The sequence below is a fragment of the Bufo gargarizans genome, chromosome 2 (genome assembly GCF_014858855.1).
Source record: "Bufo gargarizans isolate SCDJY-AF-19 chromosome 2, ASM1485885v1, whole genome shotgun sequence".
Lineage (NCBI taxonomy): Eukaryota > Metazoa > Chordata > Amphibia > Anura > Bufonidae > Bufo > Bufo gargarizans.
In genome coordinates, this window is record NC_058081.1 from 54,627,479 (window position 1) to 54,699,120 (window position 71,642).

The following is a 71,642-nucleotide window of genomic DNA, read 5'->3' on the forward strand; positions in this document are numbered from 1 at the left end:
CATTGGTCAGTCTATTCCATTGCCTGCAATTGGATAAAGTGGATTGGGGGGGGGGGGGCACACTTGTTTTTACTATAAATATATGGATGTAACACGATGTGAATAGGCTTGACAAAGGCTGTATATCAGCCGAAACCTAGCTTTGAAGTCCTAATAAAAGTCGATGATGTGAGATGCTGCATTTATCCGTGTTATATAGGCATGTCACTGTCACTGCTGCAGTCAGAACAATGAAGCCCAGCAGGTAGAAGAGTATGCCAATAAGTAGATTTTTTTCTTACCTCTTTATACAGCACAGATGACATTTCGGCACACAGCAGTGAGTCGTATCATGACAACTCCAGACTCAGTAGGGTGGGAATGTATTCAGGGCCAGGTTTCAGTTTAATTAGACAATACTCTATACAAGTTGATAACACAAGCATTCATACAAAACTGGAAAATAAACCATGCCCCACATAGGGGAAAAAAAAAAAAAATGTATGAGGGAGAACAACATAAAAAGACAGGATCTCTATGCCTCCATGTGGCAGACGGGTTTAGGTCAGAACTGCCCTCATGGCAGATACACGCTCAGGTAAGGGTCATTCACCACCGGCACTGTGTGAAGAACCCACGTGGAAAGTCTTTTCTTTCTCTTGGTAGTAAAGAAGTCCAGAAAGGGCTTGTATAATTCGCGGTGAAGAGGGGACGGCGAGAGAAGCTGCAGCAAGGTGTGCGGTCAATACACATTCTTCTAGGCCGAGCCGCCCCCAGAGGCTGCGACCGGCACAAGTCCATGACTCTCCGCACTATTTCACCAGCGGCCGGGTTTTGTCATCATCACTGCACTGATGAGCTTTGTATTTTTTCACCTCGGCCATGTACTGTGCCCATGCTCCACCCTTATGTGTCAGGATCTGTAAAAAGGAAGAAGAAGAAAATGTCAGTCACCATTGCACGCAGCGGTATGTATCCAGCAGAATGCGGACTCAAGTACAGTGAATGGTGTCTGCATTGGAATTGCAAACAGATGGTGCACCTAGTCTTAAAGGGGTATTCCAGTTGATACAAGTTATCCCCCCCCTGATCACAAGAACAGGAGCCCCCGTACCCCATTGCTGCTCCCTTAAAATGACAGTAGCAGCCAGTTGCACATGTGTATGGCCGCTCCATTAATTTCTATGGGAGTTCCAGACATAGTGGAGTGTCGTAATTTGTCTATAAAATCGCTTTTATTAATATGCAAATTACCTACATAAGGAGCCCAAGGGGCTGTCCCTCTGGCCGTTGGAGCCCAGCCGCGCCCATTACCACCCCACTGCTAATTTATTCACTCCTTCACCAACGTAATGTTTGTGCAACGCCCGTAATCCCATGCTGTGTCCTGGCATCAGCCTCACAGAACTCATTGCGCATGCGCCATGAGTTCTGTGAGGCCGATGCCAGGACGCTGCGCAGGCGCTGACGTGTATCCAGGGCGCTGCACAAACATTACGTCGGCGAAAAGGAGTGAATAATTTAGCAGTGGGCGGTGCTGGACTCCAACGGCCGGAGGGACAGCCCCTTGGGCTCCTTATTGAGGTAATTTGCATATTAATACAAGCAATTTTATAGACAAATTACAAGACACAGGGCAGTAATACTAGTATATTGTAATATAAATCGTGGAGACTGATGTGGTGATGTTAACAGCTCAGTAAGTGACATCCTGGTGACAGAATCCCTTTAAGGTTGGGCAGTGGGTCGAGCCTCGCTGGATCAGACAGTATGAATACATGGACCTCCAGGATTAGTCAGGCTCCAGCTTTTTCTGCATCACTTCCAGGAGGCTCCAATGCTATACAATAAGGGCCCACGGTACATTTCAGACCCTCCCATCAACAACCCAGCATTTCACGACAAAACCGTCTCACCTCTTCATCTTCTGTCTTTGGCTTCTTGGCTACAATGCCCGTCTTCAGGGCCAGCTTTGCCCCTCCTCTACGCTTGCCCACCTGGGGGTGGAAGGGACAGAAGACTGCAACCGTTATACGAGCCCTGGCAGCCTCTCTGTGTCCCTCTATATAACAGAATATAAGGGAGGCCTGGGTTAGACAGGCACAAGACACTCCCCACCTCCAGACAACGCCACTCTCTTCACCAGATCCTAGAGATGGGGGGTAGGGGGGGAAAGCTTGTGGAGATCAGCAGGATTAGGAGGGGCTGCTTCATCCACATTAATTACAAATACAGACATTTACTGGTGCAACAAGGAGAAAGAGCCCTGTAAAGTGGGGGAACCCTGAAACACAGAGCTAAACCTCCAGGGGAGGCGCACTGCTGCTGTGGTCCCCCACCCCTTTACATGGGCACCTGCATAGTAATCATATATAGTGCCCGTTACATTCCCGGCTCCTAGAAGTTTCCCTTACATTACAGAGGCCGGTCCGCTGCATACAATACTAACCGCAGAGACAAACTCCCAACAACATGGCCTGCTCAGGGAATTAACATACACTGCACCATTCTAGGAAGGGCGCTCATATCACAGCCAGATCTGCTGCAGAAAGTTCTGCGACTGTAAAAAGTAAATTCTAAACGTGGGAGTGGAATTCTGCAAACCCCATTAGATGTAAGGGACGCTCACAGGAAGTTCTGCAAATGTGCAGATTGTGACCCGAAACCCCCTCCCCAGGGATCAGCTGTACTAACGTCAGACGTCACTGAGGGGCACGCACAAACACCGATCTCTCCTGTACTACTATACAGGCCTGGGGCAAACTCTTTCAAGAGGACCTTCACTGTAGACTGCTGGCCAATCAAATTCTAGTAGGAATAATTAAGGAATGGCACAACAGAGTGATAATAGAGGCTCAAGAATTGTTACTACAAGGAGAATGCAAGTAGTTACTATAACAGACATGTCCGCTGTCGCCACAAAGGTGAGCTGCACATAGAGCAGGAAGAGCTGAGCAGATTGATGTACAGTTTACGGGAAAAGATTCAGAATTTTTTTTTTTATTTATTCATATATGGCTACTTTCACATCTGTTTTGTGCTGTCTGGTTCATCAAAGCCGCAGCGCGGCGCTTCAATTCACCAGAATGCGTTCCGTTCCCATGACGAACAGAAAATCGCTGTAAGTGGCGTTTTTGTGTGCAGCATGGGACACTGAACATGCCAAAAACCATGCAAGTCAATGGTGCTGGATTGTTATTTTTGGAGAAATATATATAAAAAAAGCCGCACTGACTTACAATGGTTTTAGATCAGCCATGTTCAGTCTCAACATAACACAAACAGATCAGTTCTGAACAGATGCAGGCGGTTGTATTATTTGAAAGGAAGCGTTTTGCTGTGTTCCCATGCCGGATCTCTAGACCGGACAGGAAAAACGCAGATGCGACAGTAGCCGAAGTCTCCGCATTTTCTGACTCCAGTTGTACACATGGAGGTGTTACCAGTGATTGAATTCAGTGTGGATTCACGCGATTATGATCGGGAAACACGGCCCAGATGTCTGCTGCATTTACCGGACCGACCGCGGCTCCCATGACCTGACTGTATCATGGTAATTTAGGACACAGAAGGGTCTGTCTGACCGCAGTGTACTCCCATCATCATCATGCGAGTACACTGCAATAGCCCCGTGGTCAGATACAGCACGGTGGTGTGAACCAGCCCCAGTGTGTACACAGACATAGCAGTCAGTCCCTCAGAGCGGCTTGAGTTCAGAAACAGATATAAATGACAAGTTTTATAGCTCTGCAGGAAAAGAGTCTGTATATAAATCAGCTCAGCTCCATGCCGCCTGCACTTCTCCTGACACATTCTTGTATTCCCCATGATGTAACAATTCTGTAGCGGGTCTCCTTTTAACTCTGTGCCATGCAGTTCCTCTGTTATTCCTCCTGGAAATTTACAAATAAATTAACAATCAGCTTTAAAGGGAACCTGTCACCGGGATTTTGGGTATAGAGCTGAGGACATGGGTTGCTGGGCGGCCGTTAGCACATTTGCAATACCCAGTCCCCATAGCTCTGTGTGCTTTATTGTATAAAAAAAACCGATTTGATACATATGCAAATTAACCTGAGATGAGTCCTGTCCCTGACTCATCTCAGGTTAATTTGCATATGTATAAAATCATTTTTTTTACACAATAAAAGCACACAGAGCTATAGGGACTGGGTATTGCGGATGTACTAGCGGCCATCTAGTAACCCATGTCCTCAGCTCTATACACAAAATCCCGGTGACAGGTTCCCTTTAAGGCTACATTCACACAACCGTGAAAAAAAAAAAAAAATGAAAAAAAAAGGGCAGTTAAAGGGGTTGTGTCATTTCAGTACGCAGCATTTATCATGTAGATAAAGTTACTACAAGGGACTTACTAATGTATTGTGATTGTCCATATTGCTTCCTTTGCTGGCTGGATTCATTTTTCCATCACATTATACACTGCAATCCATCAGTGGTGGTCGTGCTGGCACAATATAGTACAGCGCCGGAGATGGCCGAGTACAGCACGTGATCATGATCAGTGTGATCCAGTCCCAATAAGTATGAGATTACACTAATCTCATCTATACTTTATGGATGGTTTCTGCACGGATTTCCATATCCACATCATGTCAATTATATTGGCGGTTTTGGGTGCAGATTTCACCCTTTTCAATGAAGTGTGAGACCAGCAGCAAAACTGCACCTAAGGGCTCTTTCACACTTGCGTTGTCCGGATCCGTCGTGTACTCCATTTGCCGGAAGTGCCCGCCGGATCCGTAACACCGCAAGTGAACTGAAAGCATTTGAAGACTAATCCGTCTTCATAATGCTTTCAGTGTTACTATGGCAGCCAGGACGCTATTAAAGTCCTGGTTGCCATAGTAGTAGTGGGGAGCAGTATACTTACCGCCCGCACGGCTCCCGGGACGCTCCAGAATGACGTCAGAGCGCCCCATGGGCATGGATGACGTGATCCATGCACGTGGGGCGCCCTGACGTCACTCTGAAGAGCCCCGAGAGCCGCACGGACGGTAAGTAATCTGCTCCCCACTACACTTTACCATTGTAAACAGGACTTTAGCGTCCTGGCAGCCATGGTAACCATTTAGAAAAAGCTAAACGTCGGATCCGGTAATGCGCCGAAACGACGTTTAGCTTAAGGCCGGATCCGGATTAATGCCTTTCAATGGGCATTAATTCCGTATCCGGCCTTGCGGCAAGTGTTCAGGATTTTTGGCCGGAGCAAAAAGCGCAGCATGCTGCGGTATTTTCTCCGGCCAAAAAAGGTTCCGGTCCTGAAATGAAGACATCCTGAACGGATTTCTCTCCATTCAGAATGCATGGGGCTAATCCTGATCAGGATTCTTCCGGCATAGAGCCCCGACGACGAAACTCTGTGCCGGAACAGAACAACGGAAGTGTGAAAGAGCCCTTAATCAACGGTTAGAAATTTCGGATATGGTTAACAAATGCCGATAAATCCACATGGAAATTCATGCGGCTCTTATGTGCGTGAAGTGAATGGGTCCGCATCTGAGAAATGGTGCGAATGCAGCCTGTGCCCACATACCGCGGACTGGCTGTTTATGGGCAGCAATACGGGCACAGCCGGCATACGGCCATGTGCATGAGGCCTAAAAGGAATCGGACACCGAGATCTACAGTAATACACGCGTATCAGACTTCAGGAGTGCAGATCACTGTTTTTGATTTTCCTACCACCCCCGGTTCCCCCGCTGTCAGCGCTCAAGTCTGTGCTGAAATACAGACTCCTGCGCTGTTCTAACATAATAGAGAGGACTCATGGGCGCATGCACGGCAGTCCTGACAATGGATTTTCAGTGCAGCTTTGAGCGCTGACAGCGGGGGAGCCGGGGGCGGTAGGAATATAACAAATAGTGATCTGGACTCCTTACCTGCAGGACTGCTTATGTGTCACTGTAGATAATGGCCCAGATTCCCTCTGATATAACATATGGAGCCGTCAGAGCAGCTCCCTGATGGATTCACAGAGGCAGGGAAAGCAATAAATACGCAGCAAGTGAAAGCTGTGGAGGAACAAAAGTGTTGAAAATGTTCAATAAAGAGCGATTAAATTTATTTTTTAGCCCAAAACGAGTAGACTGGAATAACAGAAATAAATGCCCCCAAAGGTGTCTGCCGACGTGCAATCCATTGCTGGACATTGTTGGGATGTTAAAGGGGGTTTTACAGAAATAGAAATCTTGACGACCTAGCGTTATTGTGGGCTTAACCTTCAAAACTGCCACCCATCAGCGTCCGGCTATTAAAGGATGGGACAGGGTGTGGGGTACCGAACGTCAGACCCCCACCCATCTGGTATTCACGAGCCTTTGTAAACCTAGGCCATCAGTATTAAGAAGGGTTGTCCAAGTGTTTAATACCAATGACCTATCCTCCTGACCGGTGGATGTCTGACTCCCAGCACCACACGCCGATCAGCGCTCAGTCCCCTTCCTGGGCCAGTGACGTCACGCTCATCAGTCACATGACCTAGGCGCAGCTCAGCCCCATTCAAGAGACTGCAATATCAAGCGCACCATACAATGGATGGCGCCGTGCCTCTTCAATCGGCAGGGGCGCCAGGAGTCATTCCCCAACGATCACGATCAGAATAGGACATGGGGGTTTTCTGAGATTTTGATACTGATGATCTCAATATCTGATAGGTGGGGGTTTTGCTTGTCACCCATCACTGTCAACTGAAATACAGTTTCTAAAGGGAACCCGTCACCTCCAAACACATAAAACCAACATCATTACCTTACAGTAGCCCCCAGTCTGTTCTTCCATCGGTTGCTGCATACTGTAAACAAACGCAGTTTTAATCACCCTTCTTGCTATCCTCAGAGTCAGTTTGAAGTCAAGGAGGCAACGGCCTCCTTGCTTCAAGTAAAAATAAGCCTGCCCCTTACCCGTCCTCTTCACTTTGATTGACATCCTGCCTAGAGGCTGGGATCGCGCAAGTCTCGTGCGCTCCATGTTACTGCGCGATCCCGGTTCCCGCAGTCAGCCGGCAGCTTTGTTCTCACTGCGCATGCCCCGGCCATTTCAAGTGTGCGCTCGCGCGCCCGGCGTTTCTTTTGAGGTAATATAATATTTGTGCCCCTGGATAATGTGCCTAAATAGTGTAATACCTGATGCTGGTGAGGTCGGGGGCGAAGCTTGACCACTGGCTTGCGTTCTCCTGCGCCTGAAGCCAGTGATCAAGCTGACTGTGCGGACAAGAGACGCCGGGTGCACGCGCACACACTTGAAAATGCAGACGCATGCGCAGTGAAAACGAAGGGCTGGCTGACTGCTGGAACCAGGATCGCGCATAACATGGAGCACACCGGGCATGCACAAGACTTGCGCGATCCCAGCCTCTAGGCAGGATGTCAATCAAAGTGAAGAGGACGGGTAAGGGGAAGGCTTATTTTTTACTTGAAGCAAGGAGGCCGTCGCCTCCTTGACTTCAAGCTGACTCTGAGGATAGCGAGAAGGGTGATTAAAACTGTGTTTTTTTTACAGTATGCAGCGATGGAAGAACAGACTGTGGGCTACTGTAAGGTAATGATGTTGGTTTTATATGTGTTTTGGAGGTGACAGACTACCGCTTTAAAGGGGGTAGTCTGAGTGTTTAAAGGGAACCTGTCAAGGTGATTTTGTGTATAGAGCTGAGGACATGGGCTGCTAGATGGCCGCTAGCACATCCGCAATATCCAGTCCCCATAGCTCTGTGTGCTTTTATTGTGTATAAAAAAAACTATTTGATCTATATGCAAATTACCCTGATATGAGTCTAGCGTGAAGGAGCCCAGCATCCTCCGAATCTTCTCCTTGCTCCCCGACGTCAGAAAGCTAGAGCGCCGTAATCTCATGCGCAGTTCCTTCCCTGAGGCTGATGCCAGCACAGGGAAGGAAAACTATGACAACACTGCGCATGCGCTAGCTCGCGCATCGCGAGATTACAGCGCTCTGGCCTTCTGATGTCGGGGAGCAAGGGAGATTCTGAGGATGCGGGGCGGTGCTGGGCTCCTTCACGCTGGACTCATCTAAGGTTAATTTGCATATGGATCAAATAGTTTTTTTTTTTACACAATAAAAGCACACAGAGCTATGGGGACTGGGTATTGCGGATGTGCTAGCGGCCATCTAGCAACCAGTGTCCTCAGCTCTATGCCCAAAATCCAGGCGACAGGTTCCCTTTAAAAGAGTTTTCCAGGATTTTTATACCGATTACCTGCATATGGTTAGGTGATCGGTGGGGACCCGACACCTGAGACCCCCGCCGATCAGCTGTTTGAGAAGACACCGACACTCCTGTGAGTACCAGACTTCCCTAGGCCGACGTCACGCTCATTGGTCACATGACCTAGGCGCAGCTCAGCCCCATAAGAGTGAATGGGGCTGAGCTGCGATACAGAGTACAACCGCTATACAGTGTGCGGCGCTGCGCTTTGTGAGCTGAGAGACGACCGTGGTACTTACAGGAGCGCCAGTGTTCTGTGAGATTTCCCTACCCTCGTCACTTCCTGTTGTGACGCAGACGCACCGGACATGACGTCCCCAGCTTTGGAAGTAGGTGTGCGCCGCAGGCGCGAAACGACGGGGTAGGGAAATGTCACACCAGAGTTGGGGAGAAGGGGCCACCTAATGCACATGTGCCGGGAGCCTCAGCAGCGGTCAGAGAAAAATTACGGGCTAGTGCGCAAGCGCGGCTAACTACTCTCGTCGGAATACACCGCGCTTGTGAACCAGCGGACAGGGAGATCTCTTATACCGAACATCCATCCGATCACCACGCCTGCGCAGTATGGGGGTAGGGAGATCTGATGGCCATTTGTCCTGTTAAATCTCCCTACCACTCACTGCGCACGCGCGGTGTCTGATGCCAGCTGAGAGGTAAGGCACAAGTGCATTAGGTGGGCCCTTCTCACCCTACCCAGTAATTGTGCGCCTGCGCAGTGCACCTCCTTCCAAAGCTGGGAACGTCATGTCCAGTGCGGCCGCGTCACAACAGGAAGTGACGAGGGTAGGAAAATTTCACGGAACACCGTTGTCATTTCAAACAGCTGATCAGTGGGGGTCCCGGGTGTCAGACCCCCACCGATCCAGGTCATCAGTATAAAAATCCTGGAAAACCCATTTTAAACACTGACCACCCCTTTAATACCTGTGTTCCAGTTTACACCCTCATCTCTGCCCCTACACGGGGTGTCAGCCAGCTTCCCTGCAATCCTGAGAGGACATGGTGGCACAGGCCTCTGTATCAGTGGCTCCCCAGCTGCTGTGAAACTACAAGTCCCAGCATGCCCGGCCAGTGTGCAGAACCTCCAGGCATGCTGGGGCTTGTAGTTGCACCCCAGCAGGGGCCAGTACTGGTAGGTACAGGGATGTATGGGGGCCCCGGGCTTCTCACCAGGATGACGGGCTTCCTCGTGTCCGGCTCCTTGCTCTCCTCCTTGTTCCCGGCCTCCATCTTCTTCTTGAAGAGCTCCAGGAAGCTGCCGTCATTAGCGAACAGATTCACCCCGGAGACCGAGGGGTGGTCGGCCGCGGGGTCTGGCACAGCAGGCTGGGGGGTTGGGTTCGGGGAGGATGGCGGCGAGGCGAGCAGCGGCGCCTCCTCCGCTTCCCCGGGCGGCGGAGGAGGTGGAGAGTCCGGGGCGGTGGCCTCCTCTCTCGGCTCCTCCGCTTTTACCGTCACTACTCTTACCGGCCGCGCCGGGGCCTCTGCGGCCTCCTCTCCTTCCTCGTCACCGTCTTCCTCCTCTTCCTCAGGCCGCGGACTTTTTTCCGCCATTTTGAGACGATGAGCGGGCACTTTAGAAAACGCGAAAAGCGTTAACCTGCAGCGGGCTCCGCCTCACCCGCATAAAGGTCGCCTTTCCACGTAACTCGCCAAGACTAAGAGAAATGGCGGGAAACTACGTTCAGAGCTATTAAAATGGCGGACTGGATCGACTTGAACGAAGTCGGTAGGGGGTGGGAGTGAAAATTTTGCTTGGAAACCCGGTGGCCAATGAGAAAACGCTAAACTTGAAACGTTGCCCAATCAAAGACTCCGGTAAAAATGACAGACAGCTTCGTTATCCAATAGACATTGCCTTCTTTGGAGTAACGTAGCCAATCAGATGTAACTACAGTAGACGCTGTTGTTAGGAAACGAAAGCCTATTGGTTGCGACATTGCCCTATCGCCTGCCTTCCAACTTATGATTGACGTCCAAATTGGCCAATCACCGTTTTGGAAGAAATCTGTTGTCCAATGACGTTTTACTGTCCTCACTTTGACAGTGATAGGCATTAAGCTAAGCCAATCATCAACGAGGATGTTTCTGCCGTTGACTCTATTGACATTGACTGACATATGATGTAACCAATGGCTGAAGCGATGATTCCCAAAGGGTGAAAGGAGATGCTGGATTGTCTGATGGCGTGGGTGGAGGGGGAGAGGCTGGCTGATTACAGTCACGTGATTCGACAGAAAGATGGCTGCGCCGGTGGATGATGAGTTTGAAGACGCTCCAGATGTGGAGCCGCTAGAACCTACGCTGCTGAACGTTATTGAACAGCGCTCCCTCAGATGGATCTTTGTAGGAGGGAAGGGCGGGGTGGGCAAGACCACTTGCAGGTAAGGGGTAGGGATTATGCAAAACGGAGGTGGACTGAACCAAGTGGGTTTCTGTGACGGGGATATGTGTGGACGATACTATTTTTATATATAAAGGGGGGGGGGGAGAATTTGAATTGTGGAGCATAATGCAGCTGGGGGGGGGGGGGGGGTACTACATGGCCCAGCAGGCTTTGGTAATTTGCATTCTGGGAAGTGTAGTTTTTAATAGTGTTAGGAGCTCAGCTGTTAGGGGTCTGCCTGACAACCAGCTTGTTGACCGTTTCTAGTAGCAACAGGCTTGTGACTTTAGCTAAGACGTACGGTCACATTGTTTCTTTTGGCCACAATATTCACATATAACCCCTACTAGGCTCCTATTCACAACGTTTTTCCAGAGAACCTTTACAAATCCGGACTAGCGGGATCCAGCTGTACTGGGTGTGTTTGTAATCCGTAACCATGGAGACACATACGTCTGCCTAGGAGCTGCATACATAAAACAGTAGGATGCAGTGTCAAGCCATGTCTACCAGTGCTGCAGGCAGGAATACCCGCCCTATAGTGTGCATGGGGAACGTCAGGGGAGACCAGGATCAGGCAGCGGCTATCTCACCTCTCCCCAATCACAATACATGCACGATCCACTGAGCCAAGCATGCATGTGTACGGGGGAGGATAGGGAGAGATGGCTGTCCTAGCAGATATCTCATGTGTACGGGGGAGGATAGGGAGAGATGGCTGTCCTAGCAGATATCTCATGTGTACGGGGGAGGATAGGGAGAGATGGCTGTCCTAGCAGATATCTCATGTGTACGGGGGAGGATAGGGAGAGATGGCTGTCCTAGCAGATATCTCATGTGTGCGGGGGAGGATAGGGAGAGATGGCTGTCCTAGCAGATATCTCATGTGTGCGGGGGAGGATAGGGAGAGATGGCTGTCCTAGCAGATATCTCATGTGTGCGGGGGAGGATAGGGAGAGATGGCTGTCCTAGCAGATATCTCATGTGTGCGGGGGAGGATAGGGAGAGATGGCTGTCCTAGCAGATATCTCATGTGTGCGGGGGAGGATAGGGAGAGATGGCTGTCCTAGCAGATATCTCATGTGTGCGGGGGAGGATAGGGAGAGATGGCTGTCCTAGCAGATATCTCATGTGTGCGGGGGAGGATAGGGAGAGATGGCTGTCCTAGCAGATATCTCATGTGTGCGGGGGAGGATAGGGAGAGATGGCTGTCCTAGCAGATATCTCATGTGTGCGGGGGAGGATAGGGAGAGATGGCTGTCCTAGCAGATATCTCATGTGTGCGGGGGAGGATAGGGAGAGATGGCTGTCCTAGCAGATATCTCATGTGTGCGGGGGAGGATAGGGAGAGATGGCTGTCCTAGCAGATATCTCATGTGTGCGGGGGAGGATAGGGAGAGATGGCTGTCCTAGCAGATATCTCATGTGTGCGGGGGAGGATAGGGAGAGATGGCTGTCCTAGCAGATATCTCATGTGTGCGGGGGGAGGATAGGGAGAGATGGCTGTCCTAGCAGATATCTCATGTGTGCGGGGGAGGATAGGGAGAGATGGCTGTCCTAGCAGATATCTCATGTGTGCGGGGGAGGATAGGGAGAGATGGCTGTCCTAGCAGATATCTCATGTGTGCGGGGGAGGATAGGGAGAGATGGCTGTCCTAGCAGATATCTCATGTGTGCGGGGGAGGATAGGGAGAGATGGCTGTCCTAGCAGATATCTCATGTGTGCGGGGGAGGATAGGGAGAGATGGCTGTCCTAGCAGATATCTCATGTGTGCGGGGGAGGATAGGGAGAGATGGCTGTCCTAGCAGATATCTCATGTGTGCGGGGGAGGATAGGGAGAGATGGCTGTCCTAGCAGATATCTCATGTGTGCGGGGGAGGATAGGGAGAGATGGCTGTCCTAGCAGATATCTCATGTGTGCGGGGGAGGATAGGGAGAGATGGCTGTCCTAGCAGATATCTCATGTGTGCGGGGGAGGATAGGGAGAGATGGCTGTCCTAGCAGATATCTCATGTGTGCGGGGGAGGATAGGGAGAGATGGCTGTCCTAGCAGATATCTCATGTGTGCGGGGGAGGATAGGGAGAGATGGCTGTCCTAGCAGATATCTCATGTGTGCGGGGGAGGATAGGGAGAGATGGCTGTCCTAGCAGATATCTCATGTGTGCGGGGGAGGATAGGGAGAGATGGCTGTCCTAGCAGATATCTCATGTGTGCGGGGGAGGATAGGGAGAGATGGCTGTCCTAGCAGATATCTCATGTGTGCGGGGGAGGATAGGGAGAGATGGCTGTCCTAGCAGATATCTCATGTGTGCGGGGGAGGATAGGGAGAGATGGCTGTCCTAGCAGATATCTCATGTGTGCGGGGGAGGATAGGGAGAGATGGCTGTCCTAGCAGATATCTCATGTGTGCGGGGGAGGATAGGGAGAGATGGCTGTCCTAGCAGATATCTCATGTGTGCGGGGGAGGATAGGGAGAGATGGCTGTCCTAGCAGATATCTCATGTGTGCGGGGGAGGATAGGGAGAGATGGCTGTCCTAGCAGATATCTCATGTGTGCGGGGGAGGATAGGGAGAGATGGCTGTCCTAGCAGATATCTCATGTGTGCGGGGGAGGATAGGGAGAGATGGCTGTCCTAGCAGATATCTCATGTGTGCGGGGGAGGATAGGGAGAGATGGCTGTCCTAGCAGATATCTCATGTGTGCGGGGGAGGATAGGGAGAGATGGCTGTCCTAGCAGATATCTCATGTGTGCGGGGGAGGATAGGGAGAGATGGCTGTCCTAGCAGATATCTCATGTGTGCGGGGAGGATAGGGAGAGATGGCTGTCCTAGCAGATATCTCATGTGTGCGGGGGAGGATAGGGAGAGATGGCTGTCCTAGCAGATATCTCATGTGTGCGGGGGAGGATAGGGAGAGATGGCTGTCCTAGCAGATATCTCATGTGTGCGGGGGAGGATAGGGAGAGATGGCTGTCCTAGCAGATATCTCATGTGTGCGGGGGAGGATAGGGAGAGATGGCTGTCCTAGCAGATATCTCATGTGTGCGGGGGAGGATAGGGAGAGATGGCTGTCCTAGCAGATATCTCATGTGTGCGGGGGAGGATAGGGAGAGATGGCTGTCCTAGCAGATATCTCATGTGTGCGGGGGAGGATAGGGAGAGATGGCTGTCCTAGCAGATATCTCATGTGTGCGGGGGAGGATAGGGAGAGATGGCTGTCCTAGCAGATATCTCATGTGTGCGGGGGAGGATAGGGAGAGATGGCTGTCCTAGCAGATATCTCATGTGTGCGGGGGAGGATAGGGAGAGATGGCTGTCCTAGCAGATATCTCATGTGTGCGGGGGAGGATAGGGAGAGATGGCTGTCCTAGCAGATATCTCATGTGTGCGGGGGAGGATAGGGAGAGATGGCTGTCCTAGCAGATATCTCATGTGTGCGGGGGAGGATAGGGAGAGATGGCTGTCCTAGCAGATATCTCATGTGTGCGGGGGAGGATAGGGAGAGATGGCTGTCCTAGCAGATATCTCATGTGTGCGGGGGAGGATAGGGAGAGATGGCTGTCCTAGCAGATATCTCATGTGTGCGGGGGAGGATAGGGAGAGATGGCTGTCCTAGCAGATATCTCATGTGTGCGGGGGAGGATAGGGAGAGATGGCTGTCCTAGCAGATATCTCATGTGTGCGGGGGAGGATAGGGAGAGATGGCTGTCCTAGCAGATATCTCATGTGTGCGGGGGAGGATAGGGAGAGATGGCTGTCCTAGCAGATATCTCATGTGTGCGGGGGAGGATAGGGAGAGATGGCTGTCCTAGCAGATATCTCATGTGTGCGGGGGAGGATAGGGAGAGATGGCTGTCCTAGCAGATATCTCATGTGTGCGGGGGAGGATAGGGAGAGATGGCTGTCCTAGCAGATATCTCATGTGTGCGGGGGAGGATAGGGAGAGATGGCTGTCCTAGCAGATATCTCATGTGTGCGGGGGAGGATAGGGAGAGATGGCTGTCCTAGCAGATATCTCATGTGTGCGGGGGAGGATAGGGAGAGATGGCTGTCCTAGCAGATATCTCATGTGTGCGGGGGAGGATAGGGAGAGATGGCTGTCCTAGCAGATATCTCATGTGTGCGGGGGAGGATAGGGAGAGATGGCTGTCCTAGCAGATATCTCATGTGTGCGGGGGAGGATAGGGAGAGATGGCTGTCCTAGCAGATATCTCATGTGTGCGGGGGAGGATAGGGAGAGATGGCTGTCCTAGCAGATATCTCATGTGTGCGGGGGAGGATAGGGAGAGATGGCTGTCCTAGCAGATATCTCATGTGTGCGGGGGAGGATAGGGAGGAGATGGCTGTCCTAGCAGATATCTCATGTGTGCGGGGGGAGGATAGGGAGAGATGGCTGTCCTAGCAGATATCTCATGTGTGCGGGGGAGGATAGGGAGAGATGGCTGTCCTAGCAGATATCTCATGTGTGCGGGGGGAGGATAGGGAGAGATGGCTGTCCTAGCAGATATCTCATGTGTGCGGGGGAGGGATAGGGAGAGATGGCTGTCCTAGCAGATATCTCATGTGTGCGGGGGAGGATAGGGAGAGATGGCTGTCCTAGCAGATATCTCATGTGTGCGGGGGAGGATAGGGAGAGATGGCTGTCCTAGCAGATATCTCATGTGTGCGGGGGAGGATTAGGGAGAGATGGCTGTCCTAGCAGATATCTCATGTGTGCGGGGGAGGATAGGGAGAGATGGCTGTCCTAGCAGATATCTCATGTGTGCGGGGGGAGGATAGGGAGAGATGGCTGTCCTAGCAGATATCTCATGTGTGCGGGGGAGGATAGGGAGAGATGGCTGTCCTAGCAGATATCTCATGTGTGCGGGGGAGGATAGGGAGAGATGGCTGTCCTAGCAGATATCTCATGTGTGCGGGGGAGGATAGGGAGAGATGGCTGTCCTAGCAGATATCTCATGTGTGCGGGGGAGGATAGGGAGAGATGGCTGTCCTAGCAGATATCTCATGTGTGCGGGGGGAGGATAGGGAGAGATGGCTGTCCTAGCAGATATCTCATGTGTGCGGGGGAGGATAGGGAGAGATGGCTGTCCTAGCAGATATCTCATGTGTGCGGGGGAGGATAGGGAGAGATGGCTGTCCTAGCAGATATCTCATGTGTGCGGGGGAGGATAGGGAGAGATGGCTGTCCTAGCAGATATCTCATGTGTGCGGGGGAGGATAGGGAGAGATGGCTGTCCTAGCAGATATCTCATGTGTGCGGGGGAGGATAGGGAGAGATGGCTGTCCTAGCAGATATCTCATGTGTGCGGGGGAGGATAGGGAGAGATGGCTGTCCTAGCAGATATCTCATGTGTGCGGGGGAGGATAGGGAGAGATGGCTGTCCTAGCAGATATCTCATGTGTGCGGGGGAGGATAGGGAGAGATGGCTGTCCTAGCAGATATCTCATGTGTGCGGGGGAGGATAGGGAGAGATGGCTGTCCTAGCAGATATCTCATGTGTGCGGGGGAGGATAGGGAGAGATGGCTGTCCTAGCAGATATCTCATGTGTGCGGGGGAGGATAGGGAGAGATGGCTGTCCTAGCAGATATCTCATGTGTGCGGGGGAGGATAGGGAGAGATGGCTGTCCTAGCAGATATCTCATGTGTGCGGGGGAGGATAGGGAGAGATGGCTGTCCTAGCAGATATCTCATGTGTGCGGGGGAGGATAGGGAAGAGATGGCTGTCCTAGCAGATATCTCATGTGTGCGGGGGAGGATAGGGAGAGATGGCTGTCCTAGCAGATATCTCATGTGTGCGGGGGAGGATAGGGAGAGATGGCTGTCCTAGCAGATATCTCATGTGTGCGGGGGAGGATAGGGAGAGATGGCTGTCCTAGCAGATATCTCATGTGTGCGGGGGAGGATAGGGAGAGATGGCTGTCCTAGCAGATATCTCATGTGTGCGGGGGAGGATAGGGAGAGATGGCTGTCCTAGCAGATATCTCATGTGTGCGGGGGAGGATAGGGAGAGATGGCTGTCCTAGCAGATATCTCATGTGTGCGGGGGAGGATAGGGAGAGATGGCTGTCCTAGCAGATATCTCATGTGTGCGGGGGAGGATAGGGAGAGATGGCTGTCCTAGCAGATATCTCATGTGTGCGGGGGAGGATAGGGAGAGATGGCTGTCCTAGCAGATATCTCATGTGTGCGGGGGAGGATAGGGAGAGATGGCTGTCCTAGCAGATATCTCATGTGTGCGGGGGAGGATAGGGAGAGATGGCTGTCCTAGCAGATATCTCATGTGTGCGGGGGAGGATAGGGAGAGATGGCTGTCCTAGCAGATATCTCATGTGTGCGGGGGAGGATAGGGAGAGATGGCTGTCCTAGCAGATATCTCATGTGTGCGGGGGGAGGATAGGGAGAGATGGCTGTCCTAGCAGATATCTCATGTGTGCGGGGGAGGATAGGGAGAGATGGCTGTCCTAGCAGATATCTCATGTGTGCGGGGGAGGATAGGGAGAGATGGCTGTCCTAGCAGATATCTCATGTGTGCGGGGGAGGATAGGGAGAGATGGCTGTCCTAGCAGATATCTCATGTGTGCGGGGGAGGATAGGGAGAGATGGCTGTCCTAGCAGATATCTCATGTGTGCGGGGGAGGATAGGAGAGATGGCTGTCCTAGCAGATATCTCATGTGTGCGGGGGAGGATAGGGAGAGATGGCTTGTCCTAGCAGATATCTCATGTGTGCGGGGAGGATAGGGAGAGATGGCTGTCCTAGCAGATATCTCATGTGTGCGGGGGAGGATAGGGAGAGATGGGTCCTAGCAGATATCTCATGTGTGCGGGGGAGGATAGGGAGAGATGGCTGTCCTAGCAGATATCTCATGTGTGCGGGGGAGGATAGGGAGAGATGGCTGTCCTAGCAGATATCTCATGTGTGCGGGGGAGGATAGGGAGAGATGGCTGTCCTAGCAGATATCTCATGTGTGCGGGGGAGGATAGGGAGAGATGGCTGTCCTAGCCAGATATCTCATGTGGTGCGGGGGAGGATAGGGAGAGATGGCTGTCCTAGCAGATATCTCATGTGTGCGGGGGAGGATAGGGAGAGATGGCTGTCCTAGCAGATATCTCATGTGTGCGGGGGGGGATAGGGAGAGATGGCTGTCCTAGCAGATATCTCATGTGTGCGGGGGGGATAGGGAGAGATGGCTGTCCTAGCAGATATCTCATGTGTGCGGGGGGGGATAGGGAGAGATGGCTGTCCTAGCAGATATCTCATGTGTGCGGGGGGGGATAGGGAGAGATGGCTGTCCTAGCAGATATCTCATGTGTGCGGGGGGGATAGGGAGAGATGGCTGTCCTAGCAGATATCTCATGTGTGCGGGGGGGGATAGGGAGAGATGGCTGTCCTAGCAGATATCTCATGTGTGCGGGGGGGGATAGGGAGAGATGGCTGTCCTAGCAGATATCTCATGTGTGCGGGGGGGGATAGGGAGAGATGGCTGTCCTAGCAGATATCTCATGTGTGCGGGGGGGGATAGGGAGAGATGGCTGTCCTAGCAGATATCTCATGTGTACGGGGGAGGATAGGGAGAGATGGCTGTCCTAGCAGATATCTCATGTGTGCGGGGGAGGATAGGGAGAGATGGCTGTCCTAGCAGATATCTCATGTGTGCGGGGGAGGATAGGGAGAGATGGCTGTCCTAGCAGATATCTCATGTGTACGGGGGAGGATAGGGAGAGATGGCTGTCCTAGCAGATATCTCATGTGTACGGGGGAGGATAGGGAGAGATGGCTGTCCTAGCAGATATCTCATGTATGGTTGGTCCATGATGGAGGCTGATCGCTCTGTGTCTCCCCTGTAGTTGCAGCCTGGCCGTCCAGCTATCTCGGATTCGGGAGAGTGTGCTGATCATATCTACAGACCCCGCTCATAACATCTCAGACGCCTTCGACCAGAAGTTCTCAAAGGTCCCCACCAAAGTGCGCGGCTATGATAATCTGTTTGCCATGGTAAGTTCAATACCTTCACTGTCTGTCTGTGTCATATCTATCTGTCTATTTATCTCTGTCTATCTATCCTTGTATGTCTGTCTGTCTATATATCTATCTATCACTCTGTCCATCTATCTATGCTCTCCGTGCAGGAGATAGACCCCAGCCTGGGGGTGGCTGAGCTTCCTGACGAGATCTTTGAGGAGGACAATATGCTGAGTATGGGGAAGAAGATGATGCAGGAAGCCATGAGCGCCTTTCCTGGGATAGATGAAGCCATGAGCTACGCGGAGGTGATGAGGTGAGGGGACGGCACACGTCTCTGCGCTCCACTGTGTGCATAGCAGAGGCGCACAGTCCACCTGCTGACCTGTTATATGTCTTTATACAGATGAACACCACATTCCGCTTTCACCCTCTTTACTATACTTAGTTTCAGTTCATCAACATTTTCAAGATCTCTGCTTGCTGGGAACAATTTTATTGAAATCCATAGTCTGAAAACCCTTCCCTGATCATGTGATGTTCACACATGTACATGGCTCCTTGCACTATGTCATAGCCAGAGTATCAGAATGTGATCAGGACATGCTTCTATTCACTGACTGCAACATGCATGACATCTAGATTCAGAAATGATTGCTGATTTTGTCTATTTCCTTCAGACTGGTGAAAGGGATGAATTTCTCAGTGGTGGTCTTTGATACGGCCCCCACTGGGCACACACTACGGCTTCTCAATTTTCCGACCATTGTGGAACGTGGCCTTGGAAGACTGATGCAGATCAAGAATCAGATCAGCCCATTTATATCTCAGGTAAAGCCTCCCCATCAGCCGCTGGTCTCAGTCCTGTGCCCGCTGGAAGCCCCAATAATGACATCTCGTTCTTCCCTCCCTCAGATGTGTAATATGTTAGGTCTTGGGGACATGAATGCTGACCAGCTGGCCTCTAAGCTAGAAGAGACTCTCCCCGTCATCCGGTCCGTCAGTGAGCAGTTCAAGGATCCGGTGAGATGTGACAGACTGACTGCATACGTTTACCTTAGGCCGCTGTTACAGTGGGGGCTGCTAGACGTCGCTGCCTGGTGCCCTGCCTCCCACTGTCTGCTTCCTGGCAGGTCTGGGCGCTGAGTCCGCTCTGTCCCACCACGCAGGCTGCGGCCTGTTTGCCGTCTTATCCTGCCCCTAGAACATGCGCATACGCTCTCTCCATTTCTTAGCGCACACCCTAATCTTCACCAGCCAATGGGTGGCAACCCTGGGGTACTTAAGGCATCTTCCCCTATGGGAAGGTGCCTGAGCAATAGGTTCTTTAGCTTGCTAAGTGCCTGTAAAGGTGTGCTGTATTCTTTCGTTTTGCCCATCTACTGACTTTTGCCGGCAGAGATCGTACAAACTTTTTTCCAGAAAAGTAAAAAGTAGTCCTCATAGCATTTTTGAAGAGTACTAAAAAGGGTACTGGACTGGTCATAACTTTATTTTCCATCTCATCACCATGACGGTGTAACAAGGAGATTGACCCCTGACCTCTGTAGAGGCAGGAACAGAGAGACATTAAAACACCCCCCTCCCTCCACCATACACCACTGTTTCCTGTCCCTACAGAGGCCAGAGGTCTCCTTGCCTGTCAGGGAGATGAAGGCTAAAGATTTTTTTTTTTTTTTTATGGAGTTACCTGCAGGGAAGTGTCATGGAGATGTGGCTGTTTTTTCCTTACCTCTCTGGCTGGTGGCGCACGGTGGTGATTTTCACCTGGTCACATTTTCTTTAGAATTATCCTCCTGATTCTGGTCTGTTCTCACCTCACAGGTAAAAAAGAGGCACAGAAGTAACCTAAAAAAACTGCTAAATGTATTTCTTGTTTCAAGAAATTGTCGTATTTGTACCCTAAAAATCTGCAAGGATTGCATTGCAAACGTTGTCCGTGAGGAACGTGTCTCACTAAGGGACAAGTTCAGATCCATGATACAGGAGGAAATTCTAATCCGGGACTGTTGCCACCAAAACGGCAGAGAGTAATAGCACCCTCTTCATCTGATTCTGAATGTTTGGGTGACTGTGCCTCTTAATCTTGACAATGGGAGGAGGAAGACCCTCTTTCGGAAGGAAGTAAAAAGTTCTACTTTGCGGCAGATGAAATGTCTGACCTTTTTGAAAGCAGTAAGAGCCACCATGGGGGGTGGAAGAGTCTCAAAAAGCCCATTTCATCCAGGAGGAGATGTTTGGTGGTTTAAGGGTTAAAGGGGTTATCCCATCTTAGACAATGGGGGCATATCACAAGGATATGCCCCCATTGTCTGATAGGTGCGGGTCCCACCTCGGCTATTTTCGGCGGCTCCATAGAAATGAACAGAGGGCGGCTGCGCATGCGCAGTGCGCCCTCCTCCACTTTCTCTGCTCCGTTTTCCTTATAGTTGCGGGTCCCAGCGGTGGGACCCGCACCTATCAGACAATGGGGGCATATCCTAGCGATATGCCCCCATTGTCTAAGATGGGATAACCCCTTTAAGAGCCAGAGTGTTTCCCATTAACGAAAATATCCGTGACATGATTTTAGAGGAATGATCCGAGAAGCGGCTAGGGGTGTTTAGGGATTTCAAGAGCCGTCTGTTATTTGATCCGGCAGATTCAAAAATATTTGACATAATTCCTAAAATAGATGTTCAGGTGGCCAAAGTGAACAAAAAAACTTCATTGCCCTTTGAGGATGTGTCTTAGCTGAGACCCCCCATGGAAAGGAAAGTGGACAGTTTATTACGTAAATCTTGGAAAGCGGCTATGTTTATTCTAAAATCAAACATTGCGGCAACCTAGGTCTCAAGGTCTATGTATCTTTGGTTGAATGAGTTGGAATCTCATCTAAGGAACAAGACTCCTAGGGACGAAATAATAAATTCCATCCCTCTTGAATCAGCAACGGCCGTCTTGGCAGATGCTTCTGTAGAATGTCAGATTTTCAGCCAAGGATGCGGGACTTTCCAATGCGGCCTGTCGAGCTCTTTGGATGGTCAGGGGACAAGACTTCAAAGATGAAATTATGTTCCATCCCCTTTTTAGGAGAATATGTTTTTGGCCCAGTTTTAGATAAAATTCTGGAGAAGGCGTTAGATAAGAAAAAGGGCTTTCCTGAGGATGGACCATACAGGAGGAAAATTCCTTTTCGGGCCAGGATAAATCCTATAGGGGGGTAAGAGAAGTCAGGACACTGAAGTTACCCTAAAGGGGGTAGGGGGAAGGGGTTTCTCCTTAATCTCCAGAATAAGTCCAGAGAGAAGCAATGACGCCAAAGTAGGAAGGAGACTGAAGAATTTTCTTTCATCCTGGGAAAAGATAACATCGAATCCCTGGGCCCGGGAGGTAGTCAGAGTTGGCTACAAGATAGTTTTCTTCAGTTCCCCAGATAAGATTCCTGGTGACAGACCTGGGGTCCGTAAAATCACAGAAGAGCATTTGGCAGGGGGTCCAAGATCTAATAAGATTAGGAGTTGTTGTTGCGGTCCCAGTTCCACACCAGGGCCAGGGATTTTATTCCAGTCTTTTTCTAGTAAGAAAGAAAGAAGGTCTCTTCTGTACGATAATAAATCTAAAATGCCTCAACAAGTACATAACTTACAGGATATTTAGGATGGAATCCCTGGGGTCCATAATCCCCCTGATTAAAAAAAAAAAAAAAAGAATGCGTTAATGTGCACAGTGGACTTAAAAGATGCGTACTACCACATCCCGATCCACCACAATTCCCAAAAGTTCTTAAGATTTGCCATAAGAGATCAGAGAGGCAACATTCACCATTTTCAATTTACAGCACTTTCGTTTGGGATGTCCCCTGCTCCCAGAGTATTCACCAAACTGGTGGTCGAGATGGTAGCGTATCTAAGACAAAAAGAGCGAGTTTTAGTTTCATGTCTAGATGATTTTTTACTAGTAGGAGATACAGTAGACCGTTTGTTACCAGAACTAAACACCTTTCTATCCATGCTGGAAGAACTAGGCTGGATTATAAATCTAGAAAAATCCTTTCTACAACAGTCAACCAGCGTACGATTCCTGGGAGTCATCCTGGACTCTCGAGTACAGACCACTTTTCTGCCTCAAGGCAAAATCCAGTCTTTAAGGGAAAAGGTCAGAACCTTCTAGAGAAGGAGGGGTCTGTTCCATAAGTGAAGCAATAAGTTTGTTGGGTACGTTGACATCATGTATTCCCTCCTTTTTTTTTTTTTTTTATTCAACATTTTATTGAAAGTTTCATTTGACCAATAATCAGACATACAATAGGTTATTGACCAATAATCAGACATACAATATGTTATTGACATATTCAGTAATCCGAAATGTACATCTGTTGAAGAGACTTCTACTTGAAACAATCAAAAATATTCCCTCGAAACACCCTCCCCCCCCCCCCCCCCAACTTCCTTCATCTGGATATTACCCATAAACCCAAGTCAGTTATATCAGTGCTAATGCTGCTATATCTTTATGTCTCTATCCCACTTTTAATTTTCCCAAAGTACCCTTGAGATCCCTCAACAAGTACCACTCTGTATGTTGAAAATTCGACATAAGAGACTTAATGTCATCTGCTTGTAAGTGTCTGGACATAAAGACATTCCATTTATCTAGGAATCTAGTAGACTTAACATTCTTGTGTGCCTCTGCCTCTAACTGGTCCATAAGCAGGAAATGTTTCATATGACTCAGAAATTCTTTTTCAGAAGGTGTACGCGATTCAAGCCAGTTTCGTAGTAATATCCTCACAGCTACAAGTAGTGCCCCGTCCACTAGCCCAGGAATCTTGATAGTATCTGGGAAAATATGAAGTAGCAACGCTCCAGGCTCAAGAGGCAACTCTAATTGCCAAGTATCTCTAATCCAGGACAAAACCCATTCCCAATACATTTGGACCTTTGGGCATAGCCAAATACAATGGTCTAGATCCGCTTTTAGGGCATCACATTTAGGACACTTAGTCAATCTGATCATATCGTTAGTTGAAGGTGGAATATTGAAGGCATAAATTGCCCTATGTACTAACTTAAACTGGGATTCTCTCCAACCCTCACAGGCTACTGCTTTTCTTGTTCTCAACCAACCATGCATAATCTTATCTTTCCAATCCCCTTCTCCTAGCAAATGTCTCCAACCTTTGCATAATTGAGCATAGGATTTATCAACTTCTCTGTCCCTCAAGTGTTTGTATATTTCTGATAATGTTAGTCTGGTACCCATCTGCCTAAGCAATACATCAAAGCTATTCGCAGCGTGTTCTCTGCTAACCTCTTGTAACCTATTTTTACAGAAATGTAGGAGTTGAATATACTGTAATTCATGACCTTTTGGTATCCCAAATTTTTCCTGTATTTCAGGAAGAGTCAAATATCTTGGATCTTTGTCATGCAGGATTTGTCTAAATACCTTAAGACCCTTATCCCTCCAATAACCGAATAACTTGTTTTGCTTACCCATTTCAAAGTCTGGATGATTCCAAAGCGGCATATATTTAGATGCTGCAAAGGACAAGTTATATAACTTCCTAACTTCCTTCCAGGTCACAATGGTATCCCTCATTGTCACCGATGACTTAATATCTACAGGTAGAGATGCAAGTTTGGCATGTAAAAGCGCTCCCAGGTCATAGCCCTGCGCTATCTCCTCCTCTAATGGAAAGTTAGAGTAATATGAGGACCTTGCCAACCAATCTTTACAATGGCGAAAAAGGCTTGCCAAGTTGTATCGTCTTATATCTGGAAAGCTCGCTCCTCCCTTTCCTACTGGCAAGTATAAACTTTTTAAGGCCACTCTCGCTCTCTTATTGGACCAGATAAATTTTGTAAAGGCCCCATTCAAAGTTTTGACATCCGCATGTCGTATTAATAAAGGTAATGTCTGCATGGGGTATAACAGTTTGGAAAAACTGACCATTTTTATCAAATGACATCTACCTAAAATTGAAATGGGTAAGCTTTGCCATCGGTTCAGCTCCTGAGTAATCCGCTTTATTAGCGGCATATAGTTCAAATTATATAGGGAATGTGACGAATGTCCGATTTTGATTCCTAAATAGGTTATGTAATGCTTTGCTATTGCAATTGGATAGCCTTGTAGGTCCTTCGATCGTCTCGGGTCTGGGGTACCTATGTATAATAGTTCACACTTGCTGGCATTGACCTTGAATCCCGATGATTTTCCAAAGTCCTCTATTACCTTAAATACTTTGCCTATGTCCTTGTGAGGATCTGCTAAAAATAGAATGATATCATCGGCGAAAAGAGATATTTTCACCTCCTGGGACCCGATTCTAATCCCATCGTATACCTTGGATTGTTCCAAATACCTTGCCAGTGGCTCTATTGCTATATTAAACAGCAATGGGGATAATGGGCAACCCTGCCGTGTCCCCTTAAGCAAAGGGAAAGATTTTGATAAAAATCCAGGTAATGCTATCTGTGCTTTTGGCTCCGCATACAATGCTGACAGGAACGTTCGAAACGCTCCTCTAATATTCATGGCATCAAGAACTTTCGCCAACCACTCCCAGCTCACATTATCAAACGCTTTCTCAGCGTCAATTGTTAACAATGCTGAAGAGCTGAGACTGGTTCGCTGTCTATTAACAGAATCTAAGACTGCCATTACCCTCCGTACGTTAAAAACCGCCGACCTACCCTTAACAAATCCCACCTGAGCTGTACCGATCAACTCTGGCAACACTTCTGCTAACCTGTTAGCCATTATTTTAGAAAAAACTTTTTGGTCCACATTTATTAGGGAGATTGGACGATACGAAGACGGCAAAAGAGGATCTTTACCAGGCTTCGGTAAAAGCTTAATATGGGCTAAATTATTGGTTATTTTATTAACTTGGCCTACTAGTATTTTGTTGAAGCCCTCCGTCAGGTTTTGGGCTATCTCCTCCCTTAGCACCTTATAAAACTCCCCCGAAAACCCATCTGGTCCAGGCGATTTTCCTGACTTAAGCGATTTTATAGCATCATTTACCTCCTCCACCGATATAACCTTATTTAGCGCTTCCAATTGGTCATCCTGTAGCCTTGGAATATTAGGACAATCCACCAAGATTGTGGTAGGAGATCGAGGCTGAGGATCTGCTTCATATAGCTTTTGATAGTACGCCTTAAATATCTCTAAAACTTTTTCCGGATCATTTTGTTTTACACCCTGCTTGTCTAATACAGTAGGTACAAACACCGGACCTCTTTGCGCCTTAGATAACCTAGCTAGCAATCTACCCGACTTGTTCCCGAAAGTGAATAGTTTAGACTCTTTTTTCGACCTATACATATTTTCCCATCTACTATACCATAGTTCATAGTTCTTTTTGGCCACTATCCAATCATCCTTATGTTGATCAGTAGGTGAGAGAAGAAAGATTGAATATTTCCTCCTCAATGAATCCGTTACTTCATCTAACTTTTTGACTGTTTTTGCTTTAAGTGAGTGTATATATGATATAATTCTTCCTCTCAACACCACCTTTTCTGTATCCCATAAAAGAATAGGGTCATCAACATGCTGGCCATTATCCGCTAAGAATTCCATGTGCCACCCTTTTAACAAGTCAATGAAATTCTTATTTTCCCCCAAGAAAGCAGGGAAGCGCCAAATGTAATCAGTACCCTTGCGTATTTTATCCCTCAAATCTAGTTGTATCGGCGAATGATCCGAAATAACCATATCTAATATTTTGGAGCTACTTATCTTACATTGCATATTGGCAGATGTAAAGAAGTAATCAATTCGAGACCATGACTCATTCGGCGCCGAAAAAAATGTGAACTCTCGCCCTTCTGGATTATGAATCCTCCAGGGATCAATGAGGTCATTGTCTCGAATTAGGTCCTCCAGAACTCTCTCCCTTCCTGAGACTACTCTTCCCGGGTTCCTTACTGGTTTTCTATCTTCATTTCTATTCAATACTGTATTCATGTCCCCCCCTACTATAACATTACTCCCTTTAATTACCCCTAGACGCGCATTTAGCGATTCAAAGAACCCAGCATTTTCTCCATTCGGACCATAGATATTCACTATACAGAATACCTCACCTGAGAACAATATTGAAACCACTTGCCACCTCCCCTCTGCATCTGATTCATGTTGCAGGATTTCAACATTTAAGGACCTATGAAACATTATTAATGTTCCTGCTTTCTTATTCACAGCAGCTGATCCCAACACTTTACCCACCCACATCTTTTTCATGCGACTAAAATCTGATTCCTCAAGATGGGTCTCTTGGAGTATAGCAATGTCTGCTTTGCAGCGGCGCAAGTGCTTCAGGACCATGTTACGTTTTTCAGGGGATCGAAGTCCCTTTACATTCCAGGATATTAATCTCATTATCGATCTATCGCATGAAAGAGATGTAGCTCAAATCTATGTGCAAATATCCAGATGATAACAATTTCCCCCACTTTTCCCTCCCCCCCTGTCTGGCTGGGGAGTGAAAATTGGAAACTTTTATTACCAAGGCTCTTGGCCCCTATCGGTAAGCAGCCAATCCTCAAACTTCAGGGAACTGAGTGCGGTGTGGGAATCCTTGAACATGGCGAGAGAGATTCTTCGGGATCATCACCTGAGGATCCTTTCGGACAACACGACAGTTGCTTATCTCTCACACCAAGGGGGAACTAAATCAAAGAAGCTTCTAGCTATATCAAACTAAATTTTCTACTGGGCAGAGAAGAAAGTAAAATCTATCTCGGCGACCCATCTCATGGGATCTCTGAATCAAGATGCGGAATATCTAATCCAAAGAAAAATAGACCAAACAGAATGGTCCCTGAACTTGGAGGTCTTCAAAATGATAGACGACAGATGGTGGACTTCAGACATAGACTTGTTTTCTTCAAAAGACAACAGCAAGGTGAAAAGATTCTGTTCCCTAGATCAAGGGGCAATCCTTGGGCGATGGATGCGTTTGCCTCGACATGGGATTGGAGTCTGTGTTATGCTTTTCCACCCATACCGCTAATTCCGAGGGTGATACAGGAAAGCTCAACAGTCATTCTGATAACCCTCTTTTGGCCGAAAAGGAGTTGGTTCTCCTCCCTCAAAAAACGTTCTATCTCCAACCCTTGGACTCTTCCGCTCAGGAAGGACCTTCTATATCAAGGTCCCATTCTACATCCTCACCCAGAGTTCCTAAGACTGACAGGTTGGATCCTGAGGTCGAAATACTAAGGCGCCAAGGCCTCTCAGACAAGGTTATAGCCAATCAAGTCCAGTAGGAAAAAAGTGACCTCCGCCATCTATTTGAAAATTTGGGAGAAGTTCTTTTCCTAGTCGGGGGAACCATCTCCAAACCTTGAGGCCAAAAATACAGATGATCTTAGATTTCCTTGAACAAGGACTAGAGCTGGGCCTCAGACCCTCTACATTAAAAGTCTATGTATCGGCTCTCGGCTGTTTCTTCTATTCAGACTTAGCCAATCATAGATGGATCAGGAGGTTTATGAGAGCAGCATCTATACTGAGACCCACATTGAAATCACAAGTCCCTTCCTGGAACCTTAACACCGTTCTAAATGGTCTAACAATGAGTCCGTTCGAACCTCTGAAAGACTGTCCACTCAAATTCCTATCTTTCAAAACAGCATTTCTAATTGTGATCACGTCTGCAAGGAGACTGGGTGAAACAGGCTATTTCCAGTAGGAAACCTTATCTTAAAATCTTGGAAAATAGAATAATGCTTAGGCTGGACCCGGGGTTCCTCTCTCTAAGGTGGTGTCAAATTTTCACAGGGTTTGTAATAGTCCAAAAAACAGTAGGGAATCTACCTTTCACTCTCTAGATGTTAGACGTACTGTTTTGGAATATCTAAAATCTACTAAGAGTTTCGGAAGTCTGATAGCCTTCTTATTCAGTTCTCTGGGAAGAATAGAGGTGAAAAAGTGTCCATATTCTCCATTGCTAGGTGTATAAAAAACACAATTACCTATTGTTATAGTATAGTATGCGGGGGTTTTCTTGTCCCGTTAGCTCTGGTTGAGTGAGCTTTTACGTTATGTCCTTATCCCAAGCGGAGAAAGCAGGGGCCTCTTTGGAAGACATTTGTAAAGCGACAACTTGGTCCAGTATGTATACTTTCATAAAGTACTCCCGTTTTGATTTTTCCAATACTTCTGAGTTGTCTTTTGGATGTAAAGTCCTCCAGGCAGTAGCCCTCCTTTAATGTTATAATTTTATATATCTCCTTGTTACGCCGTCATGGTGATGCCGGATCCGTAAAGATGTATTAATGCCGGATCCATTACCAAGTGTTCCGGAAATTACTTTATCGCCGGTTTTCCGGTCTGCGCATGCGCCAGAATTTTTATCTTAAAATAAAAAATTCAATATCGGATCCGTTATTCCGGATGAGACGGATCTGGTATATCACCGGGTCAGTCTAATGGATCCAGAAAAAAAAGCTATCCGTTTTTACACGGCTTGGCGGATCCGTCAGGCAGTTCCGTTGCCGGAACTGCCTGCCAGATTCTAACAACGCTAGTGTGAAAGTACCTTAATGCTGCTCCTATGAACAAGAATATAACTACTATAATACTGCTCCTATGTACAAGAATATAACTACTATAATACTGCTCCTATGTACAGGAATATAACTACTATATTACTGCTCTATGTACAGGAATATAACTACTATAATACTGCTCCTCTGTACAAGAATATAACTACTATAATACTGCTCTATGTACAAGAATATAACTACTATAATACTGCTCCTATGTACAAGACTATATCTACTATAATACTGCTCCTATGTACAAGAATATAGCTACTATAATACTGCCTCCTATGTACAAGAATATAACTACTATAATACTGCTCCTATGTACAAAAATATAACTACTATAATACTGCTCCTATGTACAAGAATATAACTACTATAATACTGCCTCCTATGTACAAGAATATATCTACTATAATACTGCCTCTATGTACAAGAATATCACTACTATAACACTGCCTCCTGTGTACAAGAATATAACTACTATAACACTGCCTCCTGTGTACAAGAATATAACTACTATAACACTGCCTCCTATGTACAAGAATATAACTACTATAACACTGCCTCCTATGTACAAGAATATAACTGCTATAATACTGCTCCTATGTACAAGAATATAACTACTATAATACTGCTCCTATGTACAAGAATATAACTACTATAATACTGCCTCCTATGTACAAGAATATAACTACTATAATACTGCCTCCTATGTACAAGAATATAACTACTATAATACTGCCTCCTATGTACAAGAATATAACTACTATAATACTGCCTCCCATGTACAAGAATATAACTACTATAATACTGCTCCTATGTACAAGAATATAACTACTATAATACTGCTCCTACAGTACAACAATATAACTACTATAATACTGCCTGCTACTGGTGATTGACCCCTTGCTCGTTTTCTCTCGTCCTCAGGAGCAGACCACCTTTATTTGTGTGTGTATTGCTGAGTTCCTGTCACTGTATGAGACTGAGAGGCTGATCCAGGAGTTGGCTAAGTGTAAAATAGACACACACAATATTATCGTTAACCAGTTGGTATTTCCTGAACCCGAGAAACCGTGCCGTATGTGCGAGGCCAGGCACAAGATTCAGTCCAAATACCTGGACCAGGTAGGCAATACATGATGAGAGGACTGCTTTTAAAGAGGGCATTTGGGGGAGATTCCTGTGTAGTGCTGTGTTACTCCTGCTTGGTGGGTGGGGTGTGGCTGAGGTTACAGTGGACACATATAGGAATCCTGGTGTGTTTGCAGTTGCTCGGTGGCAGTGACTTTCGGGTGTAATACCTTCCTGTTGTCTCTAGGTGTCACCCAAGGGCTATTGCTAAATGATCCTGATTAAGTGATCACTCTTCTCTTGCTTCTAGATGGAGGATCTGTATGAAGATTTCCATATTGTGAAACTTCCCCTTCTTCCTCATGAGGTCCGGGGTGCAGAAAATGTCAACACCTTCTCTAACCTTCTCCTCGAACCGTACAAGCCTCCCAGCGGGAAATAAGATGTCGAGGGGGCTGGGTGACAACCTTTGATAAATACTGCAGAGACACATTACACCCCTCTGACTGACAGATTCGGATCCATCCCTCCCAGAACCGCCTGCCATCTTCCCACCCATCACGTCCCTATATAATTTTGGGAGGGGTCTATTTATTTTCAGGTTTTGGGGACCCATCCACTTTGCCCTCTCTCTGTCTCTGTTTTGTCTCTGTCTCTTCATCTCATAAGAATTCTACACCATGAAAACCACCTGGACTGTAGTCACTAACCGGCCATCAGCCGTACACCCGTCACCTTCCTGAATGTCACACTGTGTAGAGCTCCGGGGCAGGATGAGTATTAAACTCTGTTTATACGAAACTATGTCCGTGTTGTGTTGTCATTATCAGTGCAGAGATCAGGGGAGGCGCCGCTGCTCCTGCTGTAGGTAATTTCTCAGCCAGGGTGAGTGCTTCTTTAAAGGGACACTGACGGGCCCAATAATCATATTTAGGTATATATATGACAGTACAGGTCTTCTAAAGTGTATTAAAATCATAAAGGTATCCCCCCTGTCCACCTTATAAATACAGTAAACTGAAGTTTTATAACCTGGGTGAAGCGTCTTCAATCTGCCCAAGGGGCGGCGTTTCATCTCCACTTGCGCCCAGCCAGCCGCCCCCAACTGCTGTTTTTGAAGCGCCGCCCAGCTCGTCAATATTCACTTCGCTGGGTGGCTACTACTGTCCCCGACTGCACAAGATCCGGCGCATGCCCAATACAATTCTATGGGCATCGGCCTCCGTCTTATCTTCAGCGCATGTGCCCGGCACCCTCACTGCGTTCAGTCAGCATCTTCGAGGCCGCTTCAGCCTCTTCGGTATGCGCATGCGCCGGGCACTGTTAAGAGCAGCGCTTCAGAGCACTGCTCTCTTACACCTCAGAATGGGTTAATACTAGGGGCACGCGCCGGATCTTGTGCAGTCGGGGACAGTAGTAGCCGCCCAGCAAAGTGAATATTGACGAGCTGGGCGGCACTTCAAAACGGCAGTTGGGGGCGGCTGGCTGAGCGCAAGTGGAGATGAAACGCCGCCCCTTGGGCAGAATGAAGACGCTTCACCCAGGTTATAAAACTTCAGTTTATTGTATTTATATGGTGGACAGGGGGGATACTTAGATGATTCTAATACACTTTAGAAGACCTGTACTGTGTGTGTGTGTGTGTGTGTGTGTGTATGTATATATATATATATATATATATATATATATATATATATATATATATATTATACACAGTACAGACCAAAAGTTTGGACACACCTTCTCATTCAAAGAGTTTTCTTTATTTTCATGACTATGAAATGGTTTTCACTTCACAGGTGTGCCCTGTCAGGTTTAATAAGTGGGATTTCTTGCCTTATAAATGGGGTTAGGACCATCAGTTGCGTTGTGGAGAAGTCAGGTGGATACACAGCTGATAGTCCTACTGAATAGACTGTTAGCTGCTTTTTTCTTGCCATAATACAAATTCTAAGTAAAGAAAAACGAGTGGCCATCATTACTTCAAGAAATGAAGGTCAGTCAGTCCGAAAAATTGGGAAAACTTTGAAAGTGTCCCCAAGTGCAGTCACAAAAACCATCAAGCGCTACAAAGAAACTGGCTCACATGCGGACCTCCCTAGGAAAGGAAGACCAAGAGTCACCTCTGCTGCGGAGGATAAGTTCCTCCGAGTCACCAGCCTCAGAAATCGCAGGTTAACAGCAGCTCAGATTAGAGACCAGGTCAATGCCACACAGAGTTCTAGCAGCAGACACATCTCTAGAACAACTGTTAAGAGGAGACTGTGTGAATCAGGCCTTCATGGTAGAATATCTGCTAGGAAACCACTGCTAACGACAGGCAACAAGCAGAAGAGACTTGTTTGGGCTAAAGAACACAAGGAATGGACATTAGACCAGTGGAAATCTGTGCTTTGGTCTGATGAGTCCAAATTTGAGATCTTTGGTTCCAACCACCGTGTCTTTGTGCGACGCAGAAAAGGTGAACGGATGGACTCTACATGCCTGGGTCCCACCGTGAAGCATGGAGGAGGAGGTGTGATGGTGTGGGGGTGCTTTGCTGGTGACACTGTTGGGGATTTATTCAAAATTGAAGGCATACTGAACCAGCATGGCTACCACAGCATCTTGCAGCGGCATGCTATTCCATCCGGTTTGCGTTTAGTTGGACCATCATTTATTTTTCAACAGGACAATGACCCCAAACACACCTCCAGGCTGTGTAAGGGCTATTTGACCATGAAGGAGAGTGATGGGGTGCTGCGCCAGATGACCTGCCCTCCACAGTCACCGGACCTGAACCCAATCGAGATGGTTTGGGGTGAGCTGGACCGCAGAGTGAAGGCAAAAGGGCCAACAAGTGCTAAGCATCTCTGGGAACTCCTTCAAGACTGTTGGAAGACCATTTCAGGTGACTACCTCTTGAAGCTCATCAAGAGAATGCCAAGAGTGTGCAAAGCAGTAATCAAAGCAAAAGGTGGCTACTTTGAAGAACCTAGAATATGACATATTTTCAGTTGTTTCCCACTTTTTTGTTATGTATATAATTCCACATGTGTAAATGCATAGTTTTGATGCCTTCAGTGTGAATCTACAATTTTCATAGTCCTGAAAATAAAGAAAACTCTTTGAATTAGAAGGTGTGTCCAAACGTTTGGTCTGTACTGTGTATATATATATATATATATATATATATATATATGTGTGTGTGTATATATGTGTGTGTATATATATATATATATATATATATATATATATATATATATATATATATATATATATATATATATATATATATATATATATTATATACCCAAATATGATTATTGGGCCTGTCAGTGTCCCTTTAAAGGGAACCTGTCACCGGGATTTTGTGTATAGAGCTGAGGACATGGCCCGCTAGATGGCCGCTAGCACATCTGCAATACCTAGTCCGCATAGCTCTCTGTGCTTTTATTGTGTAAAGAAAACGATTTGATACATATGCAAATTACCCTGAGATGAGTCCTGTATGTGAGATGAGTCAGGGACAGGACTCCTCTCAGGTTAATTTACATATGTATCAAATCATTTTTTTTACACAATAAAAGCACACAGAGCTACAGGGAGTGCAGAATTATTAGGCAAGTTGTATTTTTGAGGATTAATTTTATTATTGAACAACAACCATGTTCTCAATGAACCCAAAAAACTCATTAATATCAAAGCTGAATATTTTTGGAAGTAGTTTTTAGTTTGTTTTTAGTTTTAGCTATTTTAGGGGGATATCTGTGTGTGCAGGTGACTATTACTGTGCATAATTATTAGGCAACTTAACAAAAAACAAATATATACCCATTTCAATTATTTATTTTTACCAGTGAAACCAATATAACATCTCAACATTCACAAATATACATTTCTGACATTCAAAAACAAATCGGTGACCAATATAGCCACCTTTCTTTGCAAGGACACTCAAAAGCCTGCCATCCATGGATTCTGTCAGTGTTTTGATCTGTTCACCATCAACATTGCGTGCAGCAGCAACCACAGCCTCCCAGACACTGTTCAGAGAGGTGGACTGTTTTCCCTCCTTGTAAATCTCACATTTGATGATGGACCACAGGTTCTCAATGGGGTTCAGATCAGGTGAACAAGGAGGCCATGTCATTAGATTTTCTTCTTTTATACCCTTTCTTGCCAGCCACGCTGTGGAGTACTTGGACGCGTGTGATGGAGCATTGTCCTGCATGAAAATCATGTTTTTCTTGAAGGATGCAGACTTCTTCCTGTACCACTGCTTGAACAAGGTGTCTTCCAGAAACTGGCAGTAGGACTGGGAGTTGAGCTTGACTCCATCCTCAACCCGAAAAGGCCCCACAAGCTCATCTTTGATGATACCAGCCCAAACCAGTACTCCACCTCCACCTTGCTGGCGTCTGAGTCGGACTGGAGCTCTCTGCCCTTTACCAATCCAGCCACGGGCCCATCAAGACTCACTCTCATTTCATCAGTCCATAAAACCTTAGAAAAATCAGTCTTGAGATATTTCTTGGCCCAGTCTTGATGTTTCAGCTTATGTGTCTTGTTCAGTGGTGGTCGTCTTTCAGCCTTTCTTACCTTGGCCATGTCTGAGTATTGCACACCTTGTGCTTTTGGGCACTCCAGTGATGTTGCAGCTCTGAAATATGGCCAAACTGGTGGCAAGTGGCATCTTGGCAGCTGCACGCTTGACTTTTCTCAGTTCATGGGCAGTTATTTTGCGCCTTGGTTTTTCCACACGCTTCTTGCGACCCTGTTGACTATTTTGAATGAAACGCTTGATTGTTCGATGATCACGCTTCAGAAGCTTTGCAATTTTAAGAGTGCTGCATCCCTCTGCAAGATATCTCACTATTTTTGACTTTTCTGAGCCTGTCAAGTCCTTCTTTTGACCCATTTTGCCAAAGGAAAGGAAGTTGCCTAATAATTATGCACACCTGATATAGGGTGTTGATGTCATTAGACCACACCCCTTCTCATTACAGAGATGCACATCACCTAATATGCTTAATTGGTAGTAGGCTTTCGAGCCTATACAGCTTGGAGTAAGACAACATGCATAAAGAGGATGATGTGGTCAAAATACTCATTTGCCTAATAATTCTGCACTCCCTGTATGGGGACTGGGTATTGTGGATGTTCTAGCGGCCATCTAGCAACCCATGTCCTCAGCTCTATACACAAAATCCCGGTGACAGGTTCCCTTAAAGCCTTCATATCTCAGGCTGTGTAGCAGCTAAGAGACACAAGCGTGGTCTTGTTTGTGTGCTGGCAATTTAAACAAAACCTGGATCACAGCATTAGCTCCTCTGTATCGGGAGATATAGCCTCTTAAAATCGTGTTAGGAGTGACAGCAGCGGAAAGTGAAATAAAGTTTCAGCTGCTTTGACTCCAGACTTGATTTCTAAAGGCTATATCTCCCTGCCGATAGCAGCTAATGCGTCTTGGTCTTGTTTTAAGGTTTAGACTGTTAGTTTTGAAACAAGACCAAGCCCACATCTATAGATCTTAAACAGCCCAAGACATGAAGGCTTAAAGCAGCCCCCCATTTCAGACCGCTGTGATCTCAGCCAGCTTGAGGGAGAAGAGGAAGGCAATGGGGGAGAGTAAAAATATCCTCTCAGGACTCCAAGGGAAGAGTAACATGCACAGAAGCCCATGTTATCTATCCCCTCTTCTCCATCAATCAGAACTACACACTACACTCTGGCACTTGCCTATACTACAGATTGGCGAGTTTTCCTGTCAGGCTGCTCAGCCATGATGACATATCGTAGGCAGGATCACATAATTGCTATCTATTGTAGAGCAGTGTAGTGGTGCTCTGCCCCCTCACCCTCCTAGGCAGCTCTGCAATTGGTGGCAACCAGTCCTGCTTATATACTAGGACAGGATGGTGGTGGTAATTGTAAATCATTCCTAGAGAATCCCTTTAAGGCTAAATGCCTTTAAGAGGGGTTAATCATCTATCCACAAGGGTAGGTGACAGGTATCTGGTAATTCGGGGTTCCACTGCTGAGAACCCCACATATCACAAGGATGTGGGTTCGTTCTGTCTGTGTGAATGGAGCAGTGGTCGGAGTGTTCAGCACAGACCCTGCTCCAGTACTGAGGAAATCTCATGGGTCACTCTCCCAGGACACGCCGTTTCAGCAGGACACTCTCGCTCCCCTCCGCCCCTCTGTGTTTTGATTTTTCCGCTTAATTTGCGTTAAACAAAGCACCAGGGGGAGCCGTCTGAGCCCCTTACATAACCCAGCGCCCGCCCTCATACCAGGGCACTGCTCACTGCAGGGACCCTCGTCCATGGGTCGTACCAAGAAGGCATCACACATGAAGATACAACAGCTCACGTGAACGGGTTCGTTACAGTATTACACAGTGTCGTGGTAGGCTGAGATACACCAACTCATTAGACAGTATTGAACATGATGGGCTTAGATACAACAGCTCTGCAGACAGTGTCACACATGGGAAGCTTAGATATTCTGGCTCAGCAGATGGTATCACACATATGCTTAGATACAGTGGCTCAGCAGACCGTGTCATGCAATTGTCTTAGATACATTAAGCAGACAAAACACTAGATAGACGGCTCAGCACACCGTATCACACGTGATAAGCTTAGGTACAACAGGCATGGTAGGTGTAGATGTGCAGGCATAGCAGACTTAATCACGTAACAGGCTTAGATACATCAGTTCAGCTGACTGTATCATATATAACAGGCTTAGATACATCAGTTCAGCTGACGGTATCATATATAACAGGCTTAGATACATTAGTTCAGCTGACGGTATCTCAATTAACAGGCTTAGAGCCATCTGTTCACTTGACAGTATCACATATAACAGGCTTGGATACATCAGTTCTGGCAGCATCACATATAACAAGCTTAGATACATCAGTTCAGCTGACAGTATCATATATAATAGGCTTAGATACATCCATTCAGCTGACAGTATCACATACACAAGCCCATAGGTCTGACCACGGCGTGACGTTTCAGCTCAATACTGGAGCCTTTCTCAAGCAACAAGTGGTTACAACATATTTATACAAAAAGTGCATCGAATGAGTAATTCATAAATAATCATTTAAAAAAAAAATCATCTATAGTGCAGAACATACATATGTGATCATGATTCCAGAAATAAATCGTCATACCTGATTGTCCAAACATAGTGATACATGATACAAATTGTAAAATGCATAAAAAGCGATAAATTCATATAAATGCAAAAATGACCCTCACATGTGTAATAAGTCAATATAAATTAGTGTCATTAGTTGGCAGAAAGGGGGGAGACTTGGATACATCAGTTTGCAGCCTCACATATAACAGGCTTAGGGTCCATTCACACGTCTGTGGTGTGTTGCAGATCCGCAACACACCGGGCCGGCACCCCCTATAGAAACGCTAGTGTGAAAGTAACCTTAAGATACATCAGTTCACCTGACATTATTACTTCTAACAGGCTTAGATACAGGTGATGTCATCGCTCATTCTTCTCTCCAGTTGTTTTTTCGTTTGCATGTAAAAGAGATCCTTTTGTATGGAAGTGAGATGTGGGGTAGAGTCACCTCACACATCACAAGTAATGACTGATGGGGGTAGTAGTGGGCGCCTGGTGGAAATAAACATCCTTGTATATGTACCTTTACACCTAGGGGGTCATTTATTAAACAGAAATACACCTAAATTAGGCGTACTTCTGGTGCAGACTGCGGTGCACTCATGCCAGGTCTACAAAAGGGGACGGGACGGGACGGCAGCTCCCTCTTATTTACCATTTTCTACGGCTGTTTTAGGTGTAGAAAATGGTCTAAATGTAAACCAGCAAGGAAGCTGTGCTACACTGAAGTTATGGAGAGGCCGGCGCCTCTTCATAACTTCGCCGGATCCATTGTCTAAAATGCCAGTCTTAATAAATGACCCCCCTAGACTTCTCACGTGGCCTTGAGCATTAATTACTGCTTGACAACGACGTCTTCTGATGTTCACAAGTCGACTTATTGTCCGCTGAGGTATGGCATCCCACTCTTCTTGAAGGGCGTTCCTCAGGTCATTGAGGTTCTGGGGTACAGAGTTACGAGCCTCTACACGGCGACTCAGCCGATCCCATAGGTTTTCAATGTGATACAGGTTGGGAGAAAGCCCAGGCCACTCCATTAGAGGCCCCCCAGTCTCCAGCAGCCGTTCCCTAATGATGTGACCTCGATGAGCTGGCGCATTGTCCTCCATGAAGATGAAATTAGGCCTGTGTTGTTCATGCAGAGGCACAATGACTGGATTAATGGTGTTATTCAGGTACTATGGGCTTGTCACTGTAGCATTCACACAGTGTAGAGCAGTTCTGTATTGACTAGACACACCTGCCCACACTGCGACACCACCACCACCAAAGGCTCGTCTGGTGACAACAGTGGCTGAGCATAGCGCTGTCCTTGACGTCTCCAACATCATCGGCGGCCATCATTTCTGCTCAGCGTGAATCAACTTTCATCAGTGACCAGCACTGAGGCCCACTGGTCCCTCGTCCAGCATAAATGCTCCCAGACCCATTCAAGACGATGACGCCTGTGCCTGGTCGTGTGGTCAGGTACCCTTGCAGGTCGTCTAGCACGCAGACCATGCTGATTTAAACGGTTTTGAATGGTCTGACGTGACACTTGGGTGCCTCTCACCTCCCGTAAATGTGCCTGGAGCTGTGTAGCATTCATCACCCGGTTCCGCAGGGCATTGTTCACAAAGAAGCGGTCATCACAGTGGCGTGCCTAGGGTGTTTTTGGCACCCGGGGCGGGTCCTTTCTCTGGAACCCCCCCAATACTTAAAAATAATAATTGTACCCCCCCCCCCCCCAGTAGCATTGCCCTCATTGTACAACCTTCACACCAGTTTTGTACTGATGTGTGCCCCTTACAGTAGTAATGCCCTTTCTGTGCCCCCTTCACAGTAATAATCCCCATTGTGCCCCCTTCATAGTAATAATGCCTATTGTGCCCCCTTAATAGTAGTAATGCCCTCTGTGCCCCCTTCACAGTAATAATGTCTATTGTACCCCCTTAAAGTCCTCTGTGCCCCCTCCATAGTAATAAAGTCCTCTGTGCCCCCTCCATAGTAATAAAGTCCTCTGTGCCCCCTCCATAGTAATAAAGTCCTCTGTGCCCCCTCCATAGTAATAAAGTCCTCTGTGCCCCCTCCATAGTAATAAAGCCCTCTGTGCCCCCTCCATAGTAATAAAGACCTCTGTGCCTTCTCCATAGTAATAAAGTCCTCTGTGCCCCCTCCATAGTAATAAAGTCCTCTGTGCCCCTCTCCATAGTAATAAAGACCTCTGTGCCCCCTCCATAGTAATAAAGCCCTCTGTGCCTTCTCTATAGTAACAAAGTCCTCTGTGCCCCCTCCATAGTAGAAATGCCCATTGTGCCCAGTTAACATTAGTAATGACCTCTGTGCCCCCTCCATAGTAATAAAGTCCTCTGTGCCCTCTCCATAGTAATAAAGTCCTCTGTGCCCCCTCCATAGTAATAAAGTCCTCTGTGCCCCCTCCATAGTAATAAAGTCCTCTGTGCCCCCTCCATAGTAATAAAGTCCTCTGTGCCCTCTCCATAGTAATAAAGTCCTCTGTGCCCCCTCCATAGTAATAAAGTCCTCTGTGCCCCCTCCATAGTAATAAAGACCTCTGGGCCCTCTCCATAGTAATAAAGACCTCTGTGCCTTCTCCATAGTAATAAAGCCCTCTGTGCCCCCTCCATAGTAATAAAGACCTCTGTGCCCCTCCATAGTAATAAAGACCTCTGTGCCCCCTCCATAGTAATAAAGACCTCTGTGCCCCCTCCATAGTAATAAAGACCTCTGTGCCCCCTCCATAGTAATAAAGACCTCTGTGCCCCCTCCATAGTAATAAAGTTCTCTGTGCCCCCTCCATAGTAATAAAGTTCTCTGTGCCCCCTCCATAGTAATAAAGACCTCTGTGCCCCCTCCATAGTAATAAAGACCTCTGTGCCTTCTCCATAGTAATAAAGTCCTCTGTGCCTTCTCCATAGTAATAAAGTCCTCTGTGCCCCCTCCATAGTAATAAAGTCCTCTGTGCCCCCTCCATAGTAATAAAGTCCTCTGTGCCCCCTCCATAGTAATAAAGTCCTCTGTGCCCCCTCCATAGTAATAAAGTCCTCTGTGCCCCCTCCATAGTAATAAAGTCTTTTGTGCCCCCTCCATAGTAATAAAGTCCTCTGTGCCCCCTCCATAGTAATAAAGTCCTCTGTGCCCCCTCCATAGTAATAAAGTCCTTTGTGCCCCCTCCATAGTAATAAAGTCCTATGTGCCCCCTCCATAGTAATAAAGTCCTATGTGCCCCCTACATAGTAATAAAGTCCTCTGTGCCTTCTCCATAGTAATAAAGCCCTCTGTGCCCCCTCCATAGTAATAAAGTCCTCTGTGCCCCCTCCATAGTAATAAAGTCCTCTGTGCCCCCTCCATAGTAATAAAGACCTCTGTGTACCCTCCAAAGTAATAAAGTCCTCTGTGCCCCCTCCATAGTAATAAAGTCCTCTGTGCCCCCTCCATAGTAATAAAGTCCTCTGTGCCCTCTCCATAGTAATAAAGACCTCTGTGCCTTCTCCATAGTAATAAAGCCCTCTGTGCCCTCTCCATAGTAATAAAGTCCTCTGTGCCTTCTCCATAGTAATAAAGTCCTCTGTGCCCCCTCCATAGTAATAAAGCCCTCTGTGCCCCCTCCATAGTAATAAAGTCCTCTGTGCCTTCTCCATAGTAATAAAGTCCTCTGTGCCCCCTCTGTATTAAAAAACAACAACACAGTAACTACTAACCTTGTCCCGTTCCTGAAGCTCACAGTCCTCTCTCCCCTGCAGGCACAGATCGCTCTGCAGCACACTGTGGGCGAGGCTTATGCAGATTTCCGGGCAGCAGGCTCCGCCCACACCGGCCGGCAGTGCGATCTGTGCCTGCAGGCTGAATGGTGGAGCAGGGAGAAGTCTTCCTGCTTCACCATTCTGTGCACCACCAGCCTGAAGGAGGGGAGCTGAGCGGTGAGTGACAGGACATCAGCTCCCTGCGCTACAGCAATGAGCGCTTCCATCTGTATTGATGGAAACGCTCATTGCTTCTGGCACCCCCCTAAAAGCTGGCACCCGGGGCGGACCGCCCCCCACACACACCCCTCAGCATGCCACTGCCAAAGGACGTCCACTTCTCTGCCTTTCTGTGACTCTTCCAGTCTCTCTCTATCTCTGATACAACCTGCTGATGACACTCTGTGACACTCTAAGCTCAGTGACCACTTCTGTCTGAGAACACCCTGCTTGAAGCCTAGCAATGGCGAGGTACTTTTGATCTATTGTTAGCTGTCGTCTTAGTCTCATGATGTCAAAATGTGAGCAGCATGATGAGGAGGACTGTTTAACCACTTCAGCTCCCCTAGCTTAAACACCCTTAATGACCAGACCACTTTTTACACTTCTGCACTACACTACTATCACGGTTTATTGCTCGGTCATGCAACTTACCACCCAAATGAATTTTACCTCCTTTCTTCTCACTAATAGAGCTTTCATTTGGTGGTATTTCATTGCTGCTGACATTTTTACTTTTTTGTTATTAATCGAAATTTAATTAAATTTTTGCAAAAAAATGAAATTTTTCACTTTCAGTTGTAAAATTTTTCAAAAAAAATGACATCTATATATAAATGTTTTCCTAAATTTATTGTTTTACATGTCTTTGATAAAAAAAAAAATGTTTGGGTAAATAAAAAAAAAAATGGTTTGGGTAAAAGTTATAGCGTTTACAAACTATGGTACAAAAATGTGAATTTCCGCTTTTTGAAGCAGCTCTCAATTTCTGAGCACCTGTCATGTTTCCTGAGGTTCTACAATGCCCAGACAGTAGAAAACCCCCACAAATAACCCCATTTCAGGAAAGAAGACACCCCAAGGTATTCGCTGATGGGCATAGTGAGTTCACAGAACTTTTTATTTTTTGTCACAAATTAGCGGAAAATGATGAATTTTTTTCTTTTTTTTTTCCTTACAAAGTCTCATATTCCACTAACTTGTGACAAAAAATAAAAACTTCCATGAACTCACTATGCCCATCAAGAAATACCTTGGGGTGTCTTCTTTCCAAAATGGGGTCACTTGTGGGGTAGTTATACTGCCCTGGCATTTTAGGGGCCCAAATGCGTGCAAAGTAGTTTGAAATCAAAATCTGTAAAAAATGGCCGGTGAAATCCGAAAGGTGCTCTTTGGAATGTGGGCCCATTTGCCCACCTAGGCGGCAAAAAAGTGTCACACATGTGGTATCGCCGTACTCAGGAGAAGTTGGGGAATGTGTTTTGGGGTGTCATTTTACATATACCCATGCTGGGTGAGATAAATATCTTGGTCAAATGCAAACTTTGTATAAAAAAATGGGAAAAGTTGTCTTTTGCCGAGATATTTCTCTCACCCAGCATGGGTATATGTAAAATGACACCTTAAAACTTATTCCCCAACTTCTCCTGAGTACGGCGATACCACATGTGTGACACTTTTTTGCAGCCTAGGTGGGCAAAGGGGCCCACATTCCAAAGAGAACCTTTCGGATTTCACCGACCATTTTTTACAGATTTTGATTTCAAACTACTTCTCACACATTTGGGCCCCTAAAATGCCAGGGCAGTATAATTACCCCACAAGTGACCCCATTTTGGAAAGAAGACACCCCAAGGTCATTCGTGGTGGGCATAGTGAGTTCATGGAAGTTTTTATTTTTTGTCACAAGTTAGTGGAATATGAGACTTTGTAAGAAAAAAATAAAAATAAAACAAATCATCATTTTTCGCTAACTTGTGACAAAAAATAAAAAAATTCTAGGAACTCGCCATGCCCCTCACGGATTACCTTGGGGTGTCTTCTTTCCAAAATGGGGTCACTTGTGGGGTAGTTATACTGCCCTGGCATTTTAGGGGCCCAAATGCGTGAGAAGTAGTTTGAAATCAAAATCTGTAAAAAATGCCCTGTGAAATCCGAAAGGTACTCTTTGGAATGTGGCCCCATTTGCCCACCTAGGCTGCAAAAAAGTGTCACACATCTGGTATCACCGTACTCAGGAGAAGTTGGGCAATGTGTTTTGGGGTGTCATTTTACATATACCCATGCTGGGTGAGAGAAATATCTCGGCAAAAGACAACTTTTCCCATTTTTTTTATACAAAGTTGGCATTTGACCAAGATATTTATCTCACCCAGCATGGGTATATGTAAAATGACACCCAAAACACATTCCCCATCTTCTCCTGAGTACGGCGATACCACATGTGTGACACTTTTTTGCAGCCTAGATGCGCAAAGGGGCCCAAATTCCTTTTATGAGGGCATGTTTTGACATTTAGATCCCAGACTTCTTCTCACGCTTTAGGGCCCCTAAAAATCCAGGGCAGTATAAATACCCCACATGTGACCCCATTTTGGAAAGAAGACACCCCAAGGTATTCAATGAGGGGCATGGCAAGTTCATAGAAATTTTTTATTTTTTGCACAAGTTAGCGGAAATTGATTTTTTTTTGTTTTTTCTCACAAAGTCTCCCTTTCCGCTAACTTGGGACAAAAATTTAAATCTTTCATGGACTCAATATGCCCCTCAAGGAATACCTTGGGGTGTCTTCTTTCCGAAATGGGGTCACATGTGGGGTATTTATACTGCCCTGGCATTTTAGGGGCCCTAAAGCGTGAGAAGAAGTCTGGAATATAAATGTCTAAAAAAATTTACGCATTTGGATTCCGTGAGGGGTATGGTGAGATTTTATTTTTTGACACAAGTTAGTGGAATATGAGACTTTGTAAGAAAAAAAAAATACAAATTTCCGCTAACTTGTGCCAAAAAAATGTCTGAATGGAGCCTGAGAGGGGGGTGATCAGGGAGTCTATATGGGTGATCACCACCCTGTCATTGATCACCCCCCTGTAAGGCTCTATTCAGACGTCTGTATGTGTTTTGCGGATCCGATCCATGGATGCGTGGATCCGCAAAACACATACGGACCTCTGAATGGAGCCTTACAGGGGGGTGATCAATGACAGGGGGGTGATCAATGACAGCGGGGTGATCAGGGTGTATATGGGGTGATCACCCCCCTGTCAGGCTCCATTCAGACGTCCGTATGTGTTTTGCGGATCCGTAAAACACATACGGACGTCTGAATGGAGCCTTACAGGGGGTGATCAATGACAGGGGGGTGATCAGGGAGTCTATATGGGGTGATCAGGGGTTCATAAGGGGTTAATAAGTGACAGGGGGGGTGTAGTGTAGTGGTGTTTGGTGCTACTTTAGGCTACTTTCACACTAGCGTTCTGCTGTCCGCTCGTGAGCTCCGTTTGAAGGAGCTCACGAGCGGAGCAGAACGCTTCCGTCCAGCCCTGATGCAGTCTGAATGGATGCGGATCCGCTCAGACTGCATCAGTCTGGCGGTGTTCAGCCTCCGCTCCGCTCGCCTCCGCACGGCCAGGCGGACAGCTAAACGCTGCTTGCAGCGTTCAGCTGTCCGCCTGGCCGTGCGGAGGCGTGCGGATCCGTCCAGACTTACAATGTAAGTCAATGGGAACGGATCCGCTTGAAGATGAGCCCATATGGCTCAATCTTCAAGCGGATCCGTCCCCCATTGACTTTACATTGAAAGTCTGAACGGATCCGCTCAGGCTACTTTCGCACTTAGAAATTTTTCTAAGTTATTAATGCAGACGGATCCGTACTGAACGGAGCCTCCGTCTGCATTAATATGATCGGATCCGTTCAGAACGGATCCGATCAAGCGCAAGTGTGAAAGTAGCCTTACACAGCTACCTATGTCCTCTGGTGGTCGATCCAAACAAAAGGAACCACCAGAGGACCAGGTAGACGGTATATTAGACGCTGGCAGGCTGTAGATCCTGTCTCTTACCTTCCGATCCTGTAAACGGGAAGTCTCGCCTCTCGCGAGATGACGCACGGATGCGTCCAGGAGGAATGAATCGACGGCCTCCCGGACGCATCCGTGTGTTATGCAGTCCGGAGGCGGTTAAATACTAATTCTAATTGAACCAGGAAATTTATTGGGCAATTCAAGCCAAATATCCCTAACATTTTCTGAGCAGTGTACAGTGTATATAAAAAGTCTACACACCCCTGTTAAAATGTCAGGTTTCTGTGACGTAAAAAAAAATAAGACAAACATAAATCATTTCAGAACTTCTTCCACCTTTAATGTCACCTATAAACTGTACAACTGTATATAGAAATCTATCTATCTGCTCACTTGTATGATGTGGCAGTGTCATCTCACACTGACGGTCACTGATCCTTTGTCCTGTGTCTCCTATTCTATGCAGATGACCAGACTGATCAGTGTGATGAGGGGATCATGGCCCCCGGCATTGTATTCTTCATCCTGTCTACTGGATGTGATGTGGATACAGACGGCTGCTCTCACTGGCAGACATTTATCTATTGCTATGGAGCAGTTGACCATAGCAACCAGATTCCGGACCCTTACAAAATGATCACACAGTCTGACTGGTTGCTAGGCAACTGCCCCATTTTCCCACCTTTGATAAATATTCTCCATTACCTGTAAAGACATTACTGGTGCACCATCCTGTAGCCTGCGCCAAACTCGCCTGAAGATGAATATGGCGGTAATACACTGGTCTTCTACATTATGGATGCTGGATGGCAGCCATGACAGTGAGGTCACCCAACTTTCCATAGACCCTGAGTGACATATAGTATTGTTAGACTGAAACTTATTACCTTTCGGAGTTCCGGTCAGCCGAGCCGCGGTGAGTCCGGGAGACGCAGCCTTCACACTGACTGGACCGCACCCGTGTGGAGGCATCATTATACTTCAGTGCTGCATTCACAATTCTGTATTCTTCAGAGCCGTAATCTCCAAGCATTCACTACTTGTTCATGGTCTGTACAGATAATACCTTCTAGTGATCTGCATCCTTTGATGTATAGACAGTATCACACAGGATAGGCTTAGATACAGTGGCCCAGCAGACAGTATCACACAGGATAGGCTTAGATGCAGTGGCTCAGCAGACAGTATCACACAGGATAGGCTTAGATACAGTGGCTTAGCAGACGGTAACACACAAGATAGGCTTAGATACAGTGGCTGAGCAGACGGTAACACACAGGGTAGGCTTAGATATAGTGGCTTAGCAGACAGTATCACACAGAATAGGCTTAGATACAGCGGATCAGCAGAAAGTATCACACAGGACATGTTTAGATACAGTGGCTCAGCAGACAGTATCACACAGGATAGGCTTAGATACAGCGGATCAGCAGACAGTATCACACAGGACATGTTTAGATACAGTGGCTCAGCAGACAGTATCACACAGGATAGGCTTAGATGCAGTGGCTCAGCAGACAGTATCACACAGGATAGGCTTAGATACAGTATAATGTGAGATTGTGAAACAGCTCTTATTTCATGAACACTGTTATTTTGCTGTTTGGCCACAAGAGGCCACTGTTTTCCCACACAGCTAAACAGACTGCTCAGATTTAAATATTCCTAGGAGGCGGTGCTGTGTGTCTAGAGGAAGGACGCTGGCATCCATCTTAGTTGCTGACTGGAAAGGTGTGTGAGAGAAGAAATCCATTAACATCCAAGCGTGGAGTCATCCTTTTGCGACCAGAACTGCAGCCAAGTAAAGCTGATCGTGTCAAGGACCCAGATCCCATCCAGGAGAAGGAATACAGCTGCCAGGATCGCTGATAAGAGCTGGAGAGCAAAGCAACGGACCCTGCGGTACCATATGGCGCCGTGCGACACAGGGGTCTCAGCCTCCGGGCTGTGTGTATGTAATCTGATTTTATGTTCACTGCATTTGGGAGTGTGTTTGATATCCCGTGACAGTAAAACAAAGTCTGTTCTACAAGAGCTGGTGTCAGAGTCGTTTTCCTTGTTTGTGACTTCGCTGTATTCTGGGGAGCCCACCCCGGTACACGGCTTACAATAACACATGATAGGCTTAGATACAGCGGCTCAGCAGACAGTATCACACATGATAGGATTAGATACAGTGGTTATGCAGACAGTATCATAAGGGATAGGCTTAGATACAGTGACTATGCAGGCATTATTGCAACGGGCGCGTCCCAGGTGTAGGAAATGCCAAGTGGTATGGTGCAGCCTAAAATGTCTCTTTATGTGTGTCACGGTGCTCCTACCTGGATACCGCTGGACCCCAGGCTTTGGCTCCGAAGCAATAAATAGGGGGAATAATTGAGGAATAAAACAATAACTTGAGTCCAGGCCTTGAGATGAAGTTAATTGGCAGCTTTACTTGAATAAACGTTTCTCCAAAACGGTTTACAGGCTTTGTCTTGGTTCCAGCAGGCTTGAGCATTAAAACTGGCAGGTGAACTCCACTCTGCTACATCTGTTTCTCTCTGACCCTGCTGTACTGACAGGCTTGCTGTATAACTCAGCTTCTTCTGTATGCTGCACTTCTATTTGTAGTCTGACTCTAAGTTATGCCAGGGAACTTTCCTCCTGGCTCCTGAGGCTTCAAGCTTTGGCGTCCATGGCCAGCAGAGCTTAAGGTGCTCTGGCTGGCGTGGGCACGTCCAGCAGAGACGTGCCCAAGCACACCCTTCTAGCAGGGGGTAAGCTAGACTGTAACTAACTGGTCCCCACCCTTCCTGCAGAAAGTAGGACAAGTCCACTTCTCTGCAGAGGGGGGTTAAAATGGAATGTAAGGGAGGACTTGGGGTGCCCTTCCATTGTCCACCATGGGGAGATTGAATCTCGTAAAAATGGTGCTATTACCTAAGGGCCTATACCTGCTGTCCTAAGCTTGCACACCGGTACCCGGGGGATTCTTTAAGCGTATTCACGCTCTAATCGCCTCATTTGTTTGGGGCAAGGCCAGAAGGAAGCTCTCATTATCGGTCCTACAGAGATCGAAGCTGCAGGGAGGTGCGTCTCTCCCAGACTTCTTTCTCTACTTTATAGCGAGTCAACTAAGGTTCCTGAGGTATTGGATCACGGATGCCTTAATGCCCAATGCTGAGTTCTACCTACATGATCATTTGCGTGTATCCACGCTGTGGCCTGTCCTGGAGGGCTCAGGCCCTCTGCGCAGAGGCCTCCTCCCACTCCACAAATTAGCACACCAGGTCTGGCAGGCTTCTAAGTTAAATGTATACAAAGACTTGCCTGATGCAGTCCCCATATGGGACAATTTCATGTTCTCTCACCTGGCACAGTTGGAGGGGGTATCTGAGTGGAGACGCCATGGTGTCCTGACACTGGGGGACGTACAGTACAGACCAAAAGTTTGGACACACCTTCTCATTCAAAGAGTTTTCTTTATTTTCATGACTATAAAAAATTGTAGATTTACACTGAAGGCATCAAAACTATGAATTAACACATGTGGAATTATGTACATAACAAAAAAGTGTGAAACAACTGAAAATATGTCATATTCTAGGTTCTTCAAAGTAGCCACCTTTTGCTTTGATTACTGCTTTGCACACTCTTGACATTCTCTTGATGAGCTTCAAGAGGTAGTCACCTGGAATGGTCTTCCAACAGTCTTGAAGGAGTTTCCAGAGATGCTTAGCACTTGTTGGCCCTTTTGCCTTCACTCTTCGGTCCAGCTCACCCCAAACCATCTCGATTGGGTTCAGGTCCGGTGACTGTGGAGGCCAGGTCATCTGGCGCAGCACCCCATCACTCTCCTTCATGGTCAAATAGCAATTACACAGCCTGGAGGTGTGTTTGGGGTCATTGTCCTGTTGAAAAATAAATGATGGTCCAACTAAACGCAAACCGGATGGAATAGCATGCCGCTGCAAGATGCTGTGGTAGCCATGCTGGTTCAGTATGCCTTCAATTTTGAATAAATCCCCAACAGTGTCACCAGCAAAGCACCCCGACACCATCACACCTCCTCCTCCATGCTTCACGGTCGGAACCAGGCATGTAGAGTCCACCCGTTCACCTTTTCTGCGTCGCACAAAGACACGGTGGTTGGAACTAAAGATCTCAAATTTGGACTCATCAGACCAAAGCACAGATTTCCACTGGTCTAATGTCCATTCCTTGTGTTCTTTAGCCCAAACAAGTCTCTTCTGCTTGTTGCCTGTCCTTAGCAGTGGTTTCCTAGCAGATATTCTACCATGAAGGCCTGATTCACACAGTCTCCTGTGTTCTAGAGATGTGTCTGCTGCTAGAACTCTGTGTGGCATTGACCTGGTCTCTAATCTGAGCTGCTGTTAACCTGCGATTTCTGAGGCTGGTGACTCGGATGAACTTATCCTCCGCAGCAGAGGTGACTCTTGGTCTTCCTTTCCTGGGGCGGTCCGCATGTGAGCCAGTTTCTTTGTAGCGCTTGATGGTTTTTGTGACTGCACTTGGGGACACTTTCAAAGTTTTCCCAATTTTTCAGACTGACTGACCTGAAAGTGATCAGTTGCGCTCATTCTCACAGATTCAGGAAAAAATTCAGGTACCTCGCACTCTTTTTTTTAGATACCTCCAGCTGAGGCATGCATTACAGGCGCAATTCCAGGGTGTGGAAAGAAGCATATCTAACTACCCCATCATTGGGGTTCTGAGATCTCAGGGGCCAAGGGGCACTGTTTCAGTGCTGTACACGCACTTGCTTAATTGTCACATGACAGAGATCCCGCTGACGGTTGAGGATAAGTGGAGGCTGTCAATACCCTCTTTGTCTCCTGAAGATTGGGAGGAGGCTTTGATAGTCCCGACTAAAGTGTCACCCTCTATAAATAATAAAATGGTGCAGTTGTTCATCCTACACCGCAGCTACCTCCCCCACACTATTCTACACAAGATGGGAAGACTTGCCCACACTAGGTGTCACAGGTGCGATGCAGATGGCGCTAACTTCTGGCACATGATGTGGGACTGTGAGCTCATTCGTCAGTTCTGGACCTCAGTGTTGGAGGTCCTCTCTACCATGGTCCATGTGACTTTACTTTTATGTCCCAAGCTGTGTATACTGGGGGTTCTGGACGAGGAGTCCTGGTCGCATTATCACAGGGTCTTCCTTGGGGAGACGCTGTTCCTTGCCAGAAAGGCCATAGCCATGCGCTGGATGGGTCATATATGAAGAAAAACCGCAGCACTCACTTGTCTTCAATTCTGTGGAATTTATTTCACCAGCAAAAAATGCGACGTTTCGACCGTAATGGTCTTCCTCAAGCTTAAGAAATAAATTCCACAGAATTGAAGACAAGTGAGTGCTGCGGTTTCTTCATATATGACGCATCCAAGAGGGAACTTCAGACTGGCTCCCAACACGGCTGGCACCACCACAAGATAAGGCTTTATTTTTTCCGCTGTGCTGCTATACGCATTTTTTCTATCATGCGCTGGATGGGGGATAGACACCCCACAAGAGGGCAGTGGATCTCCCTAGTAAACCATGCAGTCTCTATGGAGAATATTGTCTACAAGCACAGAGGTTGTCCACAAAAGTTCCATAAAGTCTGGGGGGATTGGTGTTCATGGCCGCTGACCCTGCACACAACATATATGTACTCGGCAACTGACGACCCTCCTTGATTTCCCACCTTACCAACGGCGGGATCGCCTCGCTTACAGTGCTGTAACTGACACGTGTCCCTTACATACTTGCAAGTTACTTACAACCCCAGCTATTATTGTGTGACCTTCTATCTCCGACTTCCATCATGCATTTGTTTTTATGTAACTATGCTAACCTTGCTTTTCACCATTGACCCCTGCGTGGGTAATCGCAATGTCTTGTATGTACCATACTTGTGCTGTTTTCCTTTAATAAAACGAGTAAAAAAATTTAAAAAAAGGAATGTAAGGTTCCATTCTATCTAAGGCCTCTTTCACACCTGCGTTCTTTTCTTCCGGCATAGAGTTCCGTCGTCGGGGCTCTATGCCGGAAGAATCCTGATCAGTTTTATCCTAATGCATTCTGAATGGAGAGAAATCCGTTCAGGATGCATCAGGATGTCTTCAGTTCCGGAACGGAAAGTTTTTGGGCCGGAGAAAATACTGCAGCATGCTGCGCTTTTTGCTCCGGCCAAAAATCCTGAACACTTGCCGCAAGGCCGGATCCGGAATGAATGCCCATTGAAAGGCATTGATCCGGATCCGGCCTTAAAGTAAACGTTGTTTCGGCGCATTACCGGATACGACGTTTAGCTTTTTCTGAATGGTTACCATGGCTGCCGGGACGCTAAAGTCCTGGCAGCCATGGTAAAGTGTAGCGGGGAGCGGGGGAGCAGCATACTTACCGTCCGTGCGGCTCCCGGGGCGCTCCAGAGTGACGTCAGGGCGCCCAACGCGCATGGATGACGTGATCGCATGGCATGTCATCCATGCGCATGGGGCACTCTGACGTCACTCTGGAGCGCCCCGGGAGCCGCGCGGACTGTTAGTATACCGCTTCCCCGCTCCCCACTACTACTATGGCAACCAGGACTTTAATAGCGTCCTGTAACACTGAACGCATTTTGAAGACGGATCCAGACAACGCAAGTGTGAAAGAGGCCTAAGTACAGCTCTGCCGTATTTGCTGCCACCTGCTAGTGAACCAGGCACATTACATGAACAGTTACATAACATTAGAAATGCACAGTGTGGAGGACTTGGAATAAATGCATAAGATGACATGAGGTTAGACCAATAAAGACAGTAGCAAAGAGCAGAAGTGGTAACACCACTCTGGGGTGTTACAGTATTGCATGACAGACTTAGATGCAATCATACATCAGACACTTGTATGAAAATCCAGTAAAACCAGTCCTCCTGGGTGATGAACCCGGTCAGACGTCTTCTGCTCCAGTCCAGTTTAGCTCCGTTCTCCATCTTCTTACTTCCAGGCAGTTTTATACTATATGCGGATAATGGATCCATTCATACATCCGCAATTCCATTCCACATTTTGTGGAACGTAATTGCGGACCCATTCATTTCTATGGGGCCGCACATCGCGTACATTTCTATGGGGCCGCACATCGCGTACATTTCTATGGGGCCGCACTTCCGGGTCTGCAATTCCAATCCCGAAAAAAATAGAACATGTCCTATTCTTGTCCGCAATAGCGGACAAGAATAGGCATATTCTCTTAGTGCCAGCAATGTGCGGTCCACAAAATTGCCACTGTCCGTGTTTTGCGGATCCGCAAATCTGCAAAACACACACGGACGTGAGAATGGACCCTAATGGATCCCTGGGCTAGGCGTACATAAGGGAGGCCCAAACACACCGCTGCCATATAAGAAACCAGTATGGCAAGTGGTGGGGGGAAGGGGGGGGGGGCCCTAAAACAGATTTCGCTTAGGGCCCAGGAGATTTCTGCTGGTAGTGGTTCCATTACCTCGTCACTGGCAGGACCTCACAGATCTTCAGAGGCTTGTGGAGTCCATGTCTCGATGGGTCGGAGATGTTTGCTGACTCGAGAAGGATCTATACAACATTTCTGACCATAATGGAATCATTGTGGGTTTCAGGGGCCTGGGAAAGCTGGGTGCCCTCATGGGAGCAGTCATGGAGGACAGATTATTTATTTTGGTATATTGCGCAGGTGGAGTAGACCTTTATTGGGGGTTCAGATCGGGAGCAGAACATCTATGGGATCTCAGGCTATTTTTTTTCATCAGTCCTGTGTGAATATTGGGAGCAGAGATGAGCGAATGTCATATTTTGAAATTCGTTCACGCTTCGTTTGGTGGTAAAAGGTGAACTGCGTTATGGATTCCGTTACCACGGACCAAACGCAATTCTATGACGGAACGTATTCATTCCGTCATAATAGATGTCTATGGGCTGCAAAGCGGATCCGTCCCGTTTCCGTTATGCAGGGGAGTCCTCTCCTGATCCAGAGTCCTCTCCTGCATAACGGAAACGGGACGGATCCGTTTTGCAGCCCATAGACTTCTATTATGACGGAATGAATACGTTCCGTCATAGAATTGCGTTTGGTCCGTGGTAACGGAATCCATAACGCAGTTCACCTTTTACCACCAAACGAAGCGTGAACGAATTTCATAAGCGGAAATTCCCTCATCTCTAATTGGGAGTTATAGTTTTACCAGAACCTGACCGTGTGGACAGGAATGGAGAGTGGTGGGTCGCAGAGGACCTGCACTACTACACTAAAGAGACCGGCGGTGGGGGTCCCATTGTAGCCCACAGTGCATGCCCCCTCCCCCAACACCTGGACAATTACATGCTGGGGTGAGTGGGAGGAGAGCAGAGGTGTCTGGGTGGGGAGGGTGAGCTTTATGGGGCAGGCTGCGTGAGTTAGGAGAACATTTTCCTTCTGAGAGGGGAAGGCGGTGGTCACCTGCACTGGTGAGTGTTATATTATACCATTATTATACTGGGGGGGGATCATGTGACAGGTGGTGTGAATGTGGCTCTGTTTGTGTCCAGATATAGCAGAGCTAATTTTTATACGTGTGATCTTACACAGGGCTGCAGGTAGACTTATGACAAAGTCAGCTCTGCTACATCTGGGTTGACGCTCTTGGTTTCTCTGATGCAGAGTTTTGCCATCCAATAGTTAATATTCCACCATATGCAGTGACTTTCTTGGGATCAGCAGTTCGGTCCCCAAACATCCTGGGTGTAGGGTTGTCCTTTGTCTCTTCTAGGACTGGGCTTAGGGGTATGTGACCTCTGTGGCCACCAAGGACGCATTAGCTGCCACGGAGAGGACCACGGTATTATGAGAGCACTGAATGGTATTATCTGGTCAGTGTGGTGGTATGTGAGAACTGTACTGTATTATTATTGGAGCGCCACACTGCGGTTTTATTGGAGCACCGTTCAGTGCGGCTGTTGTAGTCGAGCGCTGTGCGGCTGTTGTAGTCGAGCGCCGTGCGGCTGTTGTAGTCGAGCGCCGTGCGGCTGTTGTAGTCGAGCGCCGTATGACGCCGTGATTCGAGCGCTGTGCGGCTGTTGTAGTCGGGCGCCGTATGACGCCGCGATTAGAGCGCCGTGCGGCTCTGCCTACAGGTCTGTTCTGTTCTGAAGCCCCAGCATGTGTGTCGGTTGTAGATCTACAGTGCGTTACGGTACGGTCACACAACGTAGATTTTCTGCAGCAAAATTTCCAACAAATCCGTGTCGGATTTGTCGTAGATTTTTTTTACTCGCCACATTCCCAACTAAAAAGCATGCACTGCACAGATTGACCTGCTGAGGATTTAAAACCCGCCATGTAGTAAACCTACCGCAGAGAGTGGTTTTTCTGCCTATAGGTCCAGGTGTATTATCAGCAGGACAAAACCCCCGACCCATCTGCTCGCAGCCCTAACGACCCCCTCCTGACAGCATCTAGATATGTTGTGTGCTGCTAGACCCCCTCCGACAGCAGCTTCTCCTGCCCCAGGGAGCAAAGAATCGGGCATGTCGGCATCCATCATGCCCAAGCTGTCTTTTTGCCATCAGGGCGAGGGTCGGAGGACCCCCTTACACATTAGATAACCACGCGGTTTATAGGAAGTGCCGCTGTTTTCCCGCCACTCGTGTTGTCCTTTTAAAGCTGAAAGTCAATAGGATTTAGTCTCCTCCATTGTTCTCAGGAATGTCTCCAAACATAGGAAATCTAAGGTGGGGGTCCGGCCGCTCACACACAATTAATACAGGAAGTTATCAATTAACCAGAAGCCGTCACCTGTATGTGTGCAATGAGATTAGGATAACGCGGCTGCTTCCTTCCAGAAACAGCGCCACCCTTGACGACAGGTTGTGTCTGGTAGTGCAGCTCAGCCCCATTCCAGTAAATGCCTGACCTGTTATCAGCACAGTGGATACCCTCCGGATATAACGTGTAATGTCTGAGGGGGTGGAGCATGACAGGCGTTCTCTGCATCCGGGTGTCATGCCCCGCCCCCTAAGACAGTGTATTGGTTGTATCTGGAGTCATCAGGCTGCCATACACAGTATCTGTATCCTCACTGCCATGCAGCCTTCTGTTATCACATATATCTGGCTTAAAGGGGTTGTCTCATCATGGACAACGGGGGCATATCGCTAGGATATGCCCCCATTGTCTTATAGGTGCAGGTCCCACCACTGGGACCCGCAAGTGAAGGAGAACACACTGCGCATGCGCAGCCATCCTCCATTCATTTTCTATGGGGGCAGCGAAAATAGCCGAGCTCAGCGTTTTTCGTCTTCCCCATAGAAATGAATGGGAGCAGGGGCCGCGCATGCGCAGTACGCTCCCATTCACTTCTATGGGGAGCCGCAAGGTGTTGGCTGGAGGACTCCGGTCCGGCCATCACCTTGCGGGGCCCCGTTCTCTATATAGGTGTGGGTCCTATAAGACAATGGGGGCATATCCTAGCGATATGCCCCCATTGACATTGTCTATGATGAGACAACCCCTTTAAGGCAGTAATACACATCCCGATGTGGCAGACGATTGTCGGGAGGGAAGCGTTCTCTACCCCCAAACGCCAGCCCGTAGCGGAGGAGACTGTGGCTATTACATGCAGCGATCTCCTCTGCAGTATAGAAACCACAATCTGCCGCCTGCAGATAATTTTTTAACATGTCAAGATTTGGGTTACCCGTTCATCGGGTAATCGGCGGCAGTATTACACCGCCAGATGATCGCTAGTAAGCGTTACTACGAACACTCGTGTAATACAGGCTTTAGATACACGACTCAGCAGATAAAATTAGCCATAATAGGATTAGATACCTGGTTCAGCAGACTGTATCACATGTCATAAGCTTAGATACACCAGGCTCTGCAGACAGTAGCACACATAATGGACTTAGATACCTGGCTCAGAAGGCAGTACCACACATTGCGGGCTTAGATACACCAGGCTCTGCAGACTGTATCACATGTCATAGGTTTAGATACACCAAGCTCTGCAGACTGTATCACACATGGTAGGTTTAGATACACCAGGCTTTGCAGAAAGTATCTCACTTAATGGACTTGGATACTTGGCTCAGCAGACAGTACCACACATGGTGGGCTTGGATACACCAGGCTCTGCAGACAGTATCACGTGTCATAGGTTTAGATACAGCAAGCTCTGGAGACTGTAGCACATAGGTTAGGTTTAAATATACCAGGTTCAGCGGACAGTATCATGTTAGGCTTAGATACACCAGGCTCTGCAGTCAGTATCGCACATAATGGACTTAGATACCTAGCTCAACAGCAGTACCACACATGGCGGTCTTGGATACATCAGGCTCTGCAGACAGTATCACACGTGGTAGGTTTAGATACACCAGGCTCTGCAGACAGTATCACACGTGGTAGGTATAGATACACCAGGCTCTGCAGACAGTATCACACGTGGTAGCCCATGCTGTCTTGGTATTTTGCAGGTCCCCGTGCTGCGCTGGGCGCCATGACGGTGACGTATACGGCTCGTGTGGCTAACGCCCGCTTTGGTGGCTTCTATAAGCTCCTGCTGCTGTGGCGGGGCAGTATATACAAGCTGTTATACAAGGAGTTCCTGGCGTTTTTCATCATGTACTCGGGCCTCAGTATAACGTACAGGTAAGATGGCTGCCATGGGGGTCATTCGCTGACTGGGGGCGTGATCTTGTGGTTTATATTTTTTCTGTTTTCTCAGGTTCTGCCTCGATGAGGATCAGAGACGCTGTTTTGAGAAAGTCTCACTTTACTGCAATAACTACGCCAATCTCATCCCCGTGTCCTTCGTTCTAGGTGAAAGAACCCGCCACCAACATTTTCCGACCATCATCCAGTTTATGATCAGTACACGTGTATATTTTGCCATATAGTGCCTCCAATCTCTGACGTTGACAGCATTTTGTGAAAAAACATGCCTAGGGGGCGCTCTTGTGTGTAATATTTCCTATGTGGTCCCTCAGGTTTCTATGTCACGCTGGTAGTGAACCGCTGGTGGAGTCAGTACCTCTCCATGCCGTTCCCGGACAGGGTCATGTGCGCCATCACCGCCACAGTGCACGGATCAGACGAGCGAGGGAGAATGTACCGCAGGACTCTGATGCGCTACTGCAGCATGTCCGGTCTCCTCATCCTGCGCTCTGTCAGCACGGCCGCCTTCAAGAGGTTCCCAACTATAGACCACGTGGTGGAAGCAGGTGAGGGTTGTCTTCGTCTTTCATTTGCCACTAGGTGGCGCTGTGGTGTAGACTGAACACTGTGAGAAGTATTAGGTCAGGATAGAAAAATGTTCCCTTTCACTGTCAGCAAGCAGGGTTCTTGAAACCTATGCAAAACATTTCATCACACCATCACACAATAATTAAGCTTCATTGCCTAAGATATGATATGCCCTTTAAGTAGAGGGAGGGGCCTGGTTGTGGGCGCCTGGTAATAACTAATTTCCCCTGCAGGATTTATGACGCGTCATGAGAGGAAGAGGTTTGAGAATCTGCGCTCCTCCTATAATAAGTACTGGGTCCCGTGCGTCTGGTTCTGCAGTCTGGCAGCGCAGGCGCGGAGTGAGGGCAGAATCCGAGATGACCACGCCTACAAAATGCTTATAGAGGTGAGTGAGGCGTCCGCCATTATGGAGCGATGCTCTGCAGGAGCTTGTTGGGGGTCTGTTACTGTAATGTCTTGTGCCATGACAATATTCCAGAATTTTATCCTGGTGAGTATTGTTCATTGTGGGGAATCCCTTTAAAAAACCTTTCTTAGGCCACTAGGGGGCGCTCACTGCATATGGTTTTAATATAGAGTTCAATGGAAGCTGAATATCTTTCCTTAGTCTTGGATGCAGGCACACACAAGGATAGCTTGTGGCGCCGTTGCCCTGCCCACTACACTAGGTGGCGCCGTTGCCCTGCCCACTACACTAGGTGGCGCCGTTGCCCTGCCCACTACACTAGGTGGCGCCGTTGCCCTGCCCACTACACTAGGTGGCGCCGTTGCCCTGCCTACTACACTAGGCACTAGGTGGCGCCGTTGCCCTGCCCACTACACTAGGTGGCGCCGTTGCCCTGCCCACTACACTAGGTGGCGCCGTTGCCCTGCCTACTACACTAGGTGGCGCTGGTCTTTTGGAATTCCTTGCAACTTCTTTCATTGTCTTTGTCTCCCTTGGAATGGAACAGAACCCTGCTAGCCCAGAGGGTAAATCGGAGGAGAAAAGTACACAGACAGAACTGAAAAGTAAAAGCTACTGGAGTGTTCAGCTCCAGTCTCCTGGTGGCATTAGGGTGACCCCTTGTGGCTGATGGGAGTATAGCACCTCCTGGAATGAAATCTGTGTATGCTATAAACTGGGCCACTTCTGTACCCCACAGGATTAGGACATTATTGTATCTTCTGTACTTGCAGGAGTTAAACGCTTTCCGTGGGCAATGCAGCATGCTCTTTCACTACGACTGGATCAGTGTGCCCCTCGTGTACACTCAGGTAAGCTCTTTATGCTTCCAAGCATGGACACTGGCCCTTTAAATTTATTAAATGAGGATATAATATTTCTCTATAATACACAATTATGTTTTAAAAAAAAAAATCAAAAAATTGTAACTGGTTTCTATGGTGTGCTTTTTTTTTTTTTTTTTTTTTGTGTCTAGAACAAATTCATGTTTTTGGTTTTTTCCCCACAAACGCCCCCCTGTGGCTGTATGTGGCATTGCAGCTTATTCCCATTTGAGTGAATTGAGCTGAGCTGCAGTACCAGACACTGCCCACATACAGGTGTGGCGGTGTGGCGCTGTGTCTGATAAAAGCAGGCCTTTTTTCTAATTATGGACATTTCTTTTTTTTATATCTCTGTTCTTGGTGTTAGGTGGTGACCATCGCGGTGTACAGCTACTTTCTGACATGTCTGATTGGACGGCAGTTCTTAGATCCCTCCCAGGGTTACGGCGGCCATGACCTCGATCTCTATGTCCCAGTCTTCACCCTCCTGCAGTTCTTCTTTTATGCCGGCTGGCTTAAGGTATATGTTCTATTATAACGTGGGGAAGGTCAGTGATATGTTATTGCATATGTTTACACACCCCTCCCCCATACTTTTTAGGTGGCAGAGCAGCTCATCAATCCTTTCGGGGAGGACGATGATGACTTTGATACCAACTTCTTGATCGATAGGAACTTCCAGGTAATGAAGGTTACCGACAGCACATCCGCAGGTTCACGTTAGCCCGTTTACAATGGCGTTGGATTGGGGGGGGGGGGGGTGACTTATGCAATTAGTGATTTAATCCATATTCCCAATACAGGGGGAATTTTTTTTTTAAAGTGAAGTGAAATTGCTAAATTCTAGTCTCTTCTCCCCCCCCCCCCCCCCCCCATTAATTGATCTTACCATATATCTATATTATTGCATTTTTGCTGCCACTAGGGGGAGCTCACCACATAGGGATTTATACAACTCCCATCGATACTAAATCCATCTGTGGTGAGCTCCCTCTAGTGGTGGAAGAAAAACCTAGGCCATAACTCTTCCCTCTGCCCATGTGCTAGGTGTCTATGCTGGGTGTAGATGAGATGTACGGGGATGTTCCCCTCCTGGAGAAGGATCGTTACTGGAATGACTCAGATCCGCGACCTCCATACACTGCAGCTACTTTATTCCAGAAGCTGCAGCCTTCCTTCCAAGGATCTACCTTTGACATGGCGTAAGTATCAAGTGCATTATAGTTTCTTCACCAGCTGAGATATATGGAGCTGTTTGTCGCAGTCTTCACACTATGCAGCAGCTTTAACTCTGTAGCATAGTGATATTAATAAAATGGCGCAACTGCAGCATTAGTTCATTCTTTAGGGGGGGATCAGCTACTAGAAACCCCCCCCCCCCCCACCCTTCCCCGCATCGGGGGTCGAGCAAGCCCAGCTATCTGTCAGTGTGCATGCTCGACGGCTGCTCCTTTCATTCATTCTTGTGAGTGGTGGTGGTCCCAGTGGTTGGGTCCTCACCGATCAGATTCTTATTTACAGGAATGAGGACTTTAAAGGTATTTTCCAAGAGTAACAGAGACCTCCCAGAGTGGCCTACCAACGATGAAGATCCTACTTACAGTACCTGGTCCTGGTGTCTAACGTTCCTGGGCCAGCTCTTCCTCTCCCTGCCGTGCTGGGGGGGAGGGATACGTGACCACTGCAGCCAATCGCAGTCCTCAACAGTGACCTGATCCTCCATTGTCATGGGTCTCTGCTGCGGCCTGTGCTTGGTTGCAGTGGTCACATGTCCCCACCGTTGACGGATGTTGATCTTGGCTCGGTAGGGGGAAGAAGAGCTGGCCCAGGAGCGTTAGACACCGGGACCAGGTAAGTATGATCTCCACCAAATGGCAGTCACTCTAGTCTAGGTGGTCTGTGTTACTCTTTGATAACCCCTTTAAACCTTGGGACAACCCTTGTAAAGGGATCCAAAAATATTCACCCTTGACTACTGTGCTCCTTATATGTCATGGAGACAACTAAAGCTTCTCTGCAGAATGAGGACCCTATCATCAAACAGCTCCTCATATCCCAGCGTCCTGTACCCCTGTCTGTGTGATATGGGGTACCAATGGTAATTTGTTTTCTTCTCAGTATTGCTAAGGAGGACATGCAGTTCCATCACCTCTCGGACATTGAGGAGATGAATGAAGAGACCTATACCCGTCCGTTCCCTCTCTTCACCCGCCTTCTCCCAGGTGTGGGGCCCTCTCCGCTCTCCTCTTCTGCCGCCCTCACTGCTCCATCTATGGCCCCTGAGAGCCAGATGAGACTGCTGAGACGATCGACCAGCTCGGCCTCCAGGAGTTCCGACAGCCTGTATGAGGAGAACCCAGAAGACGCTGAGACGCTTCCTCATCCTGAGACGCGACCCCCTGATGTACCACTACAGACCCTGTTCCGTATTGAAACTCAACAGTCTTTCATCCCTGTCAGTGAGCAGGCCGCCCATATAGCAGATGCCACTGCTGATGCCCAAAAGGTGGAGGACAGCGCCCTACCCGAGTCCTCATGAATGTATCATGAGCTAGAACGGTTAGGTAAATGGACAATGTGAAGTTGGACGTGATTCACCGCTGCAGACCATTTATCTCGTGTGCCAAAGACTTTGTATGTCCGAAATACCGCTGCTGCCAGAAACTAGATCAGTGTTTTTAGAAGAGATGGGAATTCATGCATTTCATTTTATAGTTATCAGTATTATCTGCTGAGTTTTTTACTATTTAATAAAAAAAAGTTTGTTACAGATGTTTTCTGATGTCCCTGAACTTTCATAGTAGTGGCCACAACACAACCCACATGGCGGCCACAATGTGCCCCCACACAGTAATAACACCCACAACAGTGCCAACTGCATCATGGTGATCATAATAGTGCTGTATTCTTGTACATAGGAGCAGTATTATATTAGTTATATTCTTGTACACAGGAGCAGTATTATAGTAGTTATATTCTTGTACATAGGAGCAGTATTATAGTAGTTATATTCTTGTACATAGGAGGCAGTATTATAGTAGTTATATTCTTGTACACAGGAGCAGTATAGTAGTTATATTCTTGTACATAGGAGGCAGTATTATAGTAGTTATATTCTTGTACATAGGAGCAGTATTATATTAGTTATATTCTTGTACACAGGAGCAGTATAGTAGTTATATTCTTGTACATAGGAGGCAGTATTATAGTAGTTATATTCTTGTACATAGGAGGCAGTATTATAGTAGTTATATTCTTGTACATAGGAGGCAGTATTATATTAGTTATATTCTTGTACATAGGAGGCAGTAATATAGTAGTTATATTCTTGTACACAGGAGCAGTATTATAGTAGTTATATTCTTGTACATAGGAGCAGTATTATAGTAGTTATATTCTTGTACATAGGAGGCAGTATTATAGTAGTTATATTCTTGTACATAGGAGGCAGTATTATAGTAGTTATATTCTTGTACATAGGAGGCAGTATTATAGTAGTTATATTCTTGTACATAGGAGGCAGTATTATAGTAGTTATATTCTTGTACATAGGAGGCAGTATTATAGTAGTTATATTCTTGTACATAGGAGGCAGTATTATAGTAGTTATATTCTTGTACATAGGAGGCAGTATTATAGTAGTTATATTCTTATACATAGGAAGCAGTATTATAGTAGTTATATTCTTGTACATAGGGGGCAGTATTATAGTAGTTATATACTTGTACATAGGAGCTAGTATTATAGCAGTTATATTCTTTGTCAAATTTCTTTTTATTTGGAAAATAGACAATGAGTTAGCATCACATCATTGAGGCAATTTTCCTGCCACGCAGGGCAGTACAGTACTCATAGTCGACGTTTACAATGAAATGTGGTACAAGCATAGGTATGAGGTATACATGAAGTCATAGCATCACTAGATAGACAGATGTATGGTGTTGAGTAGCTGCAGAGGCTTTTACGCTCCGCTCCCCATTAGGGAGTTGTCCAGTGCATACCACTTAACTATATCCTGCTTGGATAGGTGATATGTAAATATTCAACAGACACTTTGACATTAGTTAACAGAGAGAATTCCAGAAATGAACCCGAAAAAGGGGTAGACCTGGGAACAAGGGGATAGACGGGCAATATTCCGTCAACTGGGGACACAAGGGGGGGTTGGGGTAGTGAGATCTCTGAGAGGAGACCCTCCTGCACACACGTACTTTATATGCTTCCTAACAGTTCCGAGCATACACACTTTAGCATGCCTAGCACACTCTGCAATAGTGAGTATATGTTTAGGCTACTGACTAATTTGCTGTTCCCGCATCCTATGGGTCTGTGCTTCCGTCCCCTGCCTCCTATAAGCCTGCCATGGGGACCAAAGCTTTAGGAACTTGTCATGGCGTCTGACCTCCCAGCTAGCCAGCTCCTCCAATCTGCATATCTGGTCCACCTTTACTTCCCAATGAGGCAGCGTAGGTGGTTCTTGGCTAAGCCATTTCTGTGGGATCAGGAGTCTTGCAGCCTGAATTAGGTGCGTAGGTAGGTTAGATTTGGATGGAGACAGGCCAGGGGTGGGGAGCCAGAGAAGTACCAGTTCCGGTGATAGTTGAATATGCTTATTCATAACTTTATCTATCACTGCAGATACTCCCTCCCAGTATTCCTGCAATTTCGGACAAGACCAGAATATGTGCGTTTGTGATCCGCTCCCCTCACCGCACCTCCAGCACAGGTCAGAGTTGCTGAGGCCTTTAGTGAATAATTGTTTCGGGGTGTGATACCACTGAGTCAACAGCTTGTATGAGTGCTCCTGCACTCTCACGCATCTTGAGAACCCGTGTGAGTGCGCATGGATACGTAGGATATCTGTTTCTGAGAATTCTAAGTTTAGTTCCGCAGCCCATGTTCTTAGGTAGTGGGGTAACCCTATCGGATTTTGTGTGTTGAGCGCCAAATACAACTTAGAGATTAGTTTCTTAGGAGGCGACTCCGAGTGCATCAGCTTCTCGAACCATGTGGTTTCTGACTTGCTTTGTCTGTCTTTTAACAGGGGCTTACTAACTGAATTAAATTCTATGGCATCCAAAAAGTTACAGGATGACGAGATATTATTCATGGGGTGCTGCACGCAAAGAGCACCTGATGCCCCATCCAGGAATTCTGTTATTGTGTAAGGGCGCATTTTGTTCCATGCTAGTGAGACAATATCTGCCTTAGGTCTAGTTAGGTACGGGGCAAGGTCGGCCGGCATTAATGATGACGGGGCGGGTAGTAAACTTTTATCCTTGTTCAGCTGTCTGAGTACAGCAGCTGTGCCTTTGAGTAGCACGTGAGAGTGCAGTGACGAAGTGTTCAAGTCCCACAAGCCTGCCCTCTGCTTCTTATCCAGCTGTGCAATCTCTAGTTCTTTACTTAAAATATTGGACCACGGGGCGTGAAGTTGTAACCACCTCTTCAGGTGAATGGCATTATAGTATACGTGAGCATCAGGCAAAGCCATGCCTCCTTGTGTCTTCCTCAATATCAGTGTGCGATGCGCCAGTCTCGCTCCCCCCCCCTCCAAAGAAACGTGCTAAAGAGTCGCCTTATTTGCGTAAAGAAGGAGGAGGGGAGAAAGACAGGCAACATCTGCATCACATATAACAGTCCTAGGCATAATAAATGCCTTGAGCATATTCTTCCGACCCATCCATGATACATATGGGATCCTCAGGGTATGCAATTGTTGCTGAATGTCTTTTATCAATGTCGCATAATTTATTTGGAATAGTTTATCTAATCTATAGGGAAGCTTGATACCCAGGTAGGACAGGTGAGACGTTTGCCATACAAAAGGTGTAGAGGATTTAAGCAAGCTGATCTGGCTGGCTGAGGCGGATATATTCATAGCTTCTGACTTTGTGTGATTTACCTTAAAGTTGGACACTTGTCCATATTGCTCAAACAGAGCCAGTAGACGTGGGAAGGCCTCGACCGGGTTAGATACCATGACCAGTAGGTCGTCAGCATATGCCGCATGAAGATGTTCTGTAGAGCTATTCCCTAGTTTGACTCCCTTAATCTCAGGATGTTCCCTAATGGCTTGTAGCAATGTTTCCATTACGAGAATGTACAATGCAGGCGACAATGGGCAACCCTGCCTCGTCCCATTCCTTATGGGAAAAGGAGGCGACAAAGTGCCATTAACCCTGATCCGTGCGCTGGGGTCCCCATACAGAGACATGATAGCATTCCTGAACTGTTGGGGAAAACCAAACTTTAGCAGGGTGCTCGTCATATAGGACCAATTAACCCGGTCGAAGGCCTTCTCTGCGTCCAACATCACTAGGGGGATTTTCTTGTTAATAGCTAACTGCATAACAGAAAGGATTCTACAGGAGTTGTGACTGCCTTCCCTACCAGGGACAAAACCAGTTTGCTCAGGATTTATAAGTTTGGGTAGAAGAACACCAATCCTAGTTGCTAGAAGTTTCGCCCAGATCTTAATGTCGACGTTTAGCAACGATATTGGCCTATAGCTACCACATTGTTTGGGGTCCTTCCCCGGTTTGGGTAGGATAGTAACTGTGGCTTCCAGAGATTGTTTGTGTAGCTGAGAGCCCGTCAGAAGCTCATTGCACCAGGCAGCTAGATGGGGAGTCAATATGTTTGAGAATTTTTTATAATATCCCACCGGGAAGCCGTCTGGGCCCGGGCTTTTCCCTTGTGGCATGGATCCCAATAATTTAGCAACCTCGTCTTCAGTGACAGGGGATAATAATGCTTGGCACTCATCCGTAGTCAAGGTGGGTAGTTGCAGGGGCGTACCTAGAGCATTTGGCACCCGGGGCGAACCCTTTGTTTGGCACCCCCCCCCCCCAAGAAAGTTAAGAAAACATGCACAAACTTTTTTCAATGTTTTCAATAATATTTATTACAAAACATTCAGACATCCGCATGTGTTTTGCGGATCCGATCCATGTATCAGTGGATCCGTAAAAATCATACGGACCTCTGAATGGAGCCTTACAGGGGGGGGTGATCAATGACAGGGGGGTGATCAGGGAGTCTATATGGGGTGATCAGTGGTTCATAAGGGGCATCTCCTCTCCTACATAGCGCCCCCTACCTCTTACATCCAATGATGTCACCTTTCATGTAGACGTTCTCTTTCCTCATCTTCTCCATTCAAACCAGACCGCCATGATGATTTTTCTGCCATCTCCCGTCTCTGCAGAGATTGAGAAACAGACATTAGTTTCCTGCCACCCCCAATACTATACTGCAGAAACAGTCCCCCTGGAAATACTACTATAGTGCCCTAGTAATCATGTTCCTCATAGCCCCCAGTAGTAGTATAGCTCCCCATAATACCCCCTAGTAGTACTAATTTTCCCTATAATATGACAGTACATGAAATACCCCCGCTTAGTGCCCGCAGTTGAGCTAATGTCCCCATAATGTATGCCAGTATAAAATACCCCTATATAGTGCCCCAGTAAATGCCCTCATACTGCTCCTCTCCCCCTTCCCCATAGTGTCCCCCATAATATGCCAGTAAAAAAATGCCCCTTAGTGCCCCCAGCAGATGCCCCTATAGTGCTCCTCCCCCACAATGTGTCAGTAAAAAAATGCCCCTTCTTAGTGCCACCATATGCCTCAATAGTGCTCCACTCCCCCATAGTGCCGCTCTCCCCTATAGTGCCTCCCATAATGTGCCAGTAAAAAAATGCCCCCTTAGTGCCACCAAATGCCAGTGCCCCCCATAATGTTCCAATACAAAAGACCACTTTAGAGCCCCCACTTCCCCATAGTGCCCCCAAATAATGCCCCTATAGTAACACCAGATGCCCCATAGTGCCGCTCTCCCCTATAGTGCCCCCCAGAATGTGCCAATAATTAAAAAAAAGCCCACAGATACCCCCATGGTGCCCCCCCATAATGTGCCAGTAAGAAATGCCCCCATAGTGCCAGCTCCCCCCCCCATAGTGCCAGCCCCCCCCTATAGTGCCAGCTCCCTCTATAGTGTCAGCTCCCCCTATAGTGCCAGCTGTCCCTATAGTGCCCCCCCATAGTGCTAGTTCCCCCATAGTGCTAGTTCCCCCATAGTGCCAGATCTCCCCCCATAGTGCCAGATCTCCCCCCTATAGTGCCAGATCTCCCCCCTATAGTGCCAGATCTCCCCCTATAGTGACCCCTCATAGTGCCCCTCCATAGTGCTAGTTCCCCCATAGTGCCAGCTCTCCCCCCCCCCCATAGAGGAAAAAAAACGAATACTTACCTCCATCAGCTCAGCAGCGATGCAAGCCTTTTCCGGCCTGTGTCCCTGCTGTGTGCTGCCGGTCTCAGGCGTCGCGATGATAATGACATCATCGCGCTGCCTGAGCCGGCCTCTGATAGGCTGCAGGCATTAGTGCCTGCGGCCTATCAGAAGAACAGGGGAGGGACACGCCTCTCCCTCCCCTGCCCCACAGCACACAGCGGCCGCAATTACATCCAGGGCCGCGCCGCCTGTGGCGATCGGCGGTGCGGCCCTGAAGAATAAAAAATATAATTTTTTTTTAAAGACAGGCGGCCTGGCACCCCCCTTGTGAGTGGCACCCGGGGCGGCCCGCCCCCCCCGCCCCCCCCCCCCTTGGTACGCCACTGGGTAGTTGTATATGACCAAGGAACTTATCTATGAGGGAGCCTCTACTCTCTACAGATCCACCTACTTCCTCCGGAAGGCCATACAGGTCCTTATAGAATTTTTGGAACTCAATGGCTATGTCTGACGTTTTGTGTAAAGTGTTGCCATCTTTGGTATCTATTCCTGCTATGTACATGGAGTCTTTCTTTTGTTTAAGCAGAGAGGCCATGAGTTTAGTGCCTTTGTCTCCGTGTGAATAAAAGCGGAACTGCGAATATTGATACATTTTCGCATAGCCTATGTTTAAATGATCAGTCAGTTGCTTCCGGAAGACCGTTAGCCTATCTCTGGCTTCTATGGCTTTGGACCTTTTATGTATCGCTTCAATATCAGCAATTTGCTTAAATAAATTGTTTAGGTGCTTCTGTCTATCCCTCTTGACTCTGCTGCCCAGTGCAATGAGCTCTCCCCTCATGACCCGTTTATGCGTCTCCCAGACGGTTGTGAGTGGCATTCCTTCCGTGCAGTTTTCTTTAAAGAATAGAGTCAGTTTCTGACTAAGGCTGTCAAGGTCTGAGTGTTTTTCTAAGAGTGTCTCATTTAGACGCCACTGTTTGTCCTGGGTTGGTAGGGTTGGGAATCGGAGTGAGGCAGTCACCGGGGCGTGGTCGGAAACCGTAATAGGTTCAATGGTGGACCGCTCCAGCCTGTCCGCACAGCTGCCAGAGATCAGGATATAATCCAGCCTCTTATAAGTGTTATGCGGTGCTGAAAAGAAAGAGAAATCTCTGTCGACAGGGTGGAGCAGTCTCCACGAATCCACCAGGTTAACATCCGCTAGATAGCTATTAACCCTTCCTAGTACTGATTGAGTTAATTGTGAAGTGCCATCAGACGCGTCTACTAAGGGGTTAAGTGTCATATTCAAATCTCCTCCTATTAACCGTATCCCCTCAGCGAAAGAAGTAAACTTCTTTAAAGTGTTGATGAGCCATTTTGCTTGTCCCCTATTAGGGCAATATAAACTGGCAAGTGTCACTACCTGGGTACCAATCGAGCCTTTTATGAAAATATAGCGCCCTTCTGGGTCTTCTTGTTTACACGACAGTTGAAAAGGGACATTCTTCGAGATGGCAATGCCCACACCTCTGGCCGCCTTGTTAAATTCACTGGTAAACCAGTGCCGAAAATATGTTTTGGGGAGGGTGGGTACACGGCCTGACCTAAAGTGCAGTTCCTGAAGGAAACAGATATCAGTGTGCAACTTTCTCAGTGTTGTCACAACTTGTGACCTCTTCTGCGGGGTGTTAAACCCTCTGACATTGAGTGATGTGCATTTAATCAGTGCCATGACATAGACTAGTCAGTGTCGCTAGAACGAGCCATGTTACAGAATCACTTGTGTGACCAGGGAAACACAATAACATAAAAAACAGTGAAAACCAATGTAAAATGGAGTATGACTCCAACAAATAGGACAGGTAGCTTGTGCCCATCGCGCAGCCCATCACAAAGAGGCAAAGCGCAAATGGCCCAAGCCCACCTATACTGAGGCGCTTGCACCAGGGTTGCGCCACTGAATCCCTGGTGAGTGTCATGTAGGATTGAGGGTTAATGTCAATCCGGGGGGGATAAACCAGCACCTCTCATGGGTCATTGCAAACATCTTAGATGTCATTGCTAGCACAACTACCTAGCCCAGGCGGTCCTAAGCCCACTTTCTAGTACAACCTGGTCATGCGAAATCTACTAAGGTTCCGTCAAACAGGGTACCCACGTTCTGGGCACAGATCCCTGCTAAGTATAGTGCGTATTGAGGTAATGCATATTTCCATACCCGCTCCCTAGAGGAGTACACTCTCTCAACAGTCGGTAAAACAGTAAACCCGTATCACCTGCCATGTAGCGGCCCATACGCAGCATCGCAGCCCAGGCCCAACCAGGGCCAGACCGCGAGGCGGCGGCTAGGCGTCCCACAGCCAGCTATTAGAACAGCAAACAAACAAATATAACATTATACTTGCATCACGGGTCACTCATAGCGTCCAGTGTGTGGCCTAGTCCGGCCTGTCTGCCGCAGATGATCGCAGTCTCTCTGCAAAGTGGTGCGCTTATCAAGGCTAGCCACTTCAAGGCCTGGAGTTGAACTTCCTCCGATTTGCTGCCTTGATCCATCTCTGCTCCTCCGGTAATTCAGGCAACGGGACTCCCGTATCAGCTGATGGTAGCCAGGATTAAATATCCATTGGAGTCGTCTGGAGAAGGGACCAGGCTGCCGGCAAGTCCGCAGGTGTGCGAATCGTGCACCTCTTACCCTCAGACGAGAAAGTTAGTCCAAATGGAAACAGCCACTTGTAGGGCATCGTGATTGCCCGAAGGTGATCTGTTAGCGGCCTCAGGATCCTCCGCTTACTTAGGGTCGAGGGTGCAAGGTCCTGATACATAAGGATTTTGGCTCCTTCATAAACCAACTCTTTCTGCTCTCTGGCAGCTTTTAGGATAGCCGCTGTGTCGATATATCGCAGCAAGCCGCACACTACATCCCTCGGCGGGTCTGTGTCTTTTGGCCTCGGCCGCAGTGCTCGGTGTATGCGTTCCACGCAGACCTCCGCCGCTCTTTCTTCACCAAGCAGGCCTGAGAAAATGGCGGCCGCCGCTTCAGGTAAAGCGTCATGAGGCACCAGCTCTGGGAGACCACGCAGCCTGATGTTTTTCCGTCGGCTACGGTTTTCCTGGTCCTCTATTAAGGCGTAGGCATTGTCTAGTGAAGCTGCAAGCGCGGTGCTGTTTCCGCCGATGGTGTGAGCAAAAGACAACATGGCCGCTTGATCTTGCTCTAACTTTTCTACCCGGTGTCCGATGTGCTTCAGGTCACCTTTAATCTCCATGAGATCTTGTAACACCGGCGCCAGAGCTGCTGTCAGCGCTTGTTGTATAAATTGGCGAGAGATAGGCGCCGACGAGCTGGTGCGAGCCCGGGAGTCTGTGTCTGAAGAGATGCCTTCCGCTCCCTCCGCATCTTGTGGCCACTCGTCTTGTTCCGGTGGCGCCATTTTAGCAGCGCTTGCGGCCGGAGGCTTTTTATGGAAGAATTTGTCCATTTCTTGTGGATTTTTATCCGTCCTAAAGGGTTCTGGCTTGTCTCTGGGGATAAATCTACCGACTTTGCCCATTCTTGTTCGGCTAGGTAGCGAAATTTACAAGTTTGCTGACTCACATGGAGAGGAGCTCTCTCACATGCGTCTTCCCCGGTCGGCTGTTAGGCTCCGCCCCCCATTAGCAGTTATATTCTTGTACACAGGAGCAGTATTATAGTAGTTATATTCTTGTACATGGGAGGCAGTATTATAGTAGTTATATTCTTATACATAGGAGCAGTATTATAGTAGTTATATTCCTGTACATAGGAGGCAGTATTATAGTAGTTATATTCTTGTACATAGGAGCAGTATTATAGTAGTTATATTCTTGTACATAGGAGGCAGTATTATAGTAGTTATATTCTTGTACATAGAAGCAGTATTATAGTAGTTATATTCTTGTACATAGGAGGCAGTATTATAGTAGTTATATTCTTATACATAGGAGGCAGTATTATAGTAGTTATATTCTTGTACATAGAAGCAGTATTATAGTAGTTATACTCTTGTACATAGGAGGCAGTATTATAGTAGTTATAGTCTTGTACATAGGAGCAGTATTATAGTAGTTATATTCTTGTACATAGGAGCAGTATTATAGTAGTTATATTCTTGTACATAGGAGGCAGTATTATAGTAGTTATATTCTTGTACATAGGAGCAGTATTATAGTAGTTATATCCTTGTACATAGGAGGCAGTATTATAGTAGTTATATTCTTGTACATAGGAGGCAGTATTATAGTAGTTATATTCTTGTACATAGGAGCAGTATTATAGCAGTTATGTTCTTGTACATAGGAGCAGTATTATAGTAGTTATATTCTTGTACATAGGAGCAGTATTATAGTAGTTATATTCTTGTACATAGGAGGCAGTATTATAGCAGTTATATTCTTGTACATAGGAGGCAGTATTATAGTAGTTATATTCTTGTACATAGGAGGTATTATAGTAATTATAGTCTTGTACATAGGAGGCAGTATTATAGTAGTTATATTCTTGTACATAGGAGGCAGTATTATAGTAGTTATATTCTTCTACATAGGAGGTATTATAGTAATTATAGTCTTGTACATAGGAGGCAGTATTATAGTAGTTATATTCTTGTACATAGGAGGCAGTATTATAGTAGTTATATTCTTCTACATAGGAGGTATTATAGTAATTATAGTCTTGTACATAGGAGCAGTATTATAGTAATTATATTCTTGTACATAGGAGGCATGTGACGAATATGGATTAATATTTACTGTCAGCCATGTCTTCACACACACCATTTGCTGA

General features: G+C 47.3%; 3 protein-coding genes across 3 annotated transcripts; 2 read left to right on the forward strand and 1 right to left on the reverse strand.

Annotated features, from left to right (window-relative positions):
- Positions 1-363: 363 nt before the first annotated feature.
- On the reverse strand, positions 364-9,978 carry TRIR (telomerase RNA component interacting RNase). Its single transcript, XM_044278943.1, has 3 exons — positions 9,392-9,978; positions 1,896-1,976; positions 364-899 (listed from the first exon to the last, which is right to left on the reverse strand). Exons 1-3 carry the CDS (start codon positions 9,773-9,775, stop codon positions 792-794), a joined length of 573 nt encoding a protein of 190 aa, XP_044134878.1. The 5' UTR covers positions 9,776-9,978; the 3' UTR covers positions 364-791.
- Positions 9,979-10,441: 463 nt separating this feature from the next.
- GET3 (guided entry of tail-anchored proteins factor 3, ATPase) lies at positions 10,442-31,000 on the forward strand. Its single transcript, XM_044282913.1, has 7 exons — positions 10,442-10,605; positions 18,458-18,605; positions 18,740-18,888; positions 19,253-19,403; positions 19,488-19,595; positions 30,053-30,250; positions 30,507-31,000. Exons 1-7 carry the CDS (start codon positions 10,463-10,465, stop codon positions 30,636-30,638), a joined length of 1,029 nt encoding a protein of 342 aa, XP_044138848.1. The 5' UTR covers positions 10,442-10,462; the 3' UTR covers positions 30,639-31,000.
- A 25,596-nt stretch (positions 31,001-56,596) lies between these two features.
- BEST2 (bestrophin 2) lies at positions 56,597-61,257 on the forward strand. The gene is made up of 9 exons (XM_044282914.1): positions 56,597-56,748; positions 56,825-56,919; positions 57,087-57,320; positions 57,576-57,730; positions 58,525-58,602; positions 58,982-59,134; positions 59,216-59,296; positions 59,662-59,816; positions 60,733-61,257. Exons 1-9 carry the CDS (start codon positions 56,597-56,599, stop codon positions 61,151-61,153), a joined length of 1,524 nt encoding a protein of 507 aa, XP_044138849.1. The 3' UTR covers positions 61,154-61,257.
- The last annotated feature ends 10,385 nt before the right edge of the window (positions 61,258-71,642 follow it).

Excerpts from the sequence above, each read along its gene's own strand:
- TRIR (XM_044278943.1), bottom strand. The coding sequence starts at position 9,775 with ATGGCGGAAAAAAGTCCGCGGCCTGAGGAAGAGGAGGAAGACGGTGAC. Across the intron at positions 1,977-9,391 it reads CGAGGAAGCCCGTCATCCTG|GTGGGCAAGCGTAGAGGAGG; the intron begins GTGAGAAGCCCG and ends TTCCACCCCCAG. Across the intron at positions 900-1,895 it reads CAAAGACAGAAGATGAAGAG|ATCCTGACACATAAGGGTGG; the intron begins GTGAGACGGTTT and ends TCCTTTTTACAG.
- GET3 (XM_044282913.1), top strand. The coding sequence starts at position 10,463 with ATGGCTGCGCCGGTGGATGATGAGTTTGAAGACGCTCCAGATGTGGAG. Across the intron at positions 10,606-18,457 it reads GTGGGCAAGACCACTTGCAG|TTGCAGCCTGGCCGTCCAGC; the intron begins GTAAGGGGTAGG and ends TCTCCCCTGTAG. Across the intron at positions 18,606-18,739 it reads ATGATAATCTGTTTGCCATG|GAGATAGACCCCAGCCTGGG; the intron begins GTAAGTTCAATA and ends CTCTCCGTGCAG.
- BEST2 (XM_044282914.1), top strand. The coding sequence starts at position 56,597 with ATGACGGTGACGTATACGGCTCGTGTGGCTAACGCCCGCTTTGGTGGC. Across the intron at positions 56,920-57,086 it reads CCCCGTGTCCTTCGTTCTAG|GTTTCTATGTCACGCTGGTA; the intron begins GTGAAAGAACCC and ends GTGGTCCCTCAG. Across the intron at positions 59,297-59,661 it reads TGATCGATAGGAACTTCCAG|GTGTCTATGCTGGGTGTAGA; the intron begins GTAATGAAGGTT and ends CCCATGTGCTAG.